Source organism: Hydra viridissima, unplaced genomic scaffold (genome assembly GCF_058129835.1).
Source record: "Hydra viridissima isolate aposymbiotic clone 2 unplaced genomic scaffold, HvirCarnegie_v1 scaffold_15, whole genome shotgun sequence".
Taxonomy (NCBI): domain Eukaryota; kingdom Metazoa; phylum Cnidaria; class Hydrozoa; order Anthoathecata; family Hydridae; genus Hydra; species Hydra viridissima.
This window is the reverse complement of record NW_028324314.1, coordinates 8,681,539-8,751,403: the sequence shown is the minus strand read 5'-3', so window position 1 is coordinate 8,751,403 and position 69,865 is coordinate 8,681,539. Positions and strand designations below refer to the sequence as shown.

At 28.9% G+C, this 69,865-nt stretch overlaps 7 protein-coding genes across 20 annotated transcripts in view; 3 read left to right on the top strand and 4 right to left on the bottom strand.

Moving 5' to 3' along the window:
* The window catches only part of LOC145193361 (uncharacterized), a 6,377-nt gene extending 5,254 nt beyond the window's left edge, over positions 1-1,123 (top strand). Inside the window, exons 3-5 of one of the 2 annotated variants that reach the window (XM_090073130.1) lie at positions 355-471; positions 556-740; positions 901-1,123. In XM_090073130.1, the coding sequence (XP_089929256.1) occupies positions 355-471; positions 556-740; positions 901-980 (382 nt within the window). In that variant the 3' untranslated portion in view covers positions 981-1,123. Of the gene's footprint in view, positions 1-354; positions 741-900 lie in introns of both variants that reach the window. The other variant, XM_090073129.1, reaches the window with a different exon arrangement.
* Positions 1,124-10,403: 9,280 nt separating this feature from the next.
* LOC149878527 (protein downstream neighbor of Son-like) lies at positions 10,404-12,490 on the bottom strand. Its single transcript, XM_090073380.1, has 3 exons — positions 11,543-12,490; positions 10,986-11,410; positions 10,404-10,861 (listed from the first exon to the last, which is right to left on the bottom strand). Exons 1-3 carry the CDS (start codon positions 12,363-12,365, stop codon positions 10,577-10,579), a joined length of 1,533 nt encoding a protein of 510 aa, XP_089929506.1. The 5' UTR covers positions 12,366-12,490; the 3' UTR covers positions 10,404-10,576.
* A 2,338-nt stretch (positions 12,491-14,828) lies between these two features.
* On the top strand, positions 14,829-19,991 carry LOC149878526 (2,4-dienoyl-CoA reductase [(3E)-enoyl-CoA-producing], mitochondrial-like). Of its 2 annotated transcripts, none has more exons than XR_016447511.1 (7): positions 14,829-15,026; positions 15,678-15,735; positions 16,071-16,305; positions 18,347-18,441; positions 19,078-19,150; positions 19,482-19,628; positions 19,747-19,991. XR_016447511.1 is itself a non-coding variant. In XM_090072469.1 (7 exons), the coding sequence occupies exons 1-7, from the start codon at positions 14,872-14,874 to the stop codon at positions 19,873-19,875; spliced, it is 897 nt and encodes a 298-aa protein (XP_089928595.1). In that variant the 5' UTR covers positions 14,829-14,871; the 3' UTR covers positions 19,876-19,991. The 2 variants fall into 2 exon arrangements, 1 of the variants encoding a protein (XP_089928595.1); XM_090072469.1 differs by having other exon boundaries at positions 18,347-18,446.
* A 270-nt stretch (positions 19,992-20,261) lies between these two features.
* Positions 20,262-32,188, top strand: LOC149878525 (uncharacterized). 6 transcript variants are annotated; one of them, XM_090072456.1, is made up of 19 exons: positions 20,262-20,370; positions 20,491-20,539; positions 20,781-20,854; positions 21,331-21,455; positions 21,712-21,774; positions 24,050-24,166; positions 25,401-25,499; positions 27,417-27,475; positions 27,586-28,898; positions 29,098-29,247; positions 29,394-29,541; positions 29,653-29,720; positions 29,795-29,891; positions 30,073-30,200; positions 30,290-30,403; positions 30,506-30,586; positions 30,848-30,988; positions 31,647-31,753; positions 31,842-32,188. In XM_090072456.1, the coding sequence occupies exons 2-19, from the start codon at positions 20,512-20,514 to the stop codon at positions 31,930-31,932; spliced, it is 3,003 nt and encodes a 1,000-aa protein (XP_089928582.1). In that variant the 5' UTR covers positions 20,262-20,370; positions 20,491-20,511; the 3' UTR covers positions 31,933-32,188. The 6 variants fall into 6 exon arrangements, 3 of the variants coding, with proteins under 3 accessions (XP_089928582.1, XP_089928585.1, XP_089928583.1); XR_016447509.1 differs by lacking the exon at positions 20,262-20,370 and having other exon boundaries at positions 20,381-20,539; positions 29,795-29,902; XR_016447510.1 differs by lacking the exon at positions 20,262-20,370 and having other exon boundaries at positions 20,381-20,539; positions 29,795-29,902; positions 30,479-30,586.
* A 167-nt stretch (positions 32,189-32,355) lies between these two features.
* LOC145193157 (5'-nucleotidase-like) lies at positions 32,356-46,056 on the bottom strand. 6 transcript variants are annotated; one of them, XM_090072461.1, is made up of 25 exons: positions 46,010-46,056; positions 45,628-45,801; positions 43,079-43,123; positions 42,268-42,922; positions 41,988-42,074; positions 41,668-41,807; positions 40,696-40,824; positions 38,414-38,536; positions 38,102-38,264; positions 37,679-37,774; positions 37,129-37,241; positions 36,959-37,013; positions 36,673-36,743; positions 36,366-36,470; positions 35,447-35,524; positions 35,146-35,261; positions 34,918-34,975; positions 34,702-34,740; positions 34,034-34,219; positions 33,794-33,859; positions 33,292-33,387; positions 33,142-33,204; positions 32,930-33,064; positions 32,769-32,826; positions 32,356-32,675 (listed from the first exon to the last, which is right to left on the bottom strand). In XM_090072461.1, the coding sequence occupies exons 4-25, from the start codon at positions 42,887-42,889 to the stop codon at positions 32,653-32,655; spliced, it is 2,622 nt and encodes an 873-aa protein (XP_089928587.1). In that variant the 5' UTR covers positions 42,890-42,922; positions 43,079-43,123; positions 45,628-45,801; positions 46,010-46,056; the 3' UTR covers positions 32,356-32,652. The 6 variants fall into 6 exon arrangements, with proteins under 6 accessions (XP_089928587.1, XP_089928586.1, XP_089928589.1 ...); XM_090072460.1 differs by lacking the exon at positions 46,010-46,056 and having other exon boundaries at positions 45,538-45,640; XM_090072463.1 differs by lacking the exons at positions 45,628-45,801; positions 46,010-46,056 and adding an exon at positions 44,411-44,431.
* Positions 46,057-46,960: 904 nt separating this feature from the next.
* LOC149878524 (katanin p80 WD40 repeat-containing subunit B1-like) lies at positions 46,961-64,659 on the bottom strand. Of its 2 annotated transcripts, XM_090072467.1 has the most exons (24): positions 64,515-64,659; positions 60,213-60,343; positions 59,832-59,949; positions 57,458-57,558; positions 56,527-56,568; positions 56,033-56,116; positions 55,822-55,937; positions 55,461-55,532; positions 55,304-55,364; positions 55,124-55,213; positions 52,892-52,945; positions 52,721-52,780; positions 51,581-51,633; positions 51,339-51,398; positions 50,533-50,627; positions 49,727-49,798; positions 49,535-49,557; positions 49,055-49,402; positions 48,808-48,871; positions 48,581-48,666; positions 48,237-48,313; positions 48,006-48,080; positions 47,805-47,924; positions 46,961-47,602 (listed from the first exon to the last, which is right to left on the bottom strand). In XM_090072467.1, the coding sequence occupies exons 1-24, from the start codon at positions 64,543-64,545 to the stop codon at positions 47,467-47,469; spliced, it is 2,169 nt and encodes a 722-aa protein (XP_089928593.1). In that variant the 5' UTR covers positions 64,546-64,659; the 3' UTR covers positions 46,961-47,466. The 2 variants fall into 2 exon arrangements, with proteins under 2 accessions (XP_089928593.1, XP_089928594.1); XM_090072468.1 differs by lacking the exon at positions 51,339-51,398.
* Positions 64,660-68,150: 3,491 nt separating this feature from the next.
* The window catches only part of LOC145192930 (uncharacterized), a 3,971-nt gene continuing 2,256 nt past the window's right edge, over positions 68,151-69,865 (bottom strand). Inside the window, exons 3-5 of the mRNA XM_090073124.1 lie at positions 69,720-69,865; positions 68,626-69,600; positions 68,151-68,385 (exon numbers count right to left, since the gene is read on the bottom strand). The exon at positions 69,720-69,865 is cut by the window's right edge and continues 39 nt beyond it. Of these exons, the coding sequence (XP_089929250.1) occupies positions 68,194-68,385; positions 68,626-69,600; positions 69,720-69,865 (1,313 nt within the window). The 3' untranslated portion in view covers positions 68,151-68,193. The remainder of the gene's footprint in view (positions 68,386-68,625; positions 69,601-69,719) is intronic.

Genomic DNA, 69,865 nt, shown 5'->3' with positions numbered 1-69,865 from the left:
GTACTCTGTAATAGAGTTTCACTTCCTCTATTAAATTAGCGGCAGCACTTTTATTTTATTTTTATTTTAAGTATTTTCTTATATATATATGTAAAAAAAAAATGAGTGCGTCTAAATTTATAAAAAAACACTGTATAATCTCTTCAGTTAGACTTAATTTAATTATGTATCGAGCCTCAGAGCTATTCTATATGTTTGTTCACTCAAAAGGTTCACTCGAAACCCTAACGGTTGTTAAGATATTCCATTTTTAAAAAGATACAAGTATTAACAGTATTTAAACTAATATAAACTATTAAGTTAGGTTATTATGAAGTAAACTTACAAATATTAAATCACCTGTCATTTTATTAGGTGCTGCGTTGTCTCATTGGTAATTGAAGTTTTGCTTATTGTAATTGGAATTGTGATGGTCAGTTATCAAGCAGCAAATAAAACCGATTTTGAAATTTTTCCTGGTGGAATAATAGTGTTAGTAGTTGCTGTTTCGATTTTGTTCACTCATTTGTGTTTCTTAATCTTGAAAAAAAATTCTGAAAATCGTAACTTTCATAGGCAGATTCAGCTTAGTGAAACTCCAGGTATTCAACCTACTTGTGAGTTTAATAGAAACACAGAACAATGTATTGGTCCCTTTTTTCTTGGCTCAAGTTTCTTACCTTGCATCGATGAAAATCAAGATCCTCCAATTTATCAGTATCAGTGTACACAGTCAGCGATAAATATTCAAATAGAGAATTGTAAGTTTGCAAAATAAGATTCTAGTTAATGTTGATGTTTACATATAAACTTACACCGCGTGGTTTAATTAATCTTTTCCAGGAATTTTTAAACTTTTTTATTATAAACTAAACTGTTGTTTCCAATTGCAATAAAAAATGCATCGGCTGTTCATTTTAGACGTGCATCTTCCAACATATGTTCTACCATCGTATGAAGAGGCAATGGCATCTACAGAACAACAATCTCAATTATCCTAATTGCAGCTTAAATTTTTTTAAGCAGTTTTTATTAAAATGTAAAGCTAATTTGCGTAGAAAGTCTCTTAAAACCCTGTCTATTAAGTTTACCAATCACAGTGCAGTACAGTGTTACCAGTACAGTGTTTGGATTTAAAACAATTACTCAGCCTTTCAGTTCAAATTAAATTTTATTTAGCTAAAAAACAAATTCTTTAAGCTCTGACTAAAAACTAATATTAGAATACTAAAAACACACTTTTGAAAAAATATTTTAAAAAAATCCGTGAATCTTTTTAAATTATATTTTTTCACGGAAACTTTTTCCGCATCCTGTGATACGAAATTTTAACTTAATTAAAATAAAAAAGGTATATAAAAAGTTAAATTTGTCGATTTCTCACAGATTTATAAATTTTTTATATTTAAAAAATATTAGTTATTCTTAAATTAAATGTAATGTAAGGAAAATTGCAAGCAATACAGTATAAATAGTAAAATCCACATCTGCATACAGAATATTGGATTCCAGATTCAATGAGAGCCGACTTCATTTCCGCATAGATGTTTCTCTTGCTTCGAGAATGATTGGTGAGAAAACGAAGGCTAGCTTTTTCTAATGCAACCTGTTGTTGACTGCAAAGTACTAGTCAACTGATTTAAGACGGCCAAAAATTAACAGACCTATTCTTATGATAATGAAAAACTTTATATTTTCCCCATTTGTTCCGAAAGAAGCAAAACGTGCGTTTAAGGGATCTAAAGTGTGTGCCAGCGAGGCATAAAATCCGATTTCTGCAAAAATCAATAAAAATAGACAAACCTTTTTCAGTAAAGAAATCAAGACAAAATTTAAAGCTCTGTAAGCTAATCCACCTACATCAGCCTGAAAGCACTTTTTCTAACACAGGATTTTTTTGCAGGTTAAGAAGTTCGTCAAATGTTCATACCTTAAACCCATTGTTTTTTAAAGCAATCTTTTTAACATTTTTTTAATTGTGCGTACTTTTTTTAAAATATATTTGTTAAATTAAACTATATTATGGAGCTTGAAATTGAAGATCTCAGTGGAAAAACCGGCGGAAGTTACATTTTCAAAACATTTAAGTTATTACTGTTTTTCAAATAACCACGTTTTGTTTCATACACTTTATAATTTACTAAGTAAAAAAGGCATACCAATTTTTATAAAAAAGGATAAAATGAAGCAGAACCCAATGGATTATAGAGTGGTTTCCAGGGTTACATTTGGAATAAAGGGTGTTTTCAAAGGGTTTTGATCATTAAAAAATCACCTAATTTCTAAAATTCACAAGGATTCGTTAAAGCAATAATGTAGTAAACATTTTGATTTTAATTTTTTTTTTTGCATATTCTGACTATCTTAAACAATGTAATAGGTGCTCGCTTCTAATAAAAACTCGACCATTCAGAGAACCTGTCATTCAAGAAACACATCCTTCTTTGTAGTGTAGCAGATTAGCATTAAAAATGACTAAAATTGTGCATAAGTGGATAAAAGCATGAAATTTTCACCAAGAATTCAGAAAATTATGCTTATCATTTTAAAATATGGTGGCAAAGCATAGCATTGACCAGAACTGTCTTGAATCCATGATGGCAGTTACCGCCATCTTTGATTTGATTAAATTTTAATCCGTTTAACTAATCTTGGCTAAAATTTAAGAGATGGTAGATTATTCGAAGTATACATTGATCGCGTATGCACCAATGAAGGGGAAAGGGGCTTGGGCACGGTCCTCTTGCCCAAGAAATACCCCCTCCCCCCTGCTTTTTTTTTAAAAAAAAAGTTTTTACTCAAACTTGTTACTCAATAAAAAGTTTATAGTAGTTAAGAAGCCAAACAACTTTTAAAAAACATATTAGTTAGTATTAATCTACACATTGTTACATTTCTATCTCTGGTACACTCTCCTTGACAACTGCAAAGAGCAGTACATTTTAAGCTGTTACGAACACATTTACAGGGGCGTGTTATACAACCTGTCTTACATCCGCACTGTATTAACTCAGGACAGCATTTATCAGCTTCAGGAAGCCTTATCCATATTGGATGCCAATCACTTCCTTCTATCTTCCAACCCCATTCACTTTGGCTATGTAAAGTTGGCAATACTATCACATGCTGCATTAGTGCGTCACGCGTTGGTGGAATGTTGTCAATCTGCCAGTTCTTTTGAGTAAAGAAATGCTGTCTTGCAGAATTTACACTTTTTGCTCAGCAGTTCGGTCATGCAATAAAATGACAAATCTTTCAAGTAACAACAAAGTTTCATCCGTCATTGGATCAAGAGCTGCAGAATCAAGATCTAGTCGTTGCGTTGTAGCAATTTATAAACGGAGATAAGGAAGGAATACGTTTAATGCAAAAACCTCTTAGCCTTACTAGGCTTCAATAACTGAACAATAACAACCCCATCAAGAGCCATCATATCAAATGAAGGCGTGGAAGGATCAATGTCAATGATTTGGGTGATTTTTTCTAAGCATGGAACCAAATCAGACTTGGCTCCAAATCGTAGAGTGCCAAACTCAGAGATTGAAAGGAAATATGACTGATTTTCATGCTCAAAAAATGTTTCCAAACTGCCGTCTCTAGTTTGGCAGCCAATTTATAATGTAGAAAGTAAGTCACAGTCACTTTTCGTGGATTTCAAGCATTTGCTAATATTAGACACAATTGCTGATTGCCGAGTTGTGAATGGGGACAAGTTTTAGCGTTTTAACGGTACATACACACTAGCAGTTCTATTAATAAAGCGATCTTGAACAAAATGTTTGTACTGAGATTGGCCTACATCACAAATTGATATAATATTGGCTGCAGTACAGCTCACAACACAAGCAAACTAACATACAGAGGTAATGGAGTTTCTTGTGATTGAATTCTTCTACTTTTAACAACAGAAGAGTTAGATTTCTCTGATTGCTTATAATTTACACTATTAAAAGTAATAGCTTATAGTAAGTGCAGCAGGAGTATTAATTGGCTTGGTTTGTATGTCAATGCTTGGACCTTCCAGTATCATGTTAACGAGTGCAAGGAGGTTTTTTGATACTCACCTTTCCTGACACTCTGGCTGAAATGTACCTGTAGAAGGTTCAGCGGTGTCAAATATAGTTTGGCGTATAATATGCGCAGCCCTTAACAAACACACTGCATCACAATCACACTCATATTGACAGGCTTTAAGAAGTGCTGGACAAGTATCACAATTAAAAACAAGTAAAACATATCGACCTCCCTATTGTGCATGCATGTTAGGAAAATGGATTTGTAGTCTTTTTCTTTCAAACGTGTGTTATGCATACGCTGAGTTGGTGTATGTAGCCTAATTTAAGTTAGTTGGGACAAGCGATTAACATATTGTCTAGCTAGATCAGCTAGTTTTAAAATGAGTGTGATGCCATTCTCTGACCTTGTTTCTTCAATGTAAGCGATCAACTGAGCAAAAACAATACCATGTACACAGTCAACTTCATCTTCTACTTTCTGCGTTTCAGCACGCATGTGTCTATCAAAAGCACGTTTTTTGTTGTACAGGTCATTAAGACACTTAATGTGATACTTAGCCTCTTGAGCAATTAAATCTGTGTGGCTCAACTTGGTTAATAATGTAGAATCACCCAAGGTAATAGCACACTCGTGGATTTTAATATCCAGATCCGTGGTACAGACGCTGTGCAATGAGTCTTTTGACTCACTGGTATCAAAAATAAAACAAACCGGTTGTGTGTAAACCAAATTTGATTTTCTCATATCACTTGACATTGATCGCCTGAATGAACTGTGCTCAACATTAAGTGCCTGGGCTTCATTTAATAAGGATTCACCCTCTGCAGCTAGAGATGCGCAACGAAAATGTTTAGCTGCTCGATTGAGTTTAGTGGAGTAGTAAAACATTCTGTATGGTTTATGCCACTTAGCTTTGTTCGCAATTAAAGTACTTTCAAAGCCACTGCCATCATCTAAGCGCTGAATACAAAATCCAGGCGGTAGTAAATCTGCCTGCACAAATTGTGGTAAGATTTCGGCAAGTGATTTTTAACTTGTCAAACAATCAGAACGCTTAGAATTAGCTGGGCATATCAACTTGTTTGCAGAGGTACTTTGGCAGAAAATACACTTTGCCCAGTCAATCGAATTAGGGCTGTCGATAACCTCATTCTCCGTAGAAATAAGATGTGCAACAATATATCGTTTGGCCGTATATATATTGGGTTGGGGAATATATTCGTAGCGTTTTTATATTTTATTTTATTTTACAACGATTTGTTTCTGTTTGACAAAGTGTAAATATTCATTCGATAGAGCTCTTTCTGCTCTACAAAACTGTCCTAATCGTCTTTTGGAATAATTTAATTTTTTGTTACTTTTAAGGCTTAAAAAAGGAATATCCAGGAGGTAAAAAAACAACATTTTTGACACCTACTTTTCTTCACTTTTCATCGAGGCCAAAAGGCTGCTGAAGCAACCCGGGACATTTGCAACGTATACGGAGACGGTGTCATAGGTGAGTCCACTGCACGAAAATGGTTTGCAAAGTTTAAAAATGGCGATTTTGACGTCGACGACACACCTCGCAGTGGGAGACCTTCTGACTTCGACGAAGAGCGTCTCAAAGCACTTTTAAAGGAGGAAGGTCACCAAACAAGTCGTGAATTGGCCGAAAAAATGAACTGTGATCATAAAACGATTCTCAACCATCTTCATTCAATGGGATTTGCTGAAAAATTGGGAGCCTGGGCACCTCACGAGTTGAGCGAAGTAAACAAAGAAAATCGCCTTCAAATTGCTTCTCAACATCTCGCCCGCCATCGAGCAACACGTGATCATAAACAGCGCTTTTTGTATCGAATCGTCACGGGAGATGAGAAATGGTGTCTATACATTAATATGAAGCAAAGGAAGGAATGGGTTGCACCAGGAGATACGCCAAAACCCAGAGTCAAGCGTAACCTTCATCCAAAGAAGATCATGATATGTGTTTGGTGGGACTGGGAGGGCATGGTGCACTGGGAAATGCTCGATAGGAATGTCATGATCACCAAGGAGCTCTACATAGCCCAGCTACGCCGCGTAAATGAAACTATTCAACTGAAAAGACCTCATCGACAAAACCAAGCCATACTTCTTCACGACAACGCCAGAACCCATGTTGCACAAGTCGTCAAAGCCACACTCCAAGAGCTCGAATGGGAGGTCCTTCAGCATCCGCCGTATTCTCCGGATCTTGCACCCACAGATTACCATCTTTTCCGATCTCTGTCGAACCATATGAGGGGCGTTACCTTCGATAATGAAGAGGACCTTAAAAACTGGGTCAATAACTTCTTCAATACTAGACCGAGCGATTTTTGGTGGAAAGGCATCGACAAATTGGTCGAGAGGTGGGAGGAGGTCGTAAACAGCGATGGCGAATACATAATCGATTAATTTATTATTATAAGTAAAGATTTCCCTTAAATAAAAGTCTTTGATAAAAACGCTACGAATATATTCCCCAACCCAATATATATATATATATATATATATATATATATATATATATATATATATATATATATATATTAGGGTGTTTCTTATTTGGGGTTAAAATTTTTTTGTTTTGTTTTTCAGTGAGCCACCCACTGAAATGGTTCATTTTGGTAAGAAAATAAATGTGTAAAAATTTCAAGGGGAAAAAAACATTTTTACTGGGCGCTACCAGTCATTGAAATTTACATATTTTACTATGCGCTCTTAGTCATTAACATAGGAAAAAATCATAAAACTGATGGAGACTGGTGATAATGACTCATTTACTTGGTACACATTTATTTACTTATTACATGCATTAAAAACATCCATTTTCTGTCATTGCATTTCTACTTATTTATTAAAAGACAGCAATAAACATGTTTTTTTAATTTGATTGTAGGTTTATTTAAGACAATAGTGACTGTATTAAGATTAATCGCTCATGAGAGTTGTCTTTTTTCTGTCAGGATATTTCTGTCTATATTTTTGAACTACCAACAACAGGAACTGCTTTTGCTCTTCGTTATTTGTATGTAGTCTATTATATTCGTCCATTAGTGCTACGCCACGTTCTGCAATGTCGTTGACAACCTTCATGCTTCGAACAGTGGACTTTACAGTCTTGAACTCATCATCATGTTCCCATTCGCTCACACTGTTTTGAAGAAAGTGTGATGAAAGTCCTGTGATGCTGAAAATTCTTCGTGTATTAAACGTGACAAAGTCCTCCAGTTTCTTTTCTTGGATAACTGAGCAGTCCAAAGTAGCCCGTTTCATATGTATCTGATCTGAAACATTGTTCAATGCTTGGACCATCTTAACCTTCGTCTCAGGGCGAACCTCATCATCAAAAAAAGCTAAAGTAACAAGTTCCTCTGATAGGTACCAGAAGTTACCCTTGTAACTTCTTCACAGCAATTTTCGAGATCTCAGGATGCTGGGTCTTGTAGGCATCCAAGTCTTTCAAGAGCTGCAGATCAAGTCTAGGAGCTGAGGTTGCTTCAGGAGATCTGTACCAGGCTGTAATGTAAAGTCGAACCGTGAAAAGGCAAATATCCTTTATTCCCTTTTCCTCTCTTTTTGTCAATCTGAATTGGTCTCTAAACATCCAAATCTTCAACGCATAAATAGCTTTCGCCATCCAGCGAGCACGGTGTAGACCAGCAGAAGCTCTAAATAAAATACCCCTCAAAGGTGATCCTCCCAAAAAAACAATAGACAACTCCAAAAGTTCTCGGTAGTCGTCACAAGGTTGAAAGATTTGTAGTTGATCTTTGCAAAAGACGATTCTTTCATCAGTGATATCGGTAAGAGCATTTGAAGCGTTCTTATCAGACTGTGCTGTGTGGTACTTTGAAGAATCAAATGAGACCCAACTTTTTGAAATCTTTTAAAGAGTGGTATGTCAGGTCCATTTGAAGGCCCGAGACACAGTAAAACTACTGCTTCCAAAATAATTTCCGGAATGTGGTGACGACATGCCAACCACAACATATCTTTCCCAAACTTCTGCTCTAGAAGAATGTAAGCCCCATTTCTTGGCCCAGTATTGGCTGCAGTAGTATCAAAGCACATGCACTTTACTTGTTTGTTAATTCCCCATGTCACTGACACGTCATGCACTGCAGATGCCGCATTTTCACTTGTTCCTGATGATAGTTTTGGGACACTAAGAAGCTGCTGCACTCCTACTCCAGATACTAGAATTGGAAGTCGGTCAACAGTTTCTTTATCGGTGATGTCAGCAAGTAATTTTCCATCCCAATGAATACATAAAGGAACTTCTGGTTTGAATTCCTTCCTTAAACCTTCTGCTATCTTCTTGCGGTGTTTTATTCGTTCCCTTTGAATGGAAGCTGAATTAACATTGTATTCTTTTGGATCATGACCAAGAAGTTGAAATGCCGATGTTAACACAAGTGCCGCCCCGCGATCATTCAATTTAGCCACATCTAAAATAGCTGCCAACTTCTCATTCAGTATATTTTTCCTGCCACGTCTAGGACGCTTTGGAGCCAGTGTACCTGAAGTTGATGGCTCAGGGTCATCTTGGTCACCAGACGAGGCATCTTCTTGAGTTATGCTATCTTATTTAGGGTTATCTTCACCTTCAGAAGATGATGAAAGAACAACTGTTTCTTCTCGAGATTTTCTTGCCATCTCCTCTCGGTCCCTTTTTCGGTTCATTTCTTTTTGTCTTTTTCTTGATACTTCTTCTTGCTTTGCCGATTTCTTATCGACTAGACCCATTTTGCCTCTCCGAATTTTCTCTCTTTGGCATAATAGGAAGTTTTTATCCTCCTGAATGGTGATCATTTCCAATGCGTTGGCATGAGCAATATCGAATAGTTCTTCTAACCCTTTATTCCATTGGTCTTCCTTTTGTTTCAAATAATCTGAACGCTTAGCTTTATTCTCTTTATTTTTCTTCAACTTTTCCCATTCCTAGTAAATGTTTTCGATTTTAGGGACAACGTGCTTCTTTAATTGCACTGGTATTCGGGCCTTTGACCAAACTTCAAAAACATCATTTGCTGTGGAATGTAATGCTTCCCTAATGCTTTGCTTGGCAATCTGCTTGTAATGGAAGAAAAGGGCCAACACTTCCCTTTTTGATGGAAGCATAACACAATCTAAAGAAGAGGACATCTGTCCAATAAGCCATATCTCCGTTTTCTTTCTGGTAGCTATCGTTGCACTGGTTGATGAAGCCATCATTGTACAGTAGTTACACTAGTTTAACCTGCAAAAGGAACAATTAAGCATTATAGACACAATTCTGCACACTAAAAGTAAAAAAATTACTAATTAAAAGAGGTTTGTACGCAAGCACCTACCACTTTTGTTGCATAACATCATACGCAACATAAGCATTTTTAGGGTACATTTGCACAATACTGTAGGGTTGGTAGCGACCCCTAAAAATCATTCTAAAAAAAAAAAAGTGTATTACTTTTTTATGATAATGAACTAAATGGCAGGGTGGCCCATGCAAAAATCGAATCTTCAAAAATAAGAAACACCCTAATATATATATATATATATATATATATATATATATATATATATATATATATATATATATATATATACCAACACATTTTAAAAAATAACTATAAACTTACTTTTATTCAATAAATATTGTTTATCTATTTTTCAAAACTTTTGAATTTTATTTGTGATATGATTTTTTTTTAATCTTTTTTTTTTTTAATCGTTTTTTTGAAAGTGCAATATGATTGGATAAATTTAGACTATGCTATAGTTCATCTTTGTTTTCTGTGTATTAAATGGAAGTTTTTGATGATTTTTCTGTTTTTCAATAAATAATTTTTGTAATAAGCTTTAGGCCTTCTTTTTTTAAAGAAAAATTTTTTGGGGTCCCAAAATGTTCCTTTCTTACGCCACTGAATAGTTTCTAAGGAAAAAGCAGTGATGTACATTTAACATTTGACTTTATTTTCTTAAAATAAGAAAAATTTGACATCGCTGTTTTTTTAATTGAGATCTATATGAAGATTATTTTAAAAAAGTTTTTTTTTCCAGGGGAAAAACTTAAATTTTAAAAACTTAGGTTTTGTAAACGGAGGCGTATATGGAAGAGGGATGGGGGAAGAAGGCTTATTTTTAGACCAAATTTAAAAAATTTGCATTGCTAGATCTGAAATTAGATTTGTTTTGTTAAAAGGAGTTCCTAGCTCCCTTTGTCTTTATTCAGAGCTGGCCTAGAAAACTACAAAATAGCCCATATAATTATTTGATTTTTTTTCCAAATTAACAAATAAAATAATTATTTCTACAACATTTTATTGGACATTCTTTAAAAACTTTTTCATAGTTGATTTGACCCTTAATCCTGTATAAATATCCTAAAAGGACTCATAACAGAAAATATCAAAACAAGCATGAATAAAAATATATTCACCATACTATAATTTATTTGCTTGGTACATAATTTCACGCGCTCTTTCAAGCAATAGAAGTGATTAATATTTTTTTCTAAATGTATCAATATTATCTTGATAATATACAACATCTGCAACAAAAAGTATAGTCTTGTAATAATGTGGTTCATTCAATATTTAAAAACGTTTCCCTCATATTTTATTTCACAAAAGTTTGCAAGATAAACAGGTTCTTGATTAATATGGGTAAGTAATGAGGTTGATAACCCCAGCATTTTTGTATGTTCTATTGGTATATCACACTTTTCAGTTTGTTTATATGAGTTTAATCCAGATAACTTGTTGGATGATTTTAATTGAATAACTCCAGTCTGCTCACTTTGATTTAGTAATAAACTTACAAGTCCTTTAAGCTGAGTAGGTAAAATAATACCAGACACATCCAAACAGAAAAGCTGAAGTGGAAAAAAATTAACATAAAAAAGAAAATTATCATTATTAGGAACACTATTTTTTAAATTTTCTTAAAAAAATTGGAAAAAAAAAAAAAAGAAAACAGTTTAAAAAATCTTTTCTTACAGCTTGAGTTTTGGTACCATTTTGATGTTGTACTGGACCACATGTTGTTCTACATAATGATAAAGAACCCCCTTCAAAAGGTGAAGGTGAGATTAAAGTTGGAGGTATCCCAGCCATAGTACCGGAAGGTGCACAAAGAAAAGTTGAATTCAAAAGAAAGTTAAACAAAGAGTTGCAGTCTGTGGTGCGCACAGTGGATTCCATACGATTGTCAAGGAGCCTCATTTTTGAACGGTCATTCAACCTTTGTTGCTCTTGAATTTTTGGAAAATGTTCATCTGCTGTTAAACCAATACTGTCTAAGAACTCAGTGTTACCTGTATGCTCAGTATCTAAACTCTCATCAAGATTTTCATCTAAATCTTTGCACATAAGTATCTCATTAAGATTATGTCTACCTGGTATTGTGAATTCAAAAGAAATACCTGAAACAAGCGAACATCCATAAAAGTTAATTAACCACATATAAACATACATAAATTGTTAAAAATGTTGTAAATTTAAGCAGATGCTAACTATAATTTGCTAAAAATAAGATCCAAAAAAGTTAAATAAACCTTCTTGTTCTAACATTGTGCGAAATCCTTTTGTTGTAGGTGTTATAATTGCTGATGGCTTATTAGAAGAAACTCCCATAGCAGTGAATAAAACTGTATACTGATGGCTACAAACATAAAAAAAAGGACAATAACCTGTTCTTAGCATGTTGTACAATGACTGAAAACTATTTTGCCAACTTTTCAAAACTAACGATTGAAATAAGTTGTTATTTGATAGCACATTCAGTTCACAAGCACCTTTTAAATTTCCAGATATTGATTTTTTTAAAGGATATAAAGGCAAGCCAGGTATATTTGGGTAAATCCAAGAAGTAAGGAACTTATGTAGTTTATCATTGTTCTCATTTTCACATTGTGTGAAAGATATGATCCCAGCACATTGGTCTTTGGGTTTTACATTTGTAAAAGCTGCAAAGGGTTTATAGGATAGAAAACGAACTTGATTTTTAATGCTCCAATCTAGTGGAAAACTGTAAACCTCAGTTTTATCAACTGTCTCAGGAATACTGGTTTTTTCAATTTTAACACTTTTCTCTGGTAAAGGCACTATATTTAAAACTGTTTTTCTAGCGACAAAAACTGTCTTATCTTTAGAATCTAGATGTGCTAAAAATGCATTATCTTTAAGCTTTTCATTTGCATCAAGAATGTCTGATTTTTTGGAAGGACCGCTAAATATAAACGGGTTTGCTCTCTTTTTAGCTCGTTCTCTGCATATTTCATGACCATTGTTAACATCAAGTAAGACATTTTTTTGAGTGACCTGGTTTTTTCTCTTTTTAACTTTTAAAAGCATTCTTTTATTGTCATTTTCTGTCATCTTTTGATGTGCAAAGAGAAGAAAATAAGTGATCAAAGTAAACTTAATCTAGCTTGAGAATTGTCTTTTAACAGCGAGATACATGTCTGCTCCCTCTGAGAAAAGAGAGCGAATATTTGTTTACATTTTTCCGCGCCGAAACCTCAAACCAATAATAATTCATACGTTGCGGACCTTCATCTTTCTATGAGTCGAAAATAGATTATGTAGAGAAATTCCGTGCATCATTAGATAACAAAGTAAATATTCAACTTTAAAGCTACTGCCTTTTAGTTTTAATGCAAAAATTATTTACACAATAAACTGTACTTAAGCACCGGTTTATGTAAGGTAAATGTACTGGTTTTGTGCAATATACAATGCGCTGTAATGCTTTAGCATAATACTCAAAAATGTTAAGTGAATAAGAAATTACGCTAGTCCGTTTCAAAGTGATAAGAACTCTTCTCGAATTGTAAAGATAAGTAATTCATATTGACTCTGCTTCCCCCCTCCCCCCTCTCTGTAAATTATTTATTTTTCTGCCAGCCCTTTCACCAATTATTATTATAGTAACTATAAGGCCTTACACTATTCAAATCACAACACGGGAAATACACCATTCACAACAGGGCACAGGTGAATGCAATGATTAGTTCCGTTAAACACTTAGCACTATAAATAAAAAAAAATTGACGAATAAGAAAGTATTTCTATTTGTATTTTCGTTTAAAGATTTCCTCTGAGAAGTTTTTTTTAAATATTACTATCAGGCTACGTGATAATGAGATTAATAACGTGCCACCAATTTTCATTTTTTATGATGAAATAAATTTGGTTGATAATCCTGGTAAAAAAAAAAAAAAGTCTCAAAACTTTAATGTAAAATATCCCAAAGTAATTTTAAATGTGACAAACACTGCTCCTTAGTACAATAACTTGCTGCAGGAGAGATGTATCCAATATGTGTCTAATACGTGTATTAGGCACATATGTTAGGTACCATTGATCCTGGCAAACGATACATTAAAAGAATACATTCAGCGTATATAACTAGACTCTAAACTCCAAAGTATCCTTTTGAAACCAATACAAAATTAAAAAAAAAACTTCGAAACTTTTTATTTTCTTATAAAGCTGAAAACTCTAGACAATGTTGGTTATTCCAGGTGCACCGAATATTATACCCCACATACGCATGCGTACTCTTTGACGCATCAGTTCCCAAAATCTTTTATTTGTTTTTCAATTTAATCAAAAATTTTACAGAACGAAGTAAGCACTCGATGGTACAAAGTTGACTTTCAAATCTTTAAACTTATTTTTATAATTTGAAAAAATGGAACAATGTTGTGACATATTGGAAACTATTTTGGTCTTTTATATTACTGAGAAGCAACAAATTTTAAGTCAAGAACTGCACTATTTGATACTCACTTTTGTGTTTAGTGTCATTTTAAATTGAACAATGAGTGTTGTTGTTTGTTGTCTTTGTTTGTTCAAAATAGGTCCCGTTTTATTTGAACTATTTAACGTGTTTTTATATTTATAAACAAAATTAAAATAGGACATACAAAACGAAAGGGGAGAGCTTTGAAAAAATAGTGCGATAGAATTTTTTGGAACTTCAATGACAAAAGATAAAAGAGTGTGATAATAGACTCTCTTCTTTTCAAACTTAGGAAAAAGCAATTATTTTAATAGGGTCATTGAGGATTCCACTTTTATTTCAAGTTGTGGTGAATAAAAGGATTTTTGAAGAAAGAAGTATGGCACCATTACATTACATTAAGCCAGCACTTCAGTTAATAAAACAAATAAAACCGCCGGCAAAACGAAATATTTGAAAATATTACGAAAAAGAAACAATACGACAAAAATAATTTCCCGTAGCATTATACGTTGAAACCGCACTCTAAATTGTTTTAACTAAGTGAAAGTGTAATTTTATGTGAAATCGTTTGTCCTACCAGATAGCGAATGAAATAGAGTATTTTCATTTATAAATTATTTCCTCTAAATCAACCGAGTTTATTAAGTTTTGCTACGAATTATGAAAATGTTTAGTAATAGCTTATAGTTATAGCAAGTTCTTAGAATTAAATTTATGTAGATAGGGAATAAAACAGCTTCATTTTAAATACAATTCTGCTATAAATGAAATTGAAAAGGGAAACTTTAGAGTGAATGACTTATTCAGAAATGATTGCAAATGTTTGTAAAATCGTAGAAAAAGGTCGTTAGTCTGATTACGTCAATTTAAAATATCCATCCACATTTGCGACATTAGAGCTAGCAAGTGTGTGTGCGTGATTCTATCACTCTAGATTATATAATAATCTTTTCAAGTGTGGAAAAAAACAAGTATATATGAAACCTATCAAAAATACAAAGTTTAATAAAAAAAACAACTTAAAATAAAGTAAATCTTGTTTAAGTTGAATTTCCCAGTTATAACTATATAGTTGTTTTTTTTTTTGTTTTTTGTTTACTAACAATTTAAAGAAAAAGTATACACATTGACAAAATGGCAAACAAATTTCCAGCTTTGGTAAAAACAATGCTACCTCAAGGTACATTTAATGGTAAAGTTGCTTTTATAACAGGTGGTGGTACAGGTCTAGGTAAAGGAATGGCAAAGGTTTTATCACAACTTGGTGCTAGTGTTGTAATAGCAAGTAGGTATGACATAAACATATAAAGCTTTGAGTCATAGATTTTCTAAAAATATTCTATAGACAGATTTCTTTAAAAGTTTGATATTATTTGTTTAAAATCAATATAAAAATAACAATAAAATCTAATTTAAAAACGTTTGCTAAGGAAGACTAAATATCTTTTCTAATTAAAAAAATAACAATAAAATCTAATTTAAAAATGTTTGCTCAGGAAGACTAAATATCTTTTCAAAGCTTTTTTTTTTCTAATTAAAAACTCTGAATTTTTTATTTAATGTTCTTTAAATACAGTCTTCTCAAATTTTGATATTTGAAAAAAAAAAAAAAAAAAAAAAGAAAGAAATGATGTGGAAATTGACATTTTCTATTTTGAAGTTATTTTATCATTTATAATAAGAATGTTAAAACAATCCTAAATTTGGTTTAATCAAATAAAGTTGGTTCAAGCATTTACTGAATTCAAGAAAAGGCAAAAATTCAAATTTTATTTATGTTTATCTTAACATCTCAGGCTTTTGATATAATGTCAAATTTAAAAAATGTATTCAAATTTAAAAAATGTAGTCAAAATAAAAAAATGTAGTCAAATTTAAGGATTTTTACTATAATTATTTTTACTGTAAACATAAACATTTAAAATGAAGTTATTCTTTAGAAAATTACCTGTCTGTCAAAAAGCAGCTGAAGAAATATTCTCATTAACAGGGAACAAGGTTAAGTCAGCTAAATAATTTTTGTTTAAATTTAATTGGTAGAGGAGAAGTTTGTAAGTTTTGATATTTGTAAATGATTAAGTTAAATCACTGAGCTCATATTGTTTATAAAAGTAAAAGTACTCGTCTTTTATAATGGTTTTACAAATCACTAAAGTATACATGGAATCATAAACTGAAATAGTTGCCTTTATTATTAATTACAATTTTAAGTCTTTCTTCTTTCTGAACTTCTCACTTTTAACTAATGTAAGAGTCTTAATTGGGTTTTAAGAAAAATACTCATTTTCAATTTTCAAGTAACATTAAAGTATTACATGCCTTTTTGATTTCAGGTTTTACCATTAGAGTTGGATGTGCGAAGTCCTGAAAGTGTTAAATCAGTTGTTGATACAATAGAGAAAGAACTAGGTCTACCTACCATTGTTATAAACAATGCTGCTGGGAACTTCATTTCCCCCTTTGAACGTCTTTCATCAAATGCTTTTCGAAATATTGTTGATATAGTCCTTAATGGAACAGCCAATGTCACTTTAGATGTTGGGAAAAGATTAATTAAAGCTCAACAAAGTTTGTTTTAGTTGGATTTTCCTTTTAAATTATCTTTATGCATGTACTCAATAGAATTGACAAGAGGCTGTTCAAAACCTCTTTTATTGGCTTAAGTACATATAACTGCTTCTCTAAAATTGCAATTAATAACAATATTCAAGTAGTGAAATAATAGTGTTTTTTGCAGAATTCATTGAATTGTAAATTTTTAGATTCAAGTTTAAATTCATTGAATTATAAATTTCTATTCTCCTAAAGTTTGATATACTTAAATGTATCAAACTTATAAGTTCAAATAAAGTTCAAAAGAAGAAAAATGCCATTTGTAACTGAATTTTGACATTTAAAAAATAAAAATTTGTAGATATTTATAAAACTGTTTTGTAATTTTATATTCCTTAGTAAAATTCACTTGATGCTACAATAGACACCTCTATTAAAGCTATATAATGATATATTTGCTTACTTTGGTTTATAAATGATAGTGTTCTTTTTTTTTTGTTTGTTGCAATTTAACAAACAAAAGTTCTAAATATTTATGTAATCTTAGATTTTGAGATAAGAGATTTATTTCAAATTTTGATGGGTGGCCTGATCAAATTTCATATAAAACTTGAAAAAAAAAAAAAAACTATTTTTTATCTTTAGAGAAATTAGTAGTTTTCTTAATAGCACACAACCCTGTGTTTTTAAATTCTTTTTATGAGTAAACATTTTTGTTTATTAGGTTAAGTTTTTTTTTAAAAAATGACAGTTGCTATAAATTACTAATAAAAAGTGATTTATATTTTCAAGGCATTTTTAAGTTAAAAACTTTTGTTATATACAAAATAATCATAAATAACTCTACAAACAGTGGTAAGGTTTTGGTATTGATTGGATTGGATTATCTTAATAAGGAAGTATAGTTTGACTAGTTTGTGTTACCTTGACACAGGTATGCATTAACTCTATAATTTGCAAATAATCTTAGCAAATTATTCATGTAGTATTCTAGACAATATAAAAATTCTTTTTAGCTACTGTTTTACTTATTCCTGATTTTTGCAAATAAAATCAGGAATATGTAAAACAGTAGCTAAAAAGAAACTTTAACATTTTAAAAAACTGATGGAATTTTTTCTGAGCAACAATTAGAGCATTCAGAAAGTATCTAAAGATTAAAATGTCTTAAATGCCAAAAAATTGCAAAGAGTTCCTCAGAAAGGCATAGATAGTTTAATATAGATCTAATGATATTTCTAGTTAAGGTCAAAACGAAGCTAAAAATTATTAGTAAAATTATAGTAATACAATATTTAATTTGATATGCAGTAGCAACCAAAAGTTTCCACCAAGTGATATTTCATACTCTAATATATCTTTAAAAAATACTATTGTTTTTTTAATCTTTATGAGATGTTAACATGAGATGTAGGAAAAAAAAAAGTATAATTAAAGATTATTATTTATGTTTAAGAATGTATTTATTATAATAATTGTTATAGCTACATGTGCAAAAGTTTCCAGTCACATTGATGATGTAGGACATTTAAAAATGCATTTAAGAACAAAAGTGTATTAATTGTTTACATTTAGTTCATAGAAGGTTGTGGGAGCATAAACATGGCTTGATACATTAATTAATATCAACAGAAATATGAATGCTGTTGTTTACAAAGACACTTTAGAAAATAATTTATCATATGCTGAAGAAAAAATTGTCAAGTATAAAAGTATTGAATTCAAATAAAGCCCCATTATACATATCATTGAAGGGTAAATGGGATAAAATTTTACCTGCTTGTGTTAATTGGTTGAGTCAATGCCACTTTGTTGTGCAGCTGTAATTGCTGCAAAGAAAATGGCTACAAAACATTTTCATAAAAATTTAATTGAAGTCTCTTATAGAAAATGTGGGCTGTAATTTTTTAAGTAGTACAGTGGCCATAAACTTTTGTAAATCTAAATTTAAAAATTATAATAATAAATACATTTACAAACTTGATAGTATTCTTTTACTACATCATTTTAGTTTGATCAATTTTTTTGTTTTGACTTTTTACAATATTTTTTGTAGGTGGGTCCTTTCTTTCTATAACAACTTGGTATGCAGATCTAGGTTCTGGATATGTTGTGCCATCTGCATGTGCCAAAGCTGGCGTTGATGCTATGGTGAAGTGTGTCTGTTTTTTAAAATCAGAATTTTCTTTTTGATAAGTTTAATGTTGAGGTTACAAAATGTGGGTTAGACCTTTAAAAGTTTTTTAAAGTGTTTTGTTAAAAATCCTTAAGTTTGAAAATGACTTTGGTTTTATATATTCTAAGTACCATTTAAATAGGATTTATATGTGTACCAAGTGAAGTTACAAATGAAGTTGCATTTGATGGGACAGTTTTAACTGAATTAAAAGTTGTGGTTTACAATTAGTAGATTATCACATTTGGATGTAAGTTAAGCGTCCAACAGCTACTACTCATCTGGTTCTATTAACTTTAAAAATTCTTTTTCAGAATGATTACAGTAAATTAGTATAAAAGATGATTTTTTGATAATTTTTTTTTAAATTCCCAAGAAATTTAGAAAATAAGTAAGGAATATGCATGAGCTCCTTGATTACATTTGTTGTGCAATATACATTTCATTCTGTTTATTGTGTGGTGTGGTGTGTGTGTATGCTTGTTGTTGCTGTACAGTACATAATTCCTTACATTTTGATTTCACTTATCAATTCATAAAAATCTTTGTCTGAAAATACTTTATTGTTTAATTTCTTTAATTTGATTCTTATCTTAAATTACTTTTGTTAGGTCCTTATCCTCAGAGTGGTCAAAATATGGGATTCGTTTGAATGCAATTGCACCTGGATCGTTTGTAACTGAGGTGAGGATAAAAAGAGCAGGAAAAGACTAGTTTTGTGATTAATAAAAGTAACAACAACTACAATTGTAATTATTTTGTAACATAAAATGTTCTGAAACTTTTTATACTGATTGCTAAAACAAAAAACTTTTAAATCTTTAAAATTCATTCACATACAAAATGATTTTTAACAATTTCATTTTTATATAAAACTTTTGGCTAAAAAAATGCAGAAAAATCCTAAAAAATTCAAAATGTAGAAATGTGCCCCATTTGGGAAGTTTGAATTTTATTAGTTTATATTGTTCCTTCTCACAATCCAATGATGTTTAGCAACTCCTTTTTTTCTTAGGGTGCTTTTTCTAGACTTGATCCCACAGGAAAGTTCATGGAAGTTGCAAAAGAAAAAATTCTTGTGAAAAGATTTGGGGAAATTGAAGAGCTTGCTAATCTTGCTTCCTATATATTGTCTGACTATGCTAGCTTTATGAATGGGGAGGTATAAAAAACTTTTATAATCCAAATCTATTTTTCTTGCAGAGTTTTAAACTGTTTGTAACAATTTTTTTAAATGATGTTTTGGTGTCACTCTTTAAAATGCGTCTTTTCTTTTCTAGATTGTTTGTTTTGACGGTGGCGAGAGAAGAGGATATTCTGGAATTTTTAATGAACTTAGCAAAGTATCTAAAGAACAATGGGACGTGCTAGAAGGACTGATTAGATCTAAAAATAAATCTAAACTATGATAGCAATAATAAAAATATCATTTTGATGGTGTTTACTTTTGCAATGATAAACATTTTTGTTCATAGTTTTCTTTGATCTGCAAATAAAATTTGAGTATATAAAAATGAATTAAAAATTTTTTTTACTATTATTTAAAATAAGTTTGCTTAATTTTTCTGTTTACTGATTGTTGTGCAAGTTATTACTGATTGTTGTGCAAATCTTTACTAACTGTTTGGTGTGCAAATCTTTACTAACTGTTTGGTGTGCAAATCATTACAAAAGTTAAAGTTTAGCGTTACAATGTTTTGATTTATCAAAGTTCTCTTTGTTTAAAATAATAGTAATTTTTTTCTACAATTCTCAATTGTACAAAGTTCTATTTTTTTGTGTGTGTTCTGCTTATAGTCTAATAGTTCTATGTCTAATAGTAATAGCTTGAAACATTACTCACAACTTGCTTATTACATAGTTTGTATTATTTCTACAAATACAGCAGTAGATTTTTTTGATCAGTAGGTTTTTAAAAAAAGTTTTTTGAAAGATTTTTTTATATGTTTGAAATGTTAGTTTTATTGTTATACATTTATAGGGCTAAATTAGTTTTAAATTTAAATTTAAATTTTTCTATGTAGATGAATCATTGATTATAAATAATGAATATTTTGAAAGACAAGCTTGAAGGTAAATAAGAATCTTTTAATTAGGGTTTTCAATTTTTTTTTTTAAATAGACTCTAAGTATGTAATGCATTTTCTTGGTGTTAACAAAGGTAATTTATTCATCAGTGTATCATGGGTAACAAAATACAAAATGCATTGTGATAGATATGATATATTGTAGTAGCTTTGTTTTAGAATAAATTCTTTGCAGTCAGTGATTTTCACACTTAAAATGATAGTAATATTTTTATTTGATGATTTAGCTTATGCCGTATCAACTGTGGAGGATACCCAAAAAGTTTCTCTTTTAGACAATTTTGCTATTTCAGTTGAAAAGGTTAAGTACAAGTGAATTTATCTTTTAAAAATTTTTATTTGTGAAAAAAAAATTTACTTAAACTAATAGAGTATATTAATTGCTAAAGGTATTATTTTGTAAATGATTTGAGATTTTGATTCTAAAAGAAAAATTCACAGGTAACTAAATAAGAGAAAGGTGTTTTTTCTTAGGGTTTGATTATGCAGATATAATTCAACACACTAAAACTAATTTCTTATTTTTTACCAAATCAGCCATGGTAAATAAAGAAAGATTTTATTAAGATGCTTAGTGTCTAAATTATGTTAAGAAGGATATATATTTGTTTTAAGTGACTAAATTTATATTTTTTTGTTTTAAATTTTTACTATTATTTAATTATTTTTATTATTGTTAGTGTTGTTGCTGATATTGTTAATATTATTTTTATTATTAACTATTATTATTTATTGTTATTATTATTATTACCTTATATTTTCATTTCGTTAATGCAGGCTAAAGAAGAGGCTGATTTAAATTCTCAATTAAAACAAGGAAATATCTTAAAAGATGGAAAGGTTTCTGAAGACTTTTGCAATTGCTTATTTGCTATTCTTAACCATGAGTTGAAGGGGAAAAAGTGAGCTTTCTGTTTTGAATAAAAACAAAGATCAAAAGACAATACTTTTTCCAATTTAAATTTTTATTTACTAATCAAGTATAATGGTCTGAAAAAAGTTTAACGCAGTGTTAGAATTATATTTGTAGCTTCTTAAAATCATCTTTGTTTTATTATTATTATTTTTTTTTTTGTTTTGTTTTTGCTTGTTGTATTTTTGTAATTTTTAAACCTTTTTTAAAGTGAATAAGTGTTCCCAGCTTACCTCAATTTTTAGTAACTCAATTTGGCGCATTGCTGAGATATTGTCTCCAAAAGAAACTGTTCATATGATTTACAGGTATCTTACTTTTTTAAAATTGTCAATGTGTTATTACTTGCTTTTTTAAATTTCACACTTAAAAGTTGTTTTTCTCTGTTCAGATAAGTTGTAATACTTTATGGTTGTTTTTAGTACAGAAGATTAAGCTCAAGTAATAAGTTATTTTTAGTACAGAAGAATAAGCTCAAATAATAAGTCATGTTTGAAGAAAAAATTAGATTGATAACAAATCTGAAATTTTTTTTTTTTTTTTTTTTTCATGTCTTTGTTTAGATTGCTTTTGTTTTTTTAGTTAATAAGTTATCTACATGAAAGATAATAAAGATATAAAGTAGTAAAATGCTAAAATGTTTATTGATACTGTTCTACATGTCTGGTATATTTTAAATGGAAAATATATTTGAATATTTGGGATTTCTGTAACTGAAATCCCAAATATTCAAATATATTAAAACAACCATGTTTTTGAATCTTTGCTTTAAGAAATATATGTTCCTTAAAAGATCTAGAGCACATTTTAGGAGTTGTTTTCATAAATATCTTTGTATCAATAAAAAAAAGATTTTTGAAAACAACAAAATAAAAAAAGTTTACGACGTATTTTTGACATCAAAAGTTCTTTTTCAGCTATAAATTTTTATGATTTATGGTAAAAATTGTTTTGATATAATGTCATGTAAATATGGTATGAAATGCAGCTATCAATATATAATCAATTCTGTGTAGTTAAAAAAAAGAAAATAAAAAATATTTACTCTATTATTTATACTTAACCTGGATGGTTTTACCATAAAAATCTTTATTGAAATATTGAAATTCAGACAGTTTTAAAATTGCTTATTCATTTTATTGCATATATTTTGATTGTATTTCTGATTGTTAGTTTTACGCAATCGATTTATGTCATGGAAGAGATAGAGGCAAATACATTTAACTAAGCAAACAAGATTAGAGATTTAACATAATGAATGAAGCTGAATATGGTAGGTGAAGAGAGGAATCAAAGGTTCAGATTGTTGAAGATGCTCAGAATAAAATTATAAGTGAGAGAAGAACAAGTAAACAATATAGAGTAAATCAATCGAGCGAGCTAGACAATCAGTGAATGGTGGGTTTCAAAGTTAGGCATTACTCTAAGCATTTGAATTTGCTATGCTGCTAGGAAAATGTTTGGCATATTCAAGGAAGGGTTTTCCTAATCCATGAATAAAAAAAAAAAATTATTTATAAAAGGTAATCCAGATTTGTCACTTTAGAAATCTGAGCAAGAATCAAGATCTGAAGCAAGATCTATTGGACATATTTCTGACTTTAAACAACCCCCAAATATTAGTATTTTTCAGCCATTTAAGCAACAATATGATAGTGAGTTCAAGATTTCATTAGTCAACAATTCTGGCAAGACTGTGTATATTTGAAATGTTAGAACTTTCTGGTTGAATTAAAACATCTATGCCTGCTAATACTTTAAATGGATTTTTTTATACAGGTGTTTAATCCTGATAAGTGGCAAAATGAAAATTGATACTTAAGGTTGGTTGAATTATATTATTTTTAACATGTTTACCAACAAATTTTATGTAAGAAAAGTTTGTTCTTGTTAGATGATAGGTTGCCAGGACCCTTCAATTGTTAAGAATCAACCCCTAGCTTATGATACTATGCAGATTAATGTCTTCAGCACACATTTTGAGAGAGGTTTTGCTGAAAACAGAATGCTCATCTTTTGTTTTTAGCAGAGATCCACAAACAACACAAACATGCAATGATCAAAATGTGTTCTAATATCCTTGGATTCCCAAATCCAGATGCTCATATATTAGTCAGCTATTAATAGAGAGAAGAGGAAACTGTCATTCACTATTTTAAGAGACACTTCTGTGAAAGACACTCTAAATCAAAAAATATATATATAAATGTAGGGATGAAAAAGAGAATCAAAAAACTAATTACAAGAAAACAAAACAATAAAAATAAATCATATAAAAAAGATAACAAAAATATAGTTCCATATACTTTTTTTATATTTTTTGTTCATTAAACCTAAATGGTTGTAATATAATTCTTTTCTTAACAATTCTAAGTTTTGTTGTTTTCTTTGTTGCTCATTTATGTTTATTAATACATTAATTATTTTAGAGCTTGTTTTTTTTGTTTATTTCAGCGCATAGTCTGGATATTTCAGGATACAATATTAAATGATGTTAAGTTCTGTGAGCACATGATTTAGGATTTTTATTAAATGATATTCAAGTTTAACTTATATTTCAAAATTTCTCTTTTATGATTGCAGGATGAATTTCAAGCAGAGCGATAAAACAAGAAGTGAAGCTTGGATTCGTCATTCCTTAAACGAAGGCAGTATGGGGAGTTACTTCAATTTACTTATTGAGGGCTCAAATGTTTTAAAGTAAATTTTGTATTTGCTTTTTTACATATAAGTTAAAAAAAAAAAAAATTAAATTAAGAATGCTTAAGAGTAATGATATTGTTAGAACTGGAAAACCTAAAATAAAACCACATAGACACAAAATCCAAATGATGAGCAACCATAAAGAAAAAAAGGCTTGTGTATCTTAATGGAGATTTAAGAAAAAAAACTAAAAAGAAAAGTTTAAAAAAAATTTTTAAGAGTGATTTTTAGAAATGATATTATCATTCTAAACCAATTAGACAAAAAATGTTTTAAAATTGGCAGCTTCTTTAAATATATTTTTATTGGCTTTTGGACATGAAAATAACAAACTTCAGTTACATGTAGGCAATAAAATACATATAACAAGCACTGAATATGCATTTTTACTGCTCTGTGGTAAAAGGTTTTATTTTTATGCAAATTTACACACGCTACATTTACGAATTTTTTTTTTTAATGATTTTTTAGCAGAGAGGGTAATGATGTATAAATTTAAAAATGGTAAATGGTAATTATTCAAATTAACCATTTCCAACATAAACATTTTTTTTTACTGTAACTTTACTGCAGGCTGCAGTAAACGCTTCCCATTTTATACAGATTTATGTAAATATGCACAGAGATAATCAGATTTTGCCATTTTTATGCACTTTTACTACACTGCAGTAACGCCGGTGCTTGGTTCATATAATTTATTTTTTAAGCCTGGCTTTTTAAATTCTGACCTGTGGTTTTGTCTATAAATTTTAAAATACTTAAGAACCAGAGCTGAAATTGTAGTTGAGGACTTAAGTACAACAAATCCTAGACTTGATAATCATTTCTGCAATTGAGTTTAGATGGTTAAAATGCTAAAGGCGATTAACTGAAGTCATATAGGTCAATATTTTTAGGCTGAAAAGTTTAGTGCCAATCATGATAAAATTTTTTTTGACTTAGTTAATAAGGACTGAAATTCAAGGAGGATGATACAGGAATCCTAATGCTGAGACCATTGCACCATTAGTGCAGTATAAAAAATGACCAGAATTCTTGGAATTACAAGAACTAATTTTTTAGTTTCAATTTTGTTATAATGTTATTAGATGAAAAGATACTTCTCTAGATTATTAAACCTTTTAATAGTTCAATTTTATAACACTGTCCTTTAGATTTTTAACATCCTTCAGTTACTGATCCATAAATTTTAAATTATAATATTCTAAAATACTATTTTTTTGTGTTGAAGGGATTTCTACAAACCATCGGCCTTTGTTCGGGACAAAACTAAGATGCAATCTGTACAAAACTTGATAACTTATGCTATATCTGCAATTCAGTTCAGCATGTAAGTGTAGCAGATATACTTACTTTTTTTATGTATGAATAATATATATTTTTCAATTATTAATATGAATAATTACGTGATTTAAAAAAATGCTCATAATAATTACTGGGTAATACTAAAATTAGTTTTTATCATATTTACATTATTGTAGTACAGCTCTTTTACTTATAAATATCAATCAAATTTAACTTCCTTATGAAAAATTTAAGTTTTCATAATGACTCCTTTGATCCGTTCATATGTTGGTAGATTTTCCAAAATTTAGAACCCATAAGAAGAAGAACTCAAGTCATTAGTTTAAGTGCTTTGCAATATCAAATATTTTATAATTAGCCAGCTCATTATTAAATATTTTTCCATAGGCCTAACTCAGTGTTACCAGAAACTGACTTTTCTTCATTTTGAAACAGTGTGTGTTTAACAATATTATTTGTCCTAAATATCATAAAAAAAAGTTATAGGAATGTGAAGCAAGAACACATAATTTGGTTATTGTTAAAAGTCTCAAACATTTTTTACTTGTTAATATTACTGACCAATATTTTAAAATTAAAAAGTAATGAAAAATATAAATTACAAAGCTGTTAAAGGAAACTGAAAATTTTTTTACTGGTAGAATAAATTCAAATCCTGAAATATTGAAAAAAAGAACTTCTCTTTAAAAATCTAAATAAAACCAAAAAATTTTCTCATTTTATCTATTTTTAAAACGAACTTTAAAAATAAAATTTTTAAATGAAATTTAAAATAATGTAGGGGGCTTCAAAAAAAACTAGATTTAGAACCAAAAAAAAATGTGATTTTTTTAAAACAAATTATCTAAACACAACATTTAAGCATTGAAATTTGGTTTTTTGTTTTTTTAAAAAATAGTTATGAACAAAGTACTAACTTCAATCTTTTTTACAAATATCAATCTGTTAAGATATATCAAGTTTTCTGAAGTTTGTTTAAATAGAAATCTTTATGCAATTAAAACAACAAAGCTTTTTGTTTTTTATCCTAATATTCATTAATAAATTTTTTTTAAAACTGGTTATAAATGTGAGTTTAATGGTTTTTATCGAATATCAGTTCTGCACTTCTTGAAGGTTTTAAGCAAAATAGCATAAGATATGTGAGGTATGGTTTTTTTTTTTTTTTTTTTTTTTTTTGAATTTTCGAACCAAAGTATGACTATATATATAAATTGTTTTGAATGTAGTTTTTTTTTTTTACATGACTGATGTAGAAGTTTTTACTTTATTCAATATTGTTTGTTAAAAACCGAAAAACCAAATGTAACCTATGCTTTAAAACAATTTTACACATTTTATTACTGACATGCATATTTTATCAAAATTACTGACTTTTAAAAAAATGTAGTATTAAAAATGTTAATTAGAACTTAAAGAAAACCACTTATAGTGGTGCTATATTAAACCTGCTTCAAAATTTGCCCATGTTAATCCATTTATATCTGTTATTTCAATAATAGGTCCAGTTTTTTGTAAAAAAAGGTATTTGTCTTATCAATCATCATATTGATTATTCACTTAATTATACTTGCAGAATATAAATATTATCTAGCTTTTCAAATGGATCATTCTTTTCAAAAATTCTTATTCAAATATAATTTGACCTTAATTTCCAAAAAAAAAAGAACCTAATGACCTGAGCTTAAGTTAAACCCTATTATTCCTTTTCTTAAATGTGTGATAAGCTTTATTATTTAAATAGTTGTATAAACCTTTTTGTTAAAATTTTCTTATTGCAATATGACATTTTTATTTTCAAACAAAAAAACAACTATTCAATCAAATATTGTACTCATCATGTGCAGCTAAAATATCTTTTTACAAAAACTTTATATTGAGAATGTTACTACTTTTTTATATTTCTATTAGTTGTTAATTTAAACTATTTGAATTTTTACAGAAATGTAGAACAAGTTACAAGCAATCATGAATCTTTGAATCTTGCTTCTTCATTTGAAGGTTAATGTTAATTTGCTATTATTTACCATAGTGCAAACTAATGCATTATGCAGAGATTATATTTAAATTAAAATTTTTTTTATGGTTTCTTTTACATTCTACATTTGTAGTTGTAAGAAGCTTTACACATGGAGAACAAACAAATGCTCGTAGAAAACCTCGTGGACAGGCATCAAATATTGTTACAATTTCTGATCCAGAAGTATTTTCAAATAATGGAAATGAGTTTGAATCTTCAACAGTTAAAAATCAACACTCTGAAAATCAAATTACTCTTGATGATTCAGTTATCCACTTAAATGAAAAATTGACAAACATGACTGTTGAAACAAGCTTGGGCTGTAATAAATGTAAAACACCTGAGGTTGATTTAATAGATCATGAAAAAACTAAAAACACTTGTACAACTATTGCCAATCCATCCAGTGAACCCCAGAATAATAAACTAATAAAGACAGATCAGTTGATTGCCACACCAACAAATTGTATTAAAAATTCGAGCACAGAAAATAACTTGGATAGAACTTGTGATGAATCAAGTAGTACAATAGATGAGAATAGTCCTATTAATCTGGGCTCTGAACTTTTCCCTAACTTAAATGAAGGAAATTATAACAATAACTGTTGTAATGATAATAATTACAATGATACAAAAACTGGTGAAATCCCTTTGCTTAGTTCAGTAATATCTAGTTCTTCTATTTCAAACGAACATCCAATCACAGTTAAAACGACAGAGTTTGTTCCAATACACAATACCCTGTCAATTATGCCTACATCCACACTTATACCATCAAAAACCTCTGCTTTCTGTCAAGTAACTAAACTCAATAAATTAAGTGTTGCTGATAATGCTGATAACAATTTTTTTAGTTTAGCTAATGAACAAGTTGAAGAACTTTTTAATTACAACTCAGAGAGTTTTGCAGATAGTTTGTTAAACAATGGAATAGAAAATGAAGAGAATGATGAAATAGGATCAAAAATGGTTCTTGATCATTTTGGATACAAAAAAAATGCTGATGGTGAGGTTGGTGATAAGTTTAATTCTGTAAATGGAATTAATGATTCAGAGCATGTATCAAATGTTCTTGAAATCAATAAGCCATTACCTGAGATGCATTATGTTCCAGGAATTCTTACAAATGAAAATGTTGTTGAAAGTTCAAGTCAAGTTAAAGCTGAAAAACCATCTTATTTGTCAACTGTTTTATCAAATGAGCCTAAATATAGTTCACAAAGTTTGATATCAAAGAATGCTAAAATATCAACAGTATCCAAATCTTTTGAACAACAACATTATATTACTGATTCTGATAGTGACACATGCAGTTCAAGTGATCGAAGTTTCAGCATACTAGCTGAGCTTGGTATTAGTGATAGCTTTATTGGTTTAAAAGAAGACTACTTTTCTTCTCCAGAGGTAAAATTATTTTTTAAGGTAAAATTTGATTTGAAATTCCATATTTTAAAAAAGAGTTTTCATGTTTTTTTATGCAGTATTATATATCTGTATGTATTAAATAAAAGTATTTCATGCAAAAAAATTTTAACAGGTATAAAACCAGATTTTAAACTACATTTTCATGTAAATATTTCTGTGCTTTAAAACTTTTCTCTAGAGTTTTATGGGTTTCTCCTCACAAGAGGAGCTTCAAAATGCTATAGCTTCATGTAAAGAGCTGATAAAAAGTTCCCCTGAAAAATCAGAGCGAAGAAAAGAACTTGTGACCCAGTTGATACAATTGCGATTAAAGCAACAAGAGCATGAGGTAAGATTATCCAAAAATGTTTTTTTTATTATTTTTATTAACAGTGATATTGTTACTGTTATTTGTTATTATTTATTAGTGCTGCTGCATATAAAAGATTGTATGCCTAAATTTACTTTTTAAAAGAAATCAAAATAACTTTTTAGGAGTTATCAGCCATTGGGGTTATACCCCACACAAAGAAGGTACTTGGTCACCAAATGCAAAAACAAGCTCGTCTATCCTTAAAAGTTGAATGTGATGTTTGTGCTACCATGATTTGGTTGCTGTTACAGAAAGCTTATATTTGTAAAGGTAAATTTGATTTCCTGCTTCATAAAATTTTTTCAAAAAAGAATTTTGCTTGTATGTATAGCTTTCAGGGTTTATTTAAGATGTCTTAATGTTTTATTTCATGTCTGTCAGACTGCGGTTTTCACTGTCATCAAGCATGCTTGCGTAATTTGGACAAGCCATGTATCAACAGTAAAAAGGTAATTTTTGAAAATTTTTTCTTAGAAATATGTTCTATCAAAATTTGTTGTAAAATTGCTTCAATACTTTTTAGACTTCTGAAACTACATACCAGATGGAAATATGTCCTGAGAGTGGCCTTTCATCTCAGCAATATCGATGTGCTGATTGCTTTCACAGAATAATTTTAAGTAATCATGTGGTATATATTTTTTTGAAATCTTGACAACTAATTAAAGATATTTTTTGTTACAGATAACATTTTAGACACCTGATAGTTGTGGAAAAAGTGTTCAATTTCTTAAGTTATAAATACTTAATTTTTTTATCATTTTAATCATTTCAATCAAAAAAAGGTTTTGCTTTTTATAGAAGATGGTGTTTTTGCATCTCGTATCTGTGATTATACTGGCCTTCATTACTGCCATAGATGCCATTGGAATGATACTTTGCCCATACCAGCTCGAATCTTGCATAATTGGGATTTTACACCTAAACAGGTGTATATTTTTTAATAACTACTGAATTCTTTGTAAAATATTAAAAAAAGTTTTCAATTTTTAATCAGCTGCTTGTTTTTATGCTTTAGGTCTGTCGCCATTCAAAATTCATATTGCTAAGCATGTTGAGAAAACCTATTATAAACCTACAAAATGTAAATCCATCTCTATTCAGCTTTATTGAAGAACTGCAAGATGTTAATGTAAGTCAAAAGAAGTATAGTTTTTGATCAAATTTGCTGTTATCAATAGTGTATTTTTAAAAACTTTTTTGTTAGATTTTGCTGTAATTTCATCTTCATTAGACCCTGCGTGTTCAAGTTATCTTAATGAAAGAATATATTACTACTTGCCGTATTGGTATTCAGGAATGTCTGCTTCTTAATGTAAGTTAACCACTGTATTATTGCCTGGCTTTTCTTTTTTTAAAGTTATTATTAGAAGACTGTAAAGCCATATAATGACAGTTCATGGGAATATAGGAGCAGGTAAATTCCTTATATAATGGAATTTACCTGCTTCTATATTCCCATGAACTTTTGTATGAAATACTTTTTTATAAAAATTTTTTTTTTTTTTCATTCTGAGTCTTTGGGCCAATTAAAAATACTGTAGTTGTTTCAAATTTCTCTCTTTTATTTTATTAGTTTCAAAATCGTCAACACTTTATGGACAACTCAAACACTTATTCGTTACAAGATTTAATAGATGTTGAAAGGAATATTTTACTTGAAGAGCTTTCTATAAAACATGCAATCCTTGCTAAGCATATTAAATTTGATTGTCCTGTAAGTTATTTTCTTCTTTTACTACTTTTTGTAAAATGCTTATAAAATTGACTGCCAATGTTCCTGTGAAAAGTTTATGAATATTTTTTTCCTGACTTAAAGTTTCTTCTCTAGACAGCTATCAAGTAAAATCACATTTGTGAGACGAACGTAGTGCAAATTTTTATTTATTTGACATGTTAATTTTAAAAAATCAGCTAAGAAAAGCTCCATCAGTGTATAGATAGAAATGTAATTTCAGAATGACACCAGGATTATTGATGATACCTTACCAGAAAATTTGTCGTATCTTAATTATGATGTGAATATAATGTAGAGATATTTTTTCATAGCTGAAAATTGATGTTTTATAGGTACAAGTATTAGTCTTGAAAGATAGTAAAAAAAATTTTCTTTTTCTTTTTGCGAAAACCAGCTTTTTGTGTTGAATTTTTTTGACTTCCAAACGATTGTTTATTTTTCGAAATGATTTATTCTTTCGTTTTCTCAACACAAAATCTAATTCTATTTTTTTTTTAAACTGTTTACCTTCGCTTAGATCTCCTTTCTCCATAAAGTCGTTTTGTCAATGTGTGCTTCTCCATTAATGAGTTAACATTTTGGGTATTTTTAAAAGTTTTAAATTTACTTTTAAAAGTCACTTTTATTTTATATATAGCTTTGTCAAGGTAAAGGCTTCGTTTGTGAATATTGCAACGCTAATGAAATTATATTTCCTTTCGATAATCATGTCACAGTGTGCTCGTGTAAAGGAACTTTTCATCGGTAATTGCAGCACGCTTTTAGTTTAATTATGTAATTATTTGATTTTTGCAGCACAAAAATTTCTTTATGTTTTTTAATGTAATTGTAGATTATGCTATTCGAAGAATACTTGCCCAAAGTGTGCTCGTGTCGTTAAGAAAAAGAGAGGGTCAGATAAGATTAGCGATGCCGTGACGTAGCTTTTGTTTCAAGTAGCTGTCTTGAATTTTTTTTTTTTTTTCCTATCTTTACCTGAAAAGGACGACAGAATGGTAATTTATAGCGTTTTTAATTTATAACAAGAATTCTTGCGAAATAAATCTTTTTTTTTCTTTTCTGATTTTGAATGATACAATACTTTTTGTGTTTATTAAACTTTCAATGAGCGTGTGAAAATACTACAAGAATTTATTTTTAAAGTTTGTGTAATAGATATGTAATAAATTATTTTGAAATTATAAATTTGTTTTTTGTAAGACTATGAATTTTCTTAATTATAAGTTATAGCAAAACGGAGTTTTATGAAATAATTTGCAGGATTTTAAGTGATAAAAGTAATGCGTTGGAATTTGTCGTTTTCCCCTAGCTTTAAAACTGATTTTTAAGAATATATAACATAACTGCTCAAAATTATTTTTTCAAATAAACATTTTTTAATGAGTTTTTGTATTCCATAAAAGAATTATCACGATACGTGGCTTTACAGTTCTCTGTAAAATTTGTTTATAGAAAGCAATTCAGCTGCGTATCGTGATAAACTAACAATCTTTGAATCCAAAAACTATAATTTACAGGATAAAAAAATTTAGCTGTGGTGTCTGTTTTGTACTAAGATTCATCTTTCGACAAATTTTCTTGATATTTACCAAACAACTAAAAGTTTTGTTTTTTTAATCTTTTTTTTTTGCTCTCGGTTTTCCTCATATCTTTGGTTTTTCTCCGTCTAAAAATTAATTATAATTATCATATTTATAATTATTAATTACCAATTTCAGTTATGTTTTAAACAAGTAAAGAATTAAAAGTAATACGTTACCTTTATTTTTCAATGACCTATCCGCCCCTCTTGCCAATAGTAATATAATGACATCCCCCTAAAACAATATTTATAATATATTTTTAGTACTTTTCATTATTTATCTTACATATTCTATCAATTTATTGAGTACATCTCTACAAAAAAAAAAGGTTGCATACGTGTCCATGTTCACATGCCAAGTGTAGTGGTGTTTCCCATAAAGTATTTCTAGCATTGATTTTAGAGTCATTATCGAGTAAGATAACGGCTGCTTCTTTACATCCGTACTCTGCGGCATAAAATAGCGCAGTGTTCTAAACATTTTAACTTCAGTTGAAAGAATTGTCAATACCACGTGCAAAGATTCATAATTAACTTATATCGAGCATACCTTTAAAATTTGGTCTCGTACATGAACTGTCAAGTTCGAGTTCTTTATAAGGTATCTAAGACACTGAAAGAAAAAATATATATACATATTTACAGCAGTTTTGATAAATAAACAGAATTTTAAAAGACTGTAGCATCTTAGAGATCTTACATTAACAGAATTGTGCTGTGCAGCATGATGTAGCAGGGTCTTTTCCATGGTCCAGAACTTGAAGTCCAACTTTTTATTTCCAACTATTTCTTCTACCTAGAAAATAACAACTTTAAAGTTTTTCGAATCTAAAGATGCATAAATAAATACAGAATATCTAGATTTTATTTGTATTACTTATCCACTTTTTACGTATGCTATTTATCTACTTTTTGAAACAGGTTTAGTTATGTTACTTTTGGCACCAGCAAAAACAGTTATGGTATCTTTATCATACACTTTTTAATTAGAAAACCTTATATATGTATATATATATATATATATATATATATATATATATATATATATATATATATATATATATATATATATATATATATATATATATCTTTAAGACTTTGTTTTATCTTTAATGAGAACTTTTCAAATTGATTTTCATAACTGAATCATGACCTGGAACTAAAGAAGTAATGATAATAATAAAATTTCGAGCAAAGTTTACCTTCTCTAAATTATCGGCACCAACAGCTTCCCAAAGATCAAGCCTAACTTTATCATCGATGCTTTCCTGAAATAGTCAATATAAAATAATTACTGTACTTTTGTTTGTTTTTTTTTTTGCTTGTTTGTTTGTTTAATTTTTTTTATTACAATAGCCTTTTAGATTAAAAATGCGTAAGAGAATATTTTAAGATAAAGTGAATTTCTTGAGCAAAGGAAAAGCAAGTAAACCATGACGTACTCTCATTTGGTCCCCTTGCATTATATCTTCTATATCAGAGTCATCTCCAAGGGCTTTCTCGCTTACTGTAAACTCGCGTTCTTCTTCTGGGTTTTCTTCGATTATTTCAACTATCATCGACGGCATGTCTGTGGGTGGGTATTGGATGCAAAGTTTTGATTTACGACGTACATACTCTGGCGAGAGCTTTAAAAATGTTAAAGAAATGTTTGTATAAAAGTCCAGAAAATTGTTTTAACTACCTATAATTTTTATCCGGACTTACTTAAAATATTAAAGTTCATAATATAAATATATAAATAAATATGAAAACATAAATATAAATAATTACGTAAGTAAATATAAACATATAAAAGTATGAAAATATGATAATAGAATATACATATAAAAGATACATAAAAAGTATAATACAAATAAAGATATTTTAAAGATGCATAAAAGGTTAATGATAAATTAATAAACTTGAAAGACTAAAAGAAAAATTTTTATACACTTTAATAAAAAAGTTTTTGATGCTAACAATTTATAAACTGCTCCGTTGATCAATAAGGTATAATCATTTCTAACAAATTCAAAGCCAAAAAAGAAGAAAAACAAAAAACACTTCCACTTTATTACTTCCAGTTGATTGAAAAACAGCACGAAAAAAAAAAAGTTTTTTAACTCACTTTTTCAGGTTCTCCAACTACACGAATGCGACCTTCCACCTTAAAAAAACGGAGTAGAATGATAGAAATTATATATGCAAAATATGTATATGAAGTATATATTTGCAAAATATATATCCAAAATATATATCCAAAATGTATATGAAATATATGTTATAAATGCATGTTTGCATACAGCCATTTCATACAGTTTAAAATTAAAAAAGCAATTGTAACCTTGGGGCACAATCGGCTTCTCTGCTGCTCCATAAAAGATTGGTTTTCGTCGTGTTTTCTGGTAACAAAATTATTAAGGTTTACTGAGTAAAGCTTTTAAATATTTTTTTAAGCAGATTTTTTATTTCTTTTTTTTTTTTTTTATCAATAAAACTTAAAAACGCGGTGAAAGTGACGTAATCATTATCGGAGATTTAAACTGTAAAGGGTTTTAAAGAGTATACGTACACAACAATACTCTGTCGATGTCCTGACATGCTTTTTTTACCGCCTTTTAAAACTTTAATGGAATCAAAATGGTTTTCAATTATCGTCGTTAGAACAGGACCATTTTCTTCATCCACCTAAACGAAATGGCAACATAAAGCGCTTAGGCTGACTTTTAGATGTTGTGAGCTTATCATTCTCATTCAAATTACTTTGTCTTCAACAATTAAAAGTTAAAATGCGTCTTTTTTAACATCTTTGATAGCGATTTCAAGAAACTCTCTATTTTTGAATTATTTCCCCAAAAGAGTTTATTACTTACTATAACTTCACAATTAGTTAGCATATCGTATCCATCTTTGCCACGAGCAACATAAGCCTTTGTTGCAACGGTGTAATCCTTTTTTAAAAAAATACAAGTAACTTTAAGTATATAAAAATAATTTTAAAATTCGACCTTTTTTAAAAACAAACTTTTTTTTGACTTTATCGATGTAATCGAAAATTCAAAAGAAATGCATTTGCTTGAAAAGCTGATGTCGCAAGTTTTTTTACGAAAATTTAACTTGCTTCAGCATCATTTTATAAAAAGGGCTAAAATACTGCTGGTGTGAAAGAAAAACAAATTTATTGAAGAGGTTTTTATCCCATAGGGATGGTTTTTACTTACTATGCGAAAAGTGGTTTATAGAATTTCACAGAGACTGATTGGTGAGGAGAAAATTTTTACATGAACTCTTTTTAAGAATAGTTTCAAATGAAATATCTCAAGAAAATGCACGAAGAAAATTTATTTAAAAAATATTTAATGTGAAACTTAAAATAGTGGAACGATTGAAAAAAAAAAATTAATTGATAATAAATATAATAAACTTCCTAAAACATGTATCAACTTAAGTTTTCAATGAGAAAAAATTGTGGCAATTAAATGTGGTTCAGGGTGTTAATTAAAAAACAGTGAATTGCTCTCAATTTCCATTTAAATTTAACTATCGTACTTTAATCAGATTTTTAAAAAATTTGATTTCAAAAATAAAACTGGTCAAAACAAACATGTATATTTATTTTACTGCAATAATTTAGTTTTGTCGTAAAACCTCAAAAAATGAGAGAACTTTTTGGAAAAGAACTAAGACAAAAATAAAAATCACAAATTCCGCTCACTGAGTTCAATGACTGTTGCAAGTGGGAGTTATTGAAACACGAAAGTCGGAGAAAAAAAATTTATTTTAATAAGCAACCTGGTATAACTGCAATGGGATAGTGTCATGAACTTTTACAGTATCTTTGCAAATTCTTTCACCAGCAGGCATTTCTGGATTGAACACAAAAGAAATCCCAGAGACCTAAAAGTATGTAAATTCTTTGATATGATAGAGAAGGTATCGAGTTTGCTCTCCAGTTTCGCCTCAAAAATCCGTATTATAAGTATTACTATTATATTTAAGATTGTTATAAATAAAATTATTATAAATGAGATTTTAAGTTAGACTATTATAAATGAGAGTCTTTTATGAATACAAATTGAAAAAAATAAATTCCACTCACTTGCAGGAAACGACCTTCATATTTAGGGTATTGCGAAACACTGTTTTCTAAAACTTGCAACAAAACTTCACCTAAAAAAATTGCGCGCCTGATGTCGGTTAAGAATTATAGAAAATAGAATAAACTTATTTAAATTAATAATTTGTAGAAATAGCTGTAATTATTTTAAATTGATCAGATAAATATTTGACACATATTAAATTCAACCTAAAAGTATGAAAATAATTTTTGGACATTTTACGAAAATCCTGTTGGCGGTCTAGGTGATAAAGTTTAGTTAACCGACCTGTTACTTTAATGACCACCAGGCTGTCTACCATTGGTAATATACCGAACAGGTCCTAAAAAATTTTATATAGAATTTTTTCAAGAACCACTTCTGTAATGTATAATTCTGTAATAGATTAATAAAATTAAATTTAATCAAAAAAAGTTTTAAAAATCAAAAAATGCTACCTTCATTTTAAATGGACCGGCAGGATGCATTGTGTCAGAGCGTAAACTACCACTATTTAGCAGAGCAATATCAGCTTGTGTTGCAGCACGCATGATGTCACAAACAAAGTTACCTGTTGAAATAGAGGTGGCGTTTTTTTTTTATTGACAAAAAAGCTGCCTGATTTTTGAGAGAAATCGGTGTAAAAAGCAGTTAAAATATTCAATCGATGTAAAAATTAGGAACTTAAAAACTTTTAATTATTCATAATTTATATAAGAATTAATTATGACTTAATTAGATTTTTGCAATTTGTTTCGTTATTTGTATTGTAGACAGTTAAATATATAATATATATTTTTAACCTGATTAAATTTTAAAAAAATTTATTTCTCAATTCCAATCCTATAAACATTTAAGATGGCCATTTCAGTGAAATTTAGAAAACTAAATAACCAAAAAAAAAATTATAATTTGGTTTGTTGTCATTCAGAGGATTGTTTTGCAACTGTTCTTACTCACCAAAATGAGAGAAAACAAGTGTCAGAGACGATTTTAAATTTTTCTCACCTAAGTTCGATTCCTTTGTTCTAACTGTTGAAAATCTTCCGTCGAGGTCTGTGTTTATGACTCCCAGCTCATGCTCCATTTTTTGACTCAGCACAGCTATAAAAAAAAATTAGTTACAAAAATGACTTCTTCATTTAGATGAGATATCAGCACGGCAAGAGTTCATTCAATCAGCTGACTTAATATTTATGCTATATTATTATTTATGTTATATTATTATTTATGTTATGTTATAATTTTCAAGTTATTTTAACTTTTAAATGGTTTTTATTAGATCCCTCTTACGCAGTAGCTTATTCACTATGCAAAGGGCCACAAAAAAAACTTAAGAGAAAAAATACTTTCAATAATTAGACATAGAAACCAGTCCCTTTTTCCCAAAACAGAATCCGAGTTGTTTTTTAAAAATAGTGGTTTTCTTACACATGAATTTTAAACACTCCGCCATTACTTCTTCATCCTCCGCAACGTTCGATGTTACTTCGTGTCGTTTAGTTGATATCTGATTGTTGCTTGAAAAGTCTATAACAATTTCAGTGAATTCTCGAAAATCTGTTCCACTCTTTACTAAAACTTTTCCATCGTACTGAAAAAAATGAGTGACGTTAAATTTATACCAGTGAAATTACATTCTGGGTAAAGAATGTTTAAGTACCAATCAACATTCCTAGTGATTCTCATTTTAGATTCTCAGATAAAAGCCTTTGTGTAACGATGGCAACCTTATTTCATTACCTCTTTTGTTTCATAATGATGATCATGACCTCCTAATATCAAATTAATACCAATATCGCTTTCCAAAAGTTTCTTGTCGTTCGGTACTCTCATGTGAGTCAAAGCAATTATGAATGTGCAACCCTAAACAAAGTTGTAATAAAAGTCAATAATTCTTAAAGTTGCAGAGTAAAAATCCAAAAATAAGTTATATGTGATGTTCTATCCTAAAGTGAGGTGAAGAAATATAAGTTGAATTTATGTTGATTTTTCTGTAAGTGACATCAAACATTTATAATTTCATTTTTATAAGATTTGCAAGATAATTATACGCAGCCCTGTAGAGGTAATTAAAGAACCAGATAATTCTTTTCAAAAGTTAGAAAGTTAAGAAAAGAAAGCAAAAAGATCATCAATACACAAACAATTCCTTAGGAAATTGTAAGCTCAAATCTAAAAACTGGGGGGACCATCAAATTATAGACATTTCACAAAATGTGGTTACTTTTATGACGGATGCAACATTTAAAATAAAGACAATCCTAATGAATGTACGTATTACTTAAGTAGCTACTTGAACGTTACTTAAGAAGTCGGAGAGACTAAAAGTATTTCACTTTGGAGAGAAAAAATTCACTTTAAGTGATTTTTTATGCGTCAATTTCTTAGTAGCGTTTTAGACTAGCATAGATTTCATCGTGTTGAACATAAGAATACAGGTACGCTAAAAGGGAGAGTTCATCAGTTTACAATGTTTTACACGAATAATTATAAGCAAAAATTATAATTTTTTTTAATAATACGGAAAATTTCTACTAAAAATTGTTAAAATTAAATTTAACTAAGAACATTTGTGCCACGAAACTTTTTTTTTCTCGTTAAAAAAAGAAATGTTTCAGTCTAATAATAACTTTTCTTTACAAAGAAAACCACATCTGTATGTTACATTGGTAAAATAATATATAGATAATATACCACATAATACTGCAATTTTCGCAATATTTAGGAAAGACATAAATTTGTATTTACAAATAATGAATTGCAACAAGTTTCAATTTTTATAACTGTAGCTTGTAATATTTGTGTTAAAAAATGACAAGAAATAAATTTGGATGAAGGTGAAAAGAAAGGTGGGAGTCATGAACAAGACAGAAATAAGATAAAGAAGATTTAGAAGCTAATAAAGAAACAACTTCAGAGGGATGAACAAATGCGATGTTATTTTAGAACCTGGACCTGGTGGAGCAAGTAACACTGATGCAGACTTGGTGGAAGCTAAGCATGATGCCACCAAAAGAGTTTTTTTATTCTACCTTAGATAGTGTCTTTCAACATCATCTTAGCATCGAATATTGTCTTTCAACATCATCTTAGCATCGAATGGAGTCTTTTAGAACCGTGAATCATATGTGTATAACTTTATTGCTTTTTACTGAGTGAGTTGTTTGTAAAATAGCGGTAACATTAATCTTACACAATCCTATTCTAGTCTAATGAAAATTTAAAACAATTCTATTCTCGTCCGATCAAATTCAAAGAAAGAAAAAAGGGGATCTCATTAGTTTTTTACATTTAACTAATTCTGTTTTTCATCCTTTTTGCATTGAGCTACAGGATATTGCCATTTTGAACGCTGATAATATTGAGCAAGAGAGAGAGTTACCAATTACGTTGATTGATTTTTCTTTTCTTTTGTTTGTTTTCTTAATAAAATTGTTTATAATTTTTGATAGTTTCAGGAATACTAATCCTATATTCTTAAAATTGAAATGTTCTTTCAAAACTACTTTGGCCTATCACTTTAACCAACCAAGTATTTTGTAAAAAAAAAAAAATTATTATAAAAAAGATTACGCTATCTCTGATTTATTGATTTTTTTTTTTCTCTCTCTCTCTCTCTCTCTCTCTTGGATTAATTCAGTCGCAGCGAATGAATGTAAACATGCTTAAAAATGTTTCAAATGAATACAATCATGCATAAAAATGAAATGAGTAGAAAGGTATATGTATACTTGATTGGGTCACAAAGACAAAACATAATATTTCAATTGCAGAATAGGTGTGTCTTATATTCTGTATTCCTTAATGATTTTAAACTCTTAAAAGATTAAAAAAAGATACTTTTGAGGAATATGGGTTTTGTTACTCTTAAATAGTTAAAGAAATGTGACGTATGCCTCTTCATCTTGACGCCCCATAATTATGTTGTTAATTGTAAAACTATTAATTTTACCATTTGAAAATATTAACATAAAAAGAAAGCATTTTAAAAATAAAAAATGAAAAGTTGTGAAATATATTACTTCATCTTCTTTCAGTTCTCTAACTAAACCTCTAGCACACTCAGTGAAATCTATGAATTCTACATCTTCCGGATCTATCGTCGATAAAGTTACTAGCCATTCTTCTTCAACTAACCCAATGATACCAATCTAATAAGCAAAACTAAACCATTAAAAAAATTAACGTTAAACTTTTTTTAATAGATCAAAAAAGATAAATGTGTATTGTGGTCACAATAAATGACAAAAAAAACCAGACTTATTCCTGGGATTTTGTTGAATCCAACAAAATCCCAGGAGTAAGAATGGGGTGAAGGGAGTGAATTGATTCCTCATCGGTGATTAAAATTCTCTTCCATCACAGAGAAATTTTCTCAATGTTTTATTAGAAGAGGATATAGCAAAAAAAAAGATAAGCCAGCTTAATGTTCAAAATTGTTTTAGGTTAAAAAAAGTCTCTTGCAGCCAACACTTTGCTGCAGCTTGTATTTAACCATTTTGTATTTAACCATTTTGTGATGCAAAATATTTGGTAATACTTGGAATATTGAGACTAAAAATTACAATAAAAATGCAGTAAAACATTTTGATCTATACAACCCCCCTACCCATTCCTGAGAAGTCTTTAAATTCAGCAGACATAAATAAGGTTGAAAAACTTTCTCACGTGTTAGCCTCGCATCTTGCACTGAAATTTAAATTCAGTTTAAAATTGTGCTATCGCTTTTGCGATCGGTAAAAACTCTTGATGTAATTTTTACAATTTTACAAATATATAATCATTCTAAGCTTGTTAAAATTTATGCATAAAATGTATTGTGTTCACACTGCACTAAAGTATTAAATGAGAGCAACAATCTATTACTTAGCTATGTTATCTATTTATTTAAAAATATTTATTATTTTATCTTAACTTTTTGAATACTTGAAAAAAAAAAAGCCCTAAAAGCTTAACAATTACACATCATTTTAAAGTTTTTTGAAATAACTAACTTTGTGACCATGCCACTCTGCAACAACTGTTCGGAAACCATCAGCAAGAAGTGTTTTAGTAAGCCTATCTTTAACGTTGCTCATTAGCCAAGGAAAGTTTGTTTTCTTCTTAAAATTTATTAATTGGTCAACTCCAAAGTCTGAAAATTAGGTGAATAAATAACTTCATATTGAAACAGACATATAGCAAGCTTATAAGACAAATTTATCTATGGTATGAAAAGAAATTTTTTAATTGATTTATCTATGCTTTTTTAAATTTGTGTAATATGTTCTACCTAACATTAATATTTTTTTGGAATTTGGGTAATTTAACTAACCAAAGTCGTGGTTTCCGTATAAGGCTGCATGTACACCAATTGCGTTCATAACTGGAATCATTTGTTTTCCTTTTGTAACGCTGCTCACTAAAAATATATTTTGTTTTCACGAAAGTTTTCAAATTAAAAATTTATTAAAGAGTTTGTAACAATTTCGCTAAGAAAAATTTTTTAAACACCTCCTCGAAGAACTTAATAGCAAGAAAATTAATCAAACAATAATGGAGCTGTAACGGTTATCTAAACGTTTACATGAAATAGTAAAATAATAGTAAAATACTTAAGGAAGGATTCAAGCAGTCTCCGCTAAACAAAATCAATGGTTCGTTCTGAAAACTTTTAATTTTGCTCACAAAGCGTGCTGCTCCACCAACAGGTTCAATATCACGAGACTCAATGTTATAAACATCGTTAAAATGCAGAATAACCAGTTTCTCCGAATAACTGCTTTTTGAAAATATTCGAAATTGATTTTTAGCAGAATCATTAAGTAAAATTGCACTATGATTTTCTTTGCTTTTTAAATTATTATTACTGATATCTGAGTCAGGTTTAACTATCTGATCGTGAACAATTTGACTCCTATCTTCCAGATTTACAACATTACAATTACCATTTTGGTTTTCAGTGAACGAAGTTTTTTTCAATGATTGTTTTTTGACTTCGCTTTCTTTTTTATGTTCAGGTTTTTTTTCCTCGTTTTGGAATGTGTTTGTATTATTTACTTTTATTTCTTCAGTTGAGGGTTCTTTGAAAGACACATTTTTTTGGGGCTCTTGGTGAGTTTTACTCTTTATTTGGCTATTTGATTCCGTTCGTTTGTGCTGTTCGTTCTGTGTGTGTTCTTGTTTAAATTCTGTTACCAACACCGGCGTTCTTCGAGAAGAACAAACTGAACCCATTTTTAAACCAGACCTTCCAAATTTTCTCTGGTGCTAAAAATTTAAATTTCATCTTTTGGAGTGATATATTTCCGAAGAAACAAAAAATAATATCATCATCATCATGATAATACGAATTTAATAGAATAATAATAAAATACAGTATACCATAATACAGAATAGAACAACGATTACATCAAATAAACAAACCTTTTTAATAAATCATTAGAAAGATAAACTAATCTGTAATTTTTTCTGCAAAGAAGAAAAAAGTAAAAAATTTAAACCAAATAAAACATGAAATATGTGTTTTGTTGCAACTTCCCCCTCCCCTTGCCACCTCCCTTATCCCCTCCCTTCTTTTCTTTAGATCTTGTAATGTTAAATCTTACTTGCTTCAACAATATCAGTCAATAATAAAAGAAATTGACAAAATATATCTTTTAAGTGTTTGTTCAAGAAATAATATGGTGTAAAAATTTTTTTAGCAAAACTATTTCAAGTTACTTGCTTACTTTAACTGGTTTATATAAAAAATTAGAGAATAAATAAACGTTATTTTTTCTTCCACATTAAATTACGAAAATATTTTTCAAAGCTTGTTTAATAAAAAGCGACTTCATTTCAAACTTTTATTACAAAAGGTGTGAATTATTGTATTAAAACTGTATAATCATTGTAATCGTTTTCAATTTTTCGCTGTGAACTGTTTTTAAGTGTTTTATAAGTAAATACAAATTTACTTTTTTTAAAAATAAAGATTTGTTGCTTTTAAAAAAGATTTCTTGGAGCCATAATCCAGGACCCATACTATTGACCGCAACATTTATTAAGTAAATCGCTGTTGGCAAAAGAACAAAAAACTATTTTTGTATGAAGAGTATTCATGGTACAAAACAACATACAAAAGCAACAAAAAAACAAAAAAAAACAACTTGTTCAGTATAGTAATCTGAAAGAATTCCGTTAAAGTATGCGATATCAACTTCAATAGGCAAAAAGGAAATGTCATTCAACTTTCCATCTTTACTTACAGTTTTCTAGAAATATTTATAAAACCTTGATTCTTCACCCATTGTAACTTAAAATTTTTTCCCAGCTTGGTAATGGAAATGAATTTTTAGAATGATGTTTCTGACTTTGAAGTTCTTTAGTAAAACTTTATGTACAATTGCTGCTTAATTGTAAAGTAAGTCTTACAAGTAAGTCAAATATAGTGTCATCCGAACTTTGATATCACTATACTTTAATAGTAGTAACTAATAGAAGTAATCAATCCGAGTACTTAATGCGATAACAACGATAACAACGATAGCACTTGGATTAGTTGCTACTATTTGCATCTCCTGGCTAGTTTTTACAGAGATGCTGAAGTCTTTCAAAACTTCTTCATGACCTTTCGTCGGATACTTCTTGCATCTTTATTCTACCCAATACTGTCAGATGTTAGAAGCCCTTTCGACAATTTCAATTGGACGTCTGTTACAAAGTGTACCAGAAGAATATGTTTAATGATTGCCAAACAACGAAAAAATGCACTACCTGTGCGAAATATGAACTTCATTTTTGTCACTCTTTAAAGCATTTTCCTTTTTTACTTCCTCGCACTTCTCTCTAATTCGCTAATATACTCAAAATGGTGACGTGTTACATTTGAGATGTGTTGATACAATCCGTTTAACTTCGAAGTGATTTCAAAATAATCGTCATATATTTTTTCAAGGTAAGAATTTACTTTATAATTATAAGTTGTATTTTTATTTTATTGATAGTTTTTTTTGTTTTTTTTTTATGAAATCGAATTACTCTCCTCTAAACAGCTTCCAGCGTTTAGAGGAGTTTAAATCCATTCACTGAAGAAAATTTTTATGCAAAAGCAATAGAAAAAAATGTTCGGTTGACAATGTTCGGTTTCCAATCCAAAGGCTCCCAAACCTTGAGAAGTTCGTTTTTATAAATGAATATGAAAGTTTAATTTTTAAAAAAAATAGTTCTACAATATAAAATTTTAACATCAAGGTTACAAAAAAAAATTTTAACCGAGAAAAATGCTTAGCTGAGAGCTTTTTTTTTTTTTTTTTTTCAAAAAGTGAATTTATCAAAGACACGAAAAGTAAATAGAGGGCGACTATGCTGCGTTCACTTCTATGTTTATGTTCGGCAGAGTATTTTTGTGTTGCTTTTAGTTATACGTTGGTTAACGGAAAACAGACATTTGCTGAACCATTGAACTTTCGCAACCAAAAATTGACACAGGTTAACTCCAAAAGTGTTACGCACCCATATTTTTACGTAAGCGGAAATGCGCACGCAGGTTTTTACGCGGAAAATCCACCGTATACATTATTGCATGCTTATCTTAGATGTATTGTACATGTTTACTCCAATTCACAGTTGCGAAATTCATATATTCATAGCTTACCTAACAATATCGCTATTTCTAATTATACAACGAAAAATTATTATTCTGTACGATTCTCTCTTTACGTTTTAAATTGATCTAAAAGTTCCCAAAGTTTTTCAAACTTAATAACAAACTTAATTGCCTTAAAATAAGTTTGTAAAAAATAAAAAATAGATTTAAAAAATCCCCCACAATATTTTGCATTGGTAAAATGTTTGTATTTTAATACCCCATCAAAAAGATTAAATTAAAAAAATGGACTTACTATACATCAATCAAAAATCCTAAATTGCGTTTTCTAAATTATTTAAAAAAATATTCTGTTTCTGATTCCAATCATTAAAACTAAACAAACCTGGTAGTTATTGACGACGGACAAACAAAAATAATTTTTTTTATCAAGTAGCCAGTAGCAACGAACGTATTTGAATTCTCTCTCAAACTTCAAATGTCAGGAGCAACATTGGAATTTATTAAAAAAGAAAAACACAACTTGATCAATTTGAAATCAAAACATGACACCTCTAAGCTAGAAGGAATTTGAGAAAAGAATTATCAACAACCGCATTTTCAAAAGTTTGGGTATATTGTTCTAACATCATTTAAATACACTTTAAAATGTTTATAACACTTTATAAAGGAACGAAACACTATTTATGGGCTCATTATCAGATATTTAATTACAAAAGCATTCAATAAATAAAAAATAACCGAAATCTTACAAATAGAAACATTACCTTGATATTAATTTAAAAATCACTTTAGAATTTATTGTTTAACTGTTACTCTATAAAAAAAGGAAAAAAAAAAACAAAAACAAAAACAAAAACAAAAAAACAAAACAAACGATGGAACAAATTCTCGGATGCAGACCATCACTTTTTAAAATGCAAGGTGGATTAAAAAAAAACAGGGAAATGAAATTCGAATTATTTTTCTAAAGAATCTGACCGAAACAACTTGATAAACAATATGTGAAATTGAAAATAATACACGTTTATTACGAAAAAGCAATATATTATTAATGACAGCGAGGAATATTCAGCGAAGACTTTTACAAAGAACACGTTCAAACAACGATCGTTTAACTGTCTTGCGCTGCTCACCAATAAAATTAACTCAAAAGTTCGTCCCTAAAATGCTGTCAATACACATTCTATGTTAATCATTTATCGAATATATTAACAATTTCATGACAAAGAAAAACATCTTATCCACTTTTTATATCTCAAACATTTTTTCTATAACACTAAATGCTAAGAACACATTTCGACGACTTAATAGCTAACACTACTATCTTTAAAACTCGTTTTTTGAGATGTCCTCTGATATCCTCAAAAAAAGAGTTAAGTGAATAAGGCAGTTGCTGCTACTAACTATTTTTGAGGATAAAAAAAATAAAATAAATAAATAAATATGTCAAAAGCTTTAAATTATCTAGAGCGTTACAACTATGTTGATATAGTTACATAGTGTTGTTTGACTTTAAGCCGTCGATTCTTATGTTATTATAACTTCTCACTATCACGCTTTTTAAAAATGAAAACCTCGCAATCACGTTTTAAAGAACAAAGACTTAATTATCATGTGCATTTTTCTTTTTAATTCAAATTTTAACGAAATCGAGCAAAATTCTTTAGTTGAGCAGGACACGAGCCTATCTTAATACGATAAAAAAAAAAAAAAGGTTTTGGTCGCATGGTTTTAAATTTTATTTGTTACAGATTTTGTAGATCAAAGTAATTTTAAAAAAACAACAAGCAAATACATAAAAGGACATTTCGATAATTTAATATATAATATGTCATTTCAAAATTTGACAAAAAATGCTTCTGAATAAAATGCTAAACTGAACTATCGCAATGGCTGTTGGGAAAAAGTAACGATAAATCCGAGCCGTGAAAAATGTAAATAAATCAGGTAAAAAAATCCAGAACTGTGTAAAAATACATTAGGATTGTCAGTTGAGCCGACGATGAAAAATCTTATTCGATAAATCCACTAAATCCAAAATTCTATATGGATTAGCAGTAGTCGAACCGTGCGATAGCACATTCCTTGGAGCTGTTTGTGCTCTTCGTGTACTACAACAATCGAGGGTTCAACCTCCGGTGTAGAACTATTTAAACGCAATGAACCAATGTGATTGCAACACCGCAGTTGTATTTCGCAAGCAACACCCAGTGTAGTAATATCACAAGTCAATGATACGCAACGCGATAGATAGTTCTCGACATATTACACCGATGCGACCCGATGTTGCTGTTCTTTCATTGACAACATTTTTAATGAGTTGTAGTTGTTTGTAGCATTTATCGCACTTGTTGTACCTAATAGGAGTCAACTTTGAGGTAAATTATATCAATGTATATCAAGCCATCAAAAAATTAAAAAACGCAACTTACAACAAACAATCAGTTTAGAAAAATAAGCAAAAACTAAGTGAATAAAAATTATAAAAATTTACACGATAGTTCTTAGGGAGGTACATTCATAACATTAATAAGAAAATAAAATGCAACGAGATGTAACCTTTCTTCTCTTGAAAGATCAACACCCAATGCGCCCGGAGGAGTACTTAAGGTGCTCTTGATCAGCTGTGAAAAGTTGTTGAGTATAAGCTTAAGAGAAGAGCTCGCTGTCTGGATGTAGCTATAAAAATATCATCAGAGTTTTTCACATGTTCATTTTTTCAGTTAAAATGCAATTTACAATTAAAATAAAAACAAGTACCATTCGTAATTGCTTGAGAATAACTTTCTTATTAAAGGTAGAACAACACCACACAAATCCAAATTCCAGAGAGCCCTAAAAAGAATTTTTTTTCATCAGCTGTCTCACGATTCTCATTTACAAGTTAAGGGTTCGGAAGGCACAAAAAAAAGACATTCACATGAAATTTAAACTTCTTTATTTGGGACGTCACTAAAACAAACAAACAAACAAACAAAAAAAAAAACATACTGCTTCAATGCAAGAACATTCATTAAATCAACAAATACTGATTGGTCAGACATATTTCCAGCAGTCTCTACTGCAGCCTAATGATAAAGTAAAACATCATAATCATAATGATAATCACTAAAGTCATCATTTGAGAGAATAACGAAACTTTTATTGTTATCTTCAGGACTGCTCACCAGTTGATAACTTGAAAATTCAAGTTAACAACTGGTGAGTCAAAATTCAAAAAATCTTCAAGTTATTTGAAGTTTTCATATTTGAAAAAAATCTTCACCTTTGTTTCTGTTCAATAAAATGAACTTAACTAAACTATCTAGTTAAAAAAAAAATTTTATTAAAATGACCTTGATATCCCCATCTGTCCATAATCGACTGATGAGCATTAAGTTCTGCAACCTTGCTTGCAATATTTGGCATAATGAAGTATGACCTTTAAGAATATAAAGGAAAATGAATCAGGTTTTTTATGTAGAACATGCAACACCAACACAAAGTAGTAACCTGATTTTATTAGAGTTCAAAAAACAAACATGAATTTTTATAAAATGAGGATAAAATTCTGCAATCTCACTTCGCTCTAGTATGCTTAAAACATTATCTTCATCATTTTTCATCATTTTTGCACTTTCTTCAATCTTAAAATATAAAAAATATCTTCTATCATCTAATTAAAATTTTATATTAAACAACTTTTATCTACAAAACAATAGAAGTTCTAGAAAATAATTACTCACATTATTATAAATTAAGATTATTACAAATTAAACAAAGCCAGAGAGAAATATTTCACATATTTTTATAATAGTAGGGGAAAAAACCTGTGAAAAATGGTCCAAGTTCAATCCATCCATTTCTTTTACTAATGCAGGAGCTTGTTGAGGAACAGATTGCTTGCGCACAGGCTGGGAAACACGTGGTTGCTGTTGGTACTGGATAGGATAATCATTAGAAGGTTGCTGTGCGTAATAATTTTGGGGCTGAGCATTTGAAGAGCTTTGTTCTTTATTCGGAACAATGTAAGTCTGTTGGGATGATTCTATAATAGGTTGATGACGATTTATAGGCATGTAAGAAACAGGTTGTTTTGGAGGCACTTGTACTGGAGTAACAGAGGGAACTGATTGTTTATTTGCTGGTGGCAGCCTTTCAAAAGATTTACCTGAAGACTGAAATAACACAAATAGTAATTGGAACTTTTCAGACATTTGCATATTAAAGATTATCTTTCAAAACTGCAACTTTAAATCATTCAATTCCTAAAAAATCAATCACAAATAACTCCAGCAAGAGAAACTTACCTCAATTCTTGTTTCTATTTGCCCTAAAACAATTAAAAAGATAAAATACCAAAGTAAAAAATATTGTAGATGCATTGAAAGCAGTAAAAAAAAAAAAAAAGGTTAATTATAGCAGAAGAATTTAGCAATAGTTTTGGCAACATAAAAGTACATCAAAATATAAAAAAAAAACCATAATAAAAGAAATCAAACCTGAAGGTTGCTGATCCTCATTAGGTACAGTAAAAGGTTGAACATTTTTTCTATTAGGTTTTGGTGACCGACCTATCAAAGTTTTAACCATTTTAGTTTCATACAAGAAAAAAGCTTGGGGGAATAGTACACATTGAAATAGTACACAGCAAGACAAATAGAACTAAAGTATTTGATATATTAAACGTTTTTGCCCTGGTTATAATGTTTTACCCTGGTTAAAAATGTTTTATTGAGAAATTTAATTTCTTGTTTAAATCTATGCATTTTCCTGTGAGTACCAGATTTTTGGTATCTTGAGTTGGTCAAAAAATAGACAATTTTAAGATTTAATAGCAGTATACCTATTTAATATACTGCTTAATAAAATCTCATTGTTTAGAAGACAGAAACAACAATTTACACAATTTGTAAATTGCTGGAAATTATCCTGCTAACATGTCAAAAGTACACAGCAAGACACTATTTTTTTTGTATATATCTCAATGCATTAAATAAATCATGAAAGTTTCTATTTAAGTAAATGATTTTCAAAAACTATTCTTTACTATAGATGGTAGGGCTAAAAAGAATAGAATGAAAAGTGGAGAAAACAAGTCAGGGATCTAAGCAAGTAGTAGTTTGAAATGAACGAGACAAATGAAATTAAAGTGTACTACACTAATCTCTGCTACTGTGTGCTACGCTAATCTCCACTATAGCACATATAGAAATACAACAGGATTGAAACAAAATTTAAAGTTAAAAAGCAACCAAATATAAAAAATTGGATAGAGCTTTTTGACCTATTGTAAACACAAACTTACTGAGAGCACTTTGTGGATTGAAAACTGCTTCATAATTTATAGTTGGGTCATTAATTTTTTGCACAACAGAATCAGGGAGAACTTGTGAGTCTTTTCTAAAAAAAAAAAAAAAAGTAGAGAGGCAGAAGAGCTAAATATGTCATGAATCAAGCCTTTTTAAATCATTTAACATAGTCATCAGTACTTTTACTTTTAAATGGTTTTCAAACTGTGAACTTCGTTAAAAAAACACCTTTTTCTTTTTTTCCAAATTTGTATTACATATGCATTATGTAAGTAACTTCATGTAATATTTTACAACATGATAAACACAATATTTTGTAAACTACATAAAACATTATAAAATTATTTTAAGAAGTAAAAAGGAACTTCGATGTTTTATAAACCATATTGAATGAGTGAATAACAGAGAATGATCATTTTGAATATTTAACAATATCTCTCAATAACTCCAGTAAGAACAACAACAAAAAACAACTCTTGCAGTCTCAAATAAGTGACTTGAAATCTCAAAGTCATAATTTTCAAAGGTGAAATTTCATTTTCTAAACTAACCTCCCTCAATTTTAAATTATTAAAAATGAAAATATTTTTACATTTAAGTTAATTATACATTTAGATTATCTTTAATTACTATTGCAACTCTTGTTGCAGTTGGTTATACTTGTTAAAACTGTGAGATTAAACCAATGAATTAAATGACTAAGCAAAACATGAATGACTAAGTGAGACGTATATACTTTAAAGTTGTTTAAGATAAAAATAATCAACAAATTTTCTAAAAAATTGGGAAAATTGTGACTTACGATGGCTTTGGTTTTGTGGATGCAGTTTTGGGTCTTGTATTAAATGACTTTCTTTGAGGACTAGAATGTATGTTTAGTAAATTATAAAATAATAAAGAAATGTTAAGAATAATTATGAATTATAAAGTTTTTAATATTTTAGTGAGTTTAATTTTTTTATCCATAAGAGTTTCTTTAGTTTTTCTGATCAAATTATCTATTTATCAATAAATCAAAAAAATCAAAGTGAAATACTAAAATACCTTTGTTTTTTATCTGGTACTGACTCCACATATTTTACTGATTCCTTTTCTTTCTAAATATAAATATATTTTCAGGAATTGACTCATACATTTATGTCTGCATATATATTATGTAGGTAAGCTTGTCCAAATGTGTGCAAAAAGGGGTGTGTACAAAAAAAAACACAGATGTAAACATATGCATATATATATTGAAATTGCAGTTAAAAAAAAAAAAACAGAATAATTTACAAGCAAAGTATAATTAGTTTAAGAATATAAACATAAAATTTGCCACTAAAATCCATAAATGAAATAAAATCTTTTTACCAACTAAAAATATTAGCAGTTGAATAATAAATGGCCATTGTAAAAACAGTTGACAGGTAAAACACCAGAATGAAATATTAACAATCAAAGGAGGCTTGTTAGACCTTTGTTTTAAAACAAATGCAGATTAGTCTGGAGGCTATTGATATCAAACAGACTCTGGTATTAATCACCATTAAATTTGCCCTTATTATGGCACTATTCTACTGTTTTTCTATTTTTTCTTTGCTTAATATTTTCTTTCATCCCTAAACAATTTGACATAAAATTTGGAACACACCACATAAAATTTGGAACACACCACTTAAATGGCATTCTAAAGTAAAACTTAAAAATAATGAAAAAGCTTTTCATAAACCAAGCAAATTGATTCCAAGATGAAAGTATGAAATAGATTTAACTATAAAATTTTTTGGTACATTTACCTTGTAGTGTAACTAAAGTGTAATGAAGTTTGCCAAAGAAAATACTTGTTAACATATCATCAAGGCCTGTAATTTTTTTAGATGGGTGTAATTAATCTACAGTAGTTTGTGAATTAGTATGTTCTATCATAATTAAAATGTTGTCATATTATATAAATTTTTAGTTGTAGATATGTAATTTGTGGTCTAAAAAAAGGCATAGAGCTCATAGACTAAAAGTTTAAAATATTTTTTTCGTATGTGTTTGTTAACTATTACTGATCAAGTTATAAAAATTACTGATTACAAATTATTACAAAAATTACTGATTATTACAAAAATTACTGATATTATAAAATATTACAAAAATTACTGATCAAGTTATAAAATAAAGATTTAAAACAACACAAAAATTAAGGAAACTCACAAATTCAACCTTCTCAAAAGATGATTGATTGGCACTTCTAGATATAATATCCTCCAAATCCTAAATAATAAGGAAAACAAAATTAGTAAACTGGATGATTTTACCAACTCATTTTGGTTAATTTATTTTTTGTTTAAAAAACAAATATATGATTTAAAAAAAAATTCTAACCACCATATTTGCAACCCAAACAGACACATTTGTTGATTGAAAAGAAGCACCGATCTAAAAAAAGAATCTAAATGATAAAACAGACACATTTGTTGATTGAAAAGAAGCACAGATCTAAAAAAGAATTTAAACAATAAAAGGAAACAAGAATGAGACGTTCTGCTATGTAGTAAAGTTGATTGAACTTTTAACAGGTCTAATGGGGCAAACCTCATGATTTTGTTATCAAATCATCAAGTGCTTAACCATAGCTGTTAGAAGTTCCTGCTCTATGTTTTCAATCAAACCAACAAGAATACTAATATTTCCATTATTATCAATTATTATACCCATTTCTTCAAATAAGAATTCTTTGAAAGTTAAAGCCATGCAATCAAAGTTATACATAAGTTTTTGCATATGGTAGATTGTGTTGACAAGAAAAATTAAATGCTTAAATTCATTAAGATTTTAAAAGATAAATTTGTATCAAAGTTGTGTCAGATTAAACATAAAAGTAATATCTAAAACTGTGTTAAGACAGAACACTTTTACTATTAGATCTTAAAATCACCCATAGATAAAATGCATATCATTGCTAAATACAAATGGATTTATTACTCAAAATAATTGTCATCAAAATCAATGACCTTCTACCATCAATCCTTAAAGAAATCAGTGCCTCTTTCTGGGAGCTGAAAAATCTGTAAATCTTCTGTTTCAGATCATGTTTATTAAGAAATTCCTTCCTTCATTTTAGCTGGGTGCTGGGTGAGATTTTAAGAGAGATTCATGGACATATTGGTGCTGAGAACAGTGAACCTCAGCAGTATTCGTTTGTGTTCTTCTTATTGCCCATATTAAACTATTCCAAATCTGGCCCACAAACTACACAAGAGAAGCTTGGGTGGATGATATTCAGTTTGGGCAACATTTGCAATGGTTCATCTGAGTCCAGCTTTACACCATCAACAGCAAGTGTACACTTACTGTTGATTATCCCAAAGAATTTACTCATCTGAAGTGAGAATGCTGATAAAGGATCTTTCTTGTGCAGCAAGAGCAGCAATATGCAAGTAGTGGCTTACTGAAATTTGTTCCTCTCTGAAATTTAATGAGGAATTATCTGTCCAGATTTCTCACTATTTCTATCACAAGAAGACGGTTGACATTGGTGGTTTGGAAGAATATGAGTTTGCTTATTAACTTAAGTGGTCTGATGAGAAGCTACATAAGGCACATAGTTCATCATGTCATTAAACACAGGATAGTTAACAATGGCTCATTTTATAGACTTTGATCTCCAGCAGTGAACTTTGCAAAACAGTCATAACCAATGGATGTATTTATGGAGGCATCAGGGTATACTTCATTTATCCTTCAAATTAACTCATTTGCATTCTGTCCTTTATCAAACTGAAGAATTAAACAATAACAAAATGACAACATAAGCTTCATTATTTACTAACACTTTAATGTTTATAATTTCAAAGCAAAATACAAGACTTAATTGCAACTTTCATTTTTTTAATATTTCTTTTGGCATCTTTGATGAACAGGAGATATTTAATAATTTATTTAAGATTTAGATACTCCAGGCATTATTAGTTTTAATATTTAGACATTGATATTTAAATCTAAATCAGATAGTTAAAAGATCTCTTCTATGTCTTCCTGACTTCCACAGAGGGCTAAAATTAGTGTGAACTTGCTGAACTGCTCAGGCTGGAAACAAAGTCTGCATTTTCCTCCCTTCAACTTTAGAAATGGTGTCAGATAATCAATGATAGCATAAACTTTCCATGTAAAGTTTAGACACTTTTCTATATTCATGATGGATTTTCCCCATCCCATTGCAATAATAATTTCTGGTATATTCATTATTTACTCTCTTATTATTATGCAGAACAAAGTTATCAAAATTGAAATAATCGTTTTCTAAAATCTCAAAACCCTGTTGAAACCCTGTAAAATCTTAATCGTAAGATTTTAACCATTTATCATTAAATAAAAAAAGATTACAACTTATTTCCAGAATTTTAAGTTTTTTGACTTAACCGATTTACTTAACAGTATTTATTTGCAAGCTACTTTTTTTTAACTTTTAATTTTTTAATTTAACATCGGTTTTAACAGAAAAAACAAACAAATTCTAATTTAATAAGATTTTTACTAGCCAGCAAGTACAATAGCAATATGTAAAAAAACTCTTTAGACACATGAAAAAGACAAAATATCAACAGTAACACTTACCAGTTGATTGCTAGAGAAAGCCATACCAGCAACCTTGCCCCATGCCAATGTTTGAGCATCATAGCAATAACATGGTTCCCAACCATATGCCTAAACAAAACAACATAAATGTTTTTTTTCTAAATAGTTTGAATTAAGAAGCAAAATTTTTAAATGAAACAAAATTTAAATGAACAGTACCCTAAGAGAATCTACTCCTCCACTGAAAAGGCACAAACCTTCTGGATGAAAACAAATTGTCCTAAATATTAAATAACAAAACAAAAGTTTAAACAAAATTACAACAAAAAGAGAAAAAAAAAAGAAAATTAAAATTATATCTTCAGTAGCATTCAACCTAACAGCACTTGCTTCCACATCAGTAGATGAAACTAAACCAAATGTTTCTAAGTCCCAAAATTTCACAGTTCTAAAAAAAAAAACAAAAGCAGCTCAATTAACATGCAGTTTGACATAATGAATTTCAAAAGATAAAGAAAAATAATAGTTAGTACAAAAAATAAAAAATAAAAAAAATTATATTCATTATTAAATATGAACAGTGACTGACTAATGAAAAGAAAACTTTATTAATGTAAGCAAGATCAAGCTGCAATTTAAATTCGTGGTGCAAATAAATTATATTAATATTATTGTTAATGTTAAAACATTAATTCTATTATCATTATCAAATTATAAGATAAAGTATATTTTTTAACCTATCAGATGATCCAGTAGCTACTAAGAATTCTCTTGGGTGGAATTCAACACAGTTTACAGGTCCGGTGTGCAGGATAAAATCAGCTAGTAGCTTACCAGCATTTAAATCCCACAGCTAAGAAACAAGGATAAATATTCATTTTAATCAAAACTAATAAATAAACTTTTAACATAAAATATTGTAACAAAAAAATATTCTAATAAACTTACTTTCACCATTCCATCTTCACCAGCAGATATAACCCATCTACCATCAGGACTGAATTTCAAGTGATTAATCGCATTAGTATGGCCCTAGAAATAAACCAATCAACAACTGTAATGCCTATTTAAAAAGAAAGCTAAATTTTTTAAAACCTTTAAAAAAAAAAAGATTCAATATAATTTATTAAAATGACATAATATTAAACATCACAGTGATATACAAAACTCACAATTTATATACAAAAGAAATGTTGGTAAGTTTCTCAGTTTTACTTTGATAAAAACTTTTTAGTTTTATTGAATTAAAACTTTCACAGGAGATTACTATTATTACAAGGAATATTTTATCCAAAAAAAAAAACCCTCCAATTTTTATACATTATCTAAAAAATTACTTAAAAAAGCAACAAAAAATGTAAACATGCAAATATTTGCAAAAGATTTGTATAACTACTATATCACTTTTTTTTTGTAGAGATTTCCTGTTAAATTTTAGTTACCTTGTAACTGACAATACATCCTTTTCTACGCACATCCCACAACTATAAAGAATTACTTAAAATTTATTTCAAAAATTTAATTACAATGATAAATATATATAAGTATTTAGAATAAGTAATAAAAATTTCAATTTAAGATAAAAGATTTTGAAAACAGTATTTGATTATATTTTAATAATAATATTAATGATCCTTTTTTCAAGGATATGTGCAAAAGATTAAAAAAAAAAAATTATTAATAACACATGATCACTTAAATTTTCTGCACACCACAAAAACAATTGCAGTGATAATTTGACTTAATGGCTCAATCTCTTCAATACAAGGTTCACTATGTTTTTACATTTTTAATACACTTGTTTGAAAATGTCCTTAAAACACAAAAAAAGAGCAGTTAAGAATTTCATTTAGAAAACCATTTCAATTGAAACAACTTTGATTGTTTCTGTGTAAAGTCAAAATTAGATATACGATCCTTGAATTTTGAGTACAAAATTTAATGATTGTAGATTCAATTAAAGTAAAATAAACTTTAAACAATAAATAGCAATTTGATTTTAAACATAAAAAAGCAATTCAATATTAAATATTTTCAATTATTTTAAACCTTTATCCTTATCTTAATCCTTACCTTTAGGGTAACATAAACAGTCACATTAAAATAATACTTTAACATTTAAAGATTCTTTAGTTTCTAATTAAATAAAACAATTTGTTCACCATTTTTTTCCATTACATGTGTAGTTAAAATTAAATGTATTAAATATCTTAACAGGCAAAAATGTCACAGGGAAAAATGGCTCAATCTACATTATTTGTTTTTTTTTAACTTTTTAAAAAGTGAATTTGTAAATAAGGTTTTCATAAAATTACTCATCAGTTTTCCAAAGAAAATTAAGAATAAAAAGTTGACTTATCACCATTAACTTACACGAACAGTTGTATCTAAAGATCCTGAAGCAACAAACTCGCCATACGGATGGAAATCCAAGCACTTGATATTTGCTTTATGTCCAGAGAGTGTGCGCACAACTATAATAGCAAAGATAAAATTGTTCTTAAAGCATTCAAACTGGAAATATCAATTAGAGTTGAAAAATTGCAGTTCTAGAGGGTAATAATACAAAAAATTAATAGTAAGGCTGCATTGACAAGATTAAATTAACAGCTGTTTGCTTCACAAAAAAAAAAAAAAAAAAAAAAATCCAATTTAAGGAATTATTTTCAACATGACCTTTATTAACATATATCAATTTTTTTGACATGACCTTACTAATATAAAATATTAATTTTTTCAACATCATCTTATTTATAAACATTATCAACTTTTTCAGCATTATCGACTTTTTCAGCATAACCTTATTAATATATGACATAAATTTTTTTCGACATGACCTTATTAATATGTAATATCAATTTTTTCAACATGACCTTATTAATATATAATATCAATTTTTTCAACATAACCTTATAAAAGCTTATTTAAGCTATATTTAAACAAAGATTTTATATTTTTATCATTTCAGACCATTAAATAAAGTGAGCAATAAGCTAAGAGAGGAGAAAAATAAGTTTTATTTGGACAAAAAAAACCTGACAAAAAATGACGAAGAAAAAAAAAGACCTGACAGAAAATGTTCATGGTGGTTCATTTTAAGTAAGAGAAAATTATGTAAATTAATTTAATGTGAAGATAACTGGAAATGCTAAAAATGAATCTGCTCATAAAAGAGCCCCTGGAAATGGTTAGATGATGAAAGTAATAATCAAAAAGAACATTTGACTTTTAAAGTCATATTCAACCCATAAATATGGAGTTTCTATAGATTGACATAACTTTCAATATATCAGTGCACTTAAATTTTCAAGTGATCCCAAGCATCTTGAAAATTCAAGTGCGCCCAGCTACATGTATCTAAAATGTTTACTGTGATTTATTACTGTGGAAAACTGGACTATAATATTGTATATCTCAATCAACATGGGGCAACATTGATGTATTTAAAAAAAAAATTATTTAAAATATTACTTTTATCTTCTATTATTATTATCTTTATCTATCAAATAAGGGAGTAACATTCTTTCAAAATTAGTGACTTTTTTTAGTTTTCAGATGAAAATTGCTTAAATTTTATGAATAATTTATTTTAACCTTGCAAATATATAAATGAATACAAAATAATTAATCCTAATAAGGAACCTTCAAATATTCCTGTATATTAAATAAACAAATAATTCTGACAAAACAAGTCAATTCTTGGATAATCTGTTTTGTTATATTATAATTTTTTTTTGGATTGAATTATGATATTTTAGTCAAAAATCAACTGATGATAGCTCTGATTATTTGATTTCCTTGCTTTCTGAGGGAGAAAAGGGGAAAAGGTTTCATTTGAGTTTTAAATAACGGAGGAACATTACATGAGAACAATTATTAGGTTGACTAATAAGGGATTGTATTTTTTTCCTTATTAATAAACACTAGCAAAAATCTTAATTTTAATATTCATACAAAACAAAAAATTTATTCAATAACAGATTGTCCATTTTAATTGATGGTTTTTTGCCATCTTTCAGGCACACAACTATTTGCTCATAGAGTTTAATATCCTAAACAGCAAAAAACTTTTCCAAGTTTTTATTTACTTGTTAATAATTTTTTTCGAAGTGTCTTCGTAGAGCGCAATGCTCTCTATACAGCCATAAGCTGCTCAGAGCGCAATATTGTACACACACACGCAATTACTTTATTATAACAGTGCGATTTATATTTAATAATTTAAACGATTAATATACAATAAACGATTTATATACAATAAAGCTGGTTAGATAGGCGGTTAGGGTTAGGGATAGGGATAGGGATAATGATAGGGAAAGGGATGGGGATAGGGTTAACATCAACAAGATTTAAAAAAAATTAATTAAGCGCATGCGTACAAAGTATTGCGCTCCGAGTAGTATATGGCTGCATAGAGCACATTGCGCTTCAAGTAGCAACGGCCTAATTTTTTACCATTCAAATAATTTTGCAAGGACCATAGTAAAAGGCACTAGATAGGGTGAATATGGTGGATGTGGTGATAAATCTCATCTAAGGTGTATCACCATATCCAAAAAGATTGATGTCTTAAATAGACAGCCCAATGATTTGTAATTAAATTTACAAAAAACAGAAATGCTTAAGCATTCTGAGTGTAAAATCAATAATTGGTACAAATCAAGGTATTTGCTTGCATAGTAAGAACAGTTTGTAGAAGATGAGGGATGTTACTTGTAGAAATTGATTCTATCAAATTTCTACTTACTTTTTGCAGCTTCCAAATCCCAAATTTTAAGGGATCCTGATTGAGATCCAGCACAAACAAGCTCTTCAGAATTGTTAAACTGAACGCATTCAACTGTAGAAGTATGGCCAGATAAACTCTGGAAAAAAGAAAGATTAAAAAGCAGATTTTTCAATAAAATTCAAAATAATTTAGAACTTTTTATGTAACTATTTTATTCCATTGACATATTCTTTTTCTTTTGATTTTTTAAGAAAATTAGATTGACTATTAAAGTTAATAACTGTTTATAATTTTTTTTTTTTTTTTTTGTGGTAATACACATTGTTTTGCTACCTTTTTTTTTTGGTTTTTATTTTTCAGGCTAAAAAAAAAAAAAAAAAACTAAGCAACTTAACTCACAAGTATAACATTAGGTTTTCCAACAGCCCACATGTTAACTTTTTTGTCTTCACCGCCAGTAACCATAACACGCCCTGATGCTGGTCCCATTGCCAAACATGTCACATTTGCACTGTGAGCAACAAACTCCTCTAAAATAACATTCATCAAAGTTAAAAATCAACTAAAGTTTACTATATTGCATAATTAAAAACTTGAGAAATTTCTCACAAATTTTAATTACAACAGATTAAACTGTAATTATCCTCAACATCATAGGTATACATTCTATTTGTAAAATTTTGTTTAATGCTGAGTAATTCTCCTTACTTGGGGCAATATCTCTTAGAAATTGTGGTATTAGTCCTTTCTACCCCCCTCAAACCCCCCCCCCAAAAATAAAAGAAAAATTTCAAAATAAATAATTCTTAAACAGCTAGAGAAACATAAAAGTATTGTAATAACTTTTAGAAAGCTTTTCTGTTTTGTTTTTTTTTTTTCAAAATTAATCAATATAAAACTTTTGGTATTTAAATATAATAGAGCATTAATAGAGCAAATATAACAGAGCGCATTTGGTCCATTTATTGACAAATTAAAGTATGAGACTTTTTAGTTTAAGTAACTTTGCAGTTGCTTTAATCTTCATCAAAACAACACATTTTAAACTGTTAACTATCAGAAAGAATTTTATTTTTTTCAAAAGATGCATGATCAACAAATATTACAAGAATCTAATCAGGTATATTATTAAAGCAAAAATTTGACTTGGTTCAATACAAATATTTGTGTAAACTTTACTTCATACTTTTATTTGCATTAATAAGATGGTTATGAAAATTAAAAAGGATCTTCATTTTCTTGAGTTTGTCACTCAAGAAAATGAAGAGTAGAGAAGGTAAAATCCCTTACATTCCCTGGCTTTTAGCCTTTTTAATTTTTTTTTTACATATTAAATTATTTGATTTTCCTTTAATGATTTTATTTGTGGAACATACTTCATCTTCATACCTCCCTATAAAGAAGCATTGAATGAGAGCATATGTCTAAAAATGAAGCCTTTATAACCTGAAAACAAAATACAGCATAGAAGCAGGCTACAATTTCATTTATAGCATGCTTTTAAATATGATTTAGGAAAATTTAAAGATTAAATTGCATCCTCCTCCTTGAACATATTCCCAATTCAAATTTACTAGATTAGAGATATCAAACTCATCAATAGATTCTTCAACTTCATTCTCCCTGAGTTCAAATATAGCTTTACCATCCAGTTTACCATACTAATAAAGTAAATTCACTTAGTGACAAGGGTTAATACCTGAAAATACTTCTTTGATCATAAATCTTTTTTTCTTAAGTTTAAAATCTATTTCATTTCTTTCAATAACTTTACTGTTTTTGTTGGTCCCATTGAATTTTATTGTAACTTTTTACATTAAACATTTAATACAAATTAAGAAGTGTCTCAGCTGTAAAGAAATGTCTTATCAAGAATGAGTTGTCAGTCATGGTATGGTGAGTAACATTATTTTGAATTGCCAATGGATTTTAGGTTGTTACTTGTGTACCACACATCATTTTTATGGAAAATAATATTTATTTTTAAACATAATATTTTTTTTTAAATCTTAAAACATACTTTGCTTGTAAAAGAAACTCAAAAATTTTAATTTGTCATTTTTGGTCAAATAGACAATAAAGTATTAAAAATGAGCTTTTGAAGCTTAAATTATCATTTTTAAGTTAGATGAAACTGATAAAGATTTTTTTATTTCTTTCATGTTTGCCCCAAGAATGGGGAGCCTTTGTACTCTGAGTTTAAACATTTTTCCAAACTATATCTCTAGCTGGTATAATATAAGTATATACTTTCTCAATCAAACACACATTGTTATAAGATAACAATTCAGCTAAACATTTGTTTAGCTTGATTGTATAAACTTAACATTGCTAAATATCAAATTTAATCAAAAAACTTATTTACCAACTCTTATTTTGACAACTTGCTTGAACAAAAAAACCACTTATATTAAGCAATAGTAGTACTATTTGGCTAAACAGCTAATTTTTCAAATAAATGAGTTTTTCTGTATTGTCCCAAAGTATCTTCTTGGCATAATAAATACCAATCAGGATTATAAATCTCATTTTAGAGCATTAATATTAAAATATTGTTATTTGCTGTTTAGCAAATTAATTTTTAGCTATAGCTGTACAAAACTTATAGTTAAAATGAACACAAATCAGTTCTAGTTTTAAACCATCATGTTATCTTATGGGTTTAAATCGTGCAATATTGCAGGCTAAATTATAAAACTAATGCCATATGCCAGCATCTAGGCTCTTACACTTTTTGCAGTGTGAACACAAGCTCCAAAATGCTGGCAATGCCATCAATTGTTTTCATCAATGAGCAATTCAGAAGAATAGCCAATTCAAGTGTTTGGATGAATGTATATTGATTTATATGTCCAGCTTAAATATTGGTCAACTCAACACTACCAAATGAAAAACATCATCTAAGTAGCTTTCAGTAAAAAAAGCTTTTTTAATTTTAAATCTATAATAGGAAAAAAAGCATCATTTAAAAATAATGCATAGGACCTATTTTTACAGTGTTTTCCAGCATTTTTTTTCTTTTCCATTTGTCAATACCACAGACAAAAAATTATATATATAGCTGAATTTTAAGAGCTATTGGGTGCTAAAAACATATTTGGTATCAGTTTTTCATTATCAACTGCAGTTCTATCACAATATGATCTATATGAATTATATTTAAAAATTGGCCAAATAGACTATAAAAAATTAGATAAACTTAGCTGATAACGTATTTTTGTTTTATTGCAGATTTTATTTAACATAACACACAATGTTTTTTAATCACAAAAACCCCACATATATAACAAAAACTGATAAAGTTTTTAAATAACCATTTAGCCATACTTAGAGCACATGGACAAAATACTCAAAAGTGAGGCTTTGTGAACTGAAAGTTAACAAAGGGAGCAAAACATTAAAGAGCAGTACTGAAATTTACATTGCAAACCACCATTGCAAACCTAATTTTGTTTATATTTATTTTATGTTTTAGGAAATTGAAATGCACAGATACTAGATAAAATAAATTTCTCACATTTATTACAGAAAATTCCCTCTTTTAACTTCAAAAAATTTAGATTATTGCTTATTGTAGTTTAATGCTTAATTGAATACAGTGTAAAATAAAAATAAAACAGTGTATGTGAATTTTCTTGTTGTTTTGGTATGAAATTTTATTACTGCATTAATTGACTGTGTTAGGGTTACTCACTGAATTGGCATGAAAACTTATTGGAAATGTTTTTTCTAACACTATAAAGACAAAACACCCACATTGTCATAACACTATCAAATACTTGACTGTATAATTGATATTTATTAAAAATATTATAGGAACATTATAACACTGACACCTAAGGAAATTAAACTTTACTATAAAAGTTTTTAAAGTGATTTTGATCAAATTGTTTATGAGGTTGTGGTTTTCTTTAACTATTTAATTACAGTATAAATTTTATTGTTGTATCCTTATATTAAAAAGTCAGACAATTATTTTAACATTAAGTTCTTTGATTGTACTACTCAAGACCAGAAATCAAAAATACAGTTAGTATATTGTAGCAGAATGATAGATTTTTCTTTGAACTATTTATAAAATCTATTTTATTTTGAGATTTTATTTACCCAGCATTTACTGTTTATAGCACTGATTATAATTATTTTATTTAGCTCTGTCTAAAAAAAAAAAGAGATGTTTAAATGCTAACTTTAAAATATTATCAGTAGAGCTTTACAAATTTTGTTGTTGCTTATTTTAATAGCCATTGCAAGTTTTATATTATCACATGACCTTTTCTTGAATCTTATAACCAGTCAAAAAAATTTCAGTACAATTGTTGTGCAGTCCAAATAATAACCCCAATTATACAAAAAACAAGTCAACATTTTGGCATTTTCATTATCCACAACAGGTTAAACAAACAACGTTGCTTAAAACCAATTACAACCCTCAAAAAATAACAGTGCTACATTAGGATGGCAAGTTGATAAAAGATTTAGAAATAGCATAATCACAAAACTTAGCAGCCATATTGTAAAAAATGCTAGATTAGGCAAAATATCTTTTGAAGAAGATAGTGACTAAAAAGTTAAAATGTAAATATGTGTGCAAGATATAAAACATTCCATGACAATTCTAAAGACTTAACTTAATATTTATTATTTATGCATAGTAATAGTTGAAAGTAAAACTTTTAACAAAAACTATAAAATACTTACGAAGCTTCCATGACTTTTTTTGATTTGACATTTTTTTATTTGAATGTGTCCATTATCTGTGTCAAAACCTCAATTTTGTACACATGGTAAGTATACTATAAGAAGCGCTATATATTCATAAGTACTAATATGCATTAAATTTATACATTATACATATATTGAATTGCATAAATATAAAAAACAACCATATATATGCAAATGATAAAAAATAATTAACCAATATATCAACAGTACAAAAGATTAAATAAAAAATAAATTGTAACAACAGAATATATATATATATATATATATATATATATATATATATATATATATATATATATATATATATATATATATATATATATATATATATGCAAAAATTGAGATGTGTTTCACAAGAACTTTTACAAGATAATTATTGACACATAAATTTAAAGACAGTATCTAAGGCATGATTGCAAAGTAGGTAGAGTTGCCTAAAACCTGAATACTCTCCACACGCTCACATACACATGCAGATGCATACATAAAATTTTTCTTCATATATCTTTCCCTCCTATATGGTTAAAAATAATCCGTTATTAGAACAGACATAATGAATCGGATTACTTGCAAATGTTAATAAAAAGAATAGAATAATTATGATGACGATTAGATACCATTAGGTACCTTGGCTCTAAACAACTCTTTTAAGCGTCTAAAATAGTTTTTATTCAGAGTAACATGAAACTTTCCAAACGGTTAAAGTTAAATCATCCCGTTAACATCTCCATTAATATAATTTTCGGAAGCCTCACAACGCACCATTTTGAATTTTTTAGCTTCATATTAATGGAAATAATTTACCTAGGTGCTGTTTTCCTGGCGAGTTTCATAAAAGTATTTGGACGGGGGTTGTTTTAAGTCAAGTTAAAAAGAAGTTGCTCTTTTAAGTAGAAAATGTTGCATGTTTTTACAATTAGATTTTCTAGTCTATAATTGTTTGAGGTAAATTATTACATACTTAGACGATTTTTTTTAGACGATGAGTCTTGAAATTTAGGCGATAAATAGTGTAAAAATAAACGACGTAAAAAGTTAATAAGAGTTTCTCACTTTCAATTAATTCTATAATTTATAGATCTACACGAGCAATGGCGTAGCGTTAAGCTCGCTGGTCCTAGGACCAGTTCAATTGAAAACCAATACCAGCAGTAAAATATTATCCAACCTTTAATGATTTAAATACACAAAGTCTTTTGAAGTAAAACCCGTTTCGTCTTGTACAATCTTCTCAGATTACGATTATTACAATCTTCTCATATTACGACAACCTTGTCATTGCACAATTTGGTGTCGACACAACTTTACACATCCTTTTCTTTTCTTTTATTTGTATGATAAAATCAACTTTGCGAGCTTATGTTTTTGAATAAGTACATCAATCATTTCATTAATGTCAACCTGTCGGGCCCGTGTATTTTCAATAGAAATTAATGATAAACTATTTAGTCGTTCTTCTGCTTCTTCTCACAAATTTTTGATAATTTTTAGTTTTGAGAAGGATAAATCTGCGGTCACAGCTGTAATCTTGAAATGTCATTTATAGAATGAAAACAGTGCACACGAATATGTTGTTGGCGGAGAATATTTAATTAGTAACAAATCTGTAATTTGTCTTGTCGATTTGGAACTGCTTGCATTTTGCCCTTAAAACAAGATCGTAAAGAGAATAATTTATGTCCAAAATCTGATAAAGGTTTTTCATCATTTAATTTAATAAATAATATCCAATATTACTTTTTTAAAATCCTTTTAAGTATTTATCTCGAATTGGATATTGTTTATTGATGTGATTTACTAAGCGACACCAAATCAAACACTGACAAGGTTGTCGTAATATGAGAAGATTGTACAAGACGAAACGGGTTTTACTTCAAAAGACTGTGTATTTTTTATTATTTTTTAATCAACCCCCAGAAAAAAGTTCATCATTAACATTAATATCTTAAACTATTTATAAAATTTATAGAACTAAGTTTTAAAAAATGCAAATAAGCATGACCATATCATTTCATTGTAGTCTACTTTTAGACTTTCTGAAGAATTTCTTTTTAGACGTTAGTTGTTAATATAATATCTGGTCACAAAGTTTTAATTGTCAATATAAAATCAGGTGAACTTTTTGTTTCTTTTAAAAGTTGGGGAATTTTTTTTGTCAGAATCTTAATTTCCAAATAATTATCCAGCGTAGAGGATCACCTTTAAACATATTTGAGTATCTTTAAACATCTTTTTTTTTTTCATTTTTTGGTTTTAACTTTTCCTTTGGCTGATATGCCTTTCTTTCTTTTTACGTTTTGGCTTAAACTCTCTCGTCATTGTTTCATCTAAGGAAAGAATTACAAGAAAGAAATGACAGGTTTACTGACTATTTATTTCTCACTATTATTTAAAAAGCATATAAATGCTAACTAAATAGTTCATAAAAACAGGCCATTAGTTTTTCATGTAACTTATTATCTACCTTTTATTTGTAAGCAACATGAAAAACTAATGGCCTTTTTATGATCTTTTTAATTATTACTTGCATGCTTTTTGAAACTGGCTAAAACAGCAATTAACCTCTACGGTTTGGGAGTATTGCCAAACAACATATTTACAAAAACACGCATTCGCAATCAAAATATTTAGCTTGGCTTTGAGATTTAAGAAATAATGCTCAAGTACATTAAACAAAAGAAAACTTGGCTTAAAAGCATAAAGATGCAGGTTTCAAAAAGCATAAAGATGCAGGTTACAAAAAGCATAAAGATGCAGGTTTCAAAAAGCATAAAGATGCAGGTTTCAAAAAGCATAAAGATGCAGGTTTCAAAAAAAGTCGTTCATTCTTATAGAGCATTCCGTCTTGTGCAACTTTCTCTGCTTTTATAATTGTTATTTGCATCTGGCTTATATTTATTATATTAAATTTGTCTACTTTTTATTAGTGTTATCCCCAAATAGTTGTGTTTCGTACAATATTTGTTAGCGTTTTCCATTCGATATGAAAAAAATCATTCAATTTACAAATTAGCAGCATGTACCATGGTGTGATCAAAAAAAGTCCAATGCTGTAAGAAAGTTCTAATGTAACAAATGATAAATTTTATATTTTAACAAATATTTGGGGAAAATGATTTTTTTAGTTTTAATTAGATATCTAGTTATTATTTAAAAGTTATAAATTATAAGTAAATATTTGTTTTATAATATATAAAATTTACCTTTTGTTAAATTAGGACTTTCTTATGGCATAGGACTTTGTTAGGTCACATCACTTTATGTATATTTTGCCTTGAGTGGAAAGTGTAAAAAAAGTTATTAATTTAAATCAAAGCAGTCATTGTGTGTCATTTATAACTAAGTTTAGATTATGAGGATCGCAGATTACAAACTCTGCTGGAGGACAATTAGCTTTGATTTTGAATGAACACCATCATTGCCATATTAATATTCAGTGTCATAATTATTCGTTGTCATAATTAGTATTATTGAAGTCCGTTAACAACTGATGTAACCGCGATAACAAAAACAAAGAGGAAAACATGATATACCAACTTGATGTTACACCATGGCCTGCATATTTACCAAAATTATATTGCTTTAACTTCTTTTAAAGAAATACTGCAAAAAGAAAAAAATCATATATATTATTTGAAACAAATATTGTTCGTTTTTACGGAGTTCCAAACATAACAGAAAAACTCGATTCATCTCTACCAACAGTAAAGTTTGCAAAACTTGTATGTCCACTCCATTTTGAGCGGAGACCACATCCAAATCGTACAACGTGCGCCATCACAAGAGGGAACTTATACTGATTAGCTACGCTCCATACTTTATCCATGCTAGCTTTAGCATCCTTGTTCTATAAAAAAAAGTAAAAGTGATGTTACTGAATAGCTGAAGCATTAAGTCCGTGATTCGAAAACACATACATGCGTTTACATATAATACATTTGAACTTGTTTCTAAACCAAAGATTGAGTGCTGCGTGTATATAGAAGTATGTAAAAAAATATAAATTATAATAAATTATAATAAATTATAATAAAATATATAAATTACAGCCACACGTTATAATTAACTCTAATATAAATCATCTCACATATCCGTTGACAGAACGAAGAACAGCAGCAGTTATTTCGTTTAACTTCTCTTTAGGAGGAAAGACAGAATTCTTTTTAGCCCAACCAACTACTAGATTTCTCTTATGCACTCTGAAAAAGTGGACGTAAGTTCCAATAACTGAATGAGCGTCAGAACCAGTAACCTCATCATAAGCATTCACTGTGAAGTAATAGTTCGAATATAGTTCTGATAAATAGCGGTGTAAAATGTTTCGGAACTCGTCATTACTTTTTAAACTATTTAACATCATTTGTTGTTCCACTTCCCCCTTTAAGATATCAGCGAAAACAACTTTTTCTTCACACGTCGGACCTTGCCAACCTCGAGGACAAGAGCACTTATAAGTACAAGTAATGTCTGTGATGTCAGTACAGGTTCCTCCGTTTTTGCAAGGAAGTTGCTGACATCTTGGATTACAACAAGTAAAACCAACGTTATTAGGGTTGTTATTGCAAACTTGTTGTCTTGGTATGCAGTTATCATTCCAGCCGCAGCTGTTTTTGGTTTGTGGGTTGCAACTTTTAATGCCAAGCTCCTCTTTATTTTTCTCACAGTAGTTGTAGTAATAGGGTCCAAACCATTTTAAGATACCCTTGAAGTTAATACTTGGGTGCTTACTCATATGACTTGCAGTAAACAAATTTAGTATAGAACTTAATTCCATCTTTATTGGTGAAGGTGACTCAAACTTTTGCTGTGACCAGGAAACAAGATCAGCGGCCGGTTTCGAACCATAAGATGTGACAGACTCTCTTTCAAAGCCATTAACGGTGTTACTATTTGCTGCATTATCTACTTCGTTGCAGCTTTGAGAAGTTCGAGAATTGCCAATTCCTGCAATTGTCAATTTAAGACGATCTTCGTTGCACTTTTGAATTTGGGCATCAGTACTTTTTTTAAACTCATCTTGGGAATAACGTCGAGTAACCGCTGTCCTTGCTCCCATTGTCGTCTAAAACATAGGTATCGTAGTTACCATTATAAAAACTTTGTCATAGTTGCCATTTATTTTTTCTAACGATATTTTTGCATGTTTTTCTAAAAATATTATAGACCACAAACACTTATTACCTGTAAAAGATAATGTGTGCCAAATTCTCTAATAAAGTCGTTGGCTTCAACTTCTCTCTTTGATTCAATGGTATTGTTCAACCGAATCAAGCCATTCACAAAACCATCAGCAAATGGAGGTGGGTCGAAAGAACTTATTCGGACAG

What these genes read in the sequence shown, in the direction of transcription:
- LOC149878525 (XM_090072456.1), top strand. Translation starts at nt 20,512, where the DNA reads ATGAATATTTTGAAAGACAAGCTTGAAG. An exon ending in ACTACTTTTCTTCTCCAGAG is followed by an intron (nt 28,899 to 29,097) that starts GTAAAATTATTT and finishes ACTTTTCTCTAG; the next exon opens with AGTTTTATGGGTTTCTCCTC. An exon ending in TGTAAAGGAACTTTTCATCG is followed by an intron (nt 31,754 to 31,841) that starts GTAATTGCAGCA and finishes ATGTAATTGTAG; the next exon opens with ATTATGCTATTCGAAGAATA.
- LOC149878524 (XM_090072467.1), bottom strand. Translation starts at nt 64,545, where the DNA reads ATGTCAAATCAAAAAAAGTCATGGAAGCTTC. An exon ending in CAATCCACAAAGTGCTCTCA is followed by an intron (nt 49,799 to 50,532) that starts GTAAGTTTGTGT and finishes AAACTTTGATAG; the next exon opens with GTCGGTCACCAAAACCTAAT. An exon ending in TGAGGATCAGCAACCTTCAG is followed by an intron (nt 49,558 to 49,726) that starts GTTTGATTTCTT and finishes TAATTGTTTTAG; the next exon opens with GGCAAATAGAAACAAGAATT.
- LOC149878526 (XM_090072469.1), top strand. Translation starts at nt 14,872, where the DNA reads ATGGCAAACAAATTTCCAGCTTTGGTAAAAACAATGCTACCTCAAGGT. An exon ending in AGTGTTGTAATAGCAAGTAG is followed by an intron (nt 15,027 to 15,677) that starts GTATGACATAAA and finishes GTTATTCTTTAG; the next exon opens with AAAATTACCTGTCTGTCAAA. An exon ending in GGCGTTGATGCTATGGTGAA is followed by an intron (nt 18,447 to 19,077) that starts GTGTGTCTGTTT and finishes TACTTTTGTTAG; the next exon opens with GTCCTTATCCTCAGAGTGGT.
- LOC149878527 (XM_090073380.1), bottom strand. Translation starts at nt 12,365, where the DNA reads ATGACAGAAAATGACAATAAAAGAATGCTTTTAAAAGTTAAAAAGAGA. An exon ending in CACAATGTTAGAACAAGAAG is followed by an intron (nt 11,411 to 11,542) that starts GTTTATTTAACT and finishes CGCTTGTTTCAG; the next exon opens with GTATTTCTTTTGAATTCACA. An exon ending in ATGGTACCAAAACTCAAGCT is followed by an intron (nt 10,862 to 10,985) that starts GTAAGAAAAGAT and finishes TTTCCACTTCAG; the next exon opens with CTTTTCTGTTTGGATGTGTC.
- LOC145193157 (XM_090072461.1), bottom strand. Translation starts at nt 42,889, where the DNA reads ATGGGTTCAGTTTGTTCTTCTCGAAGAACGCCGGTGTTGGTAACAGAA. An exon ending in AACAAAGGAATCGAACTTAG is followed by an intron (nt 37,242 to 37,678) that starts GTGAGAAAAATT and finishes CTATTTCAACAG; the next exon opens with GTAACTTTGTTTGTGACATC. An exon ending in TAACTAATTGTGAAGTTATA is followed by an intron (nt 35,262 to 35,446) that starts GTAAGTAATAAA and finishes CATTTCGTTTAG; the next exon opens with GTGGATGAAGAAAATGGTCC.